Consider the following 72,089-nt stretch of genomic DNA (forward strand, 5'->3'; position numbering starts at 1 on the left):
TTGTTTTCATGTAAATAAGTCATGAATGATTACTCATATTTTTGTAATCTTATGAGATATTTCATGCTAGTTGCCAAATGATGGTTCCCACATGTGTTAGGTGACTCACATGGGCTGCTAAGAGCTGATCATTGGAGTGTATATACTAATAGTACATACATCTAAAAGCTGTGTATTGTACGAGTACGAATACGGGTGCATACGAGTAGAATTGTTGATGAAACTGAACGAGAATGTAATTGTAAGCATTTTTGTTAAGTAGAAGTATTTTGATAAGTGTATTGAAGTCTTTCAAAAGTGTATAAATACATATTAAAACACTACATGTATATACATTTTAACTGAGTCGTTAAGTCATCGTTAGTCGTTACATGTAAGTGTTGTTTTGAAACCTTTAGGTTAACGATCTTGTTAAATGTTGTTAACCCAATGTTTATAATAACAAAAGAGATTTTAAATTATTATATTATCATGATATTATGATGTACGAATATCTCTTAATATGATATATATACATTAAATGTCGTTACAACGATAAACGTTACATATATGTCTCGTTTCAAAATCATTAAGTTAGTAGTCTTGTTTTTACATATGTAGTTCATTGTTAATATAATTAATGATATGTTTACTTATCATAATATCATGTTAACTATATATATAACCATATATATGTCATCATATAGTTTTTTTACAAGTTTTAACGTTCGTGAATCACCGGTCAACTTGGGTGGTCAATTGTCTATATGAAACCTATTTCAATTAATCAAGTCTTAACAAGTTTGATTGCTTAACATGTTGGAAACATTTAATCATGTAAACATCAATCTCAATTAATATATATAAACATGGAAAAGTTCGGGTCACTACAGTACCTACCCGTTAAATAAATTTCGTCCCGAAATTTTAAGCTGTTGAAGGTGTTGACGAATCTTCTGGAAAAATATGCGGGTATTTCTTCTTCATCTGATCTTCACGCTCCCAGGTGAACTCGGGTCCTCTACGAGCATTCCATCGAACCTTAACAATTGGTATCTTGTTTTGCTTAAGTCTTTTAACCTCACGATCCATTATTTCGACGGGTTCTTCGATGAATTGGAGTTTTTCGTTGATTTGGATTTCATCTAACGGAATAGTGAGATCTTCTTTAGCAAAAAATTTCTTCAAATTCGAGACGTGGAAAGTGTTATGTACAGCCGCGAGTTGTTGAGGTAACTCAAGTCGGTAAGCTACTGGTCCGACACGATCAATAATCTTGAATGGTCCAATATACCTTGGATTTAATTTCCCTCGTTTACCAAATCGAACAACGCCTTTCCAAGGTGAAACTTTAAGCATGACCATCTCTCCAATTTCAAATTCTATATCTTTTCTTTTAATGTCAGCGTAGCTCTTTTGTCGACTTTGGGCGGTTTTCAACCGTTGTTGAATTTGGATGATCTTCTCGGTAGTTTCTTGTATAATTTCCGGACCCGTAATCTGTCTATCCCCCACCTCACTCCAACAAATCGGAGACCTGCACTTTCTACCATAAAGTGCTTCAAACGGCGCCATCTCAATGCTTGAATGGTAGCTGTTGTTGTAGGAAAATTCTGCTAACGGTAGATGTCGATCCCAACTGTTTCCGAAATCAATAACACATGCTCGTAGCATGTCTTCAAGCGTTTGTATCGTCCTTTCGCTCTGCCCATCAGTTTGTGGATGATAGGCAGTACTCATGTCTAGACGAGTTCCTAATGCTTGCTGTAATGTCTGCCAGAATCTTGAAATAAATCTGCCATCCCTATCAGAGATAATAGAGATTGGTATTCCATGTCTGGAGACGACTTCCTTCAAATACAGTCGTGCTAACTTCTCCATCTTGTCATCTTCTCTTATTGGTAGGAAGTGTGCTGATTTGGTGAGACGATCAACTATTACCCAAATAGTATCAAAACCACTTGCAGTCCTTGGCAATTTAGTGATGAAATCCATGGTAATGTTTTCCCATTTCCATTCCGGGATTTCGGGTTGTTGAAGTAGACCTGATGGTTTCTGATGCTCAGCTTTGACCTTAGAACACGTCAAACATTCTCCTACGTATTTAGCAACATCGGCTTTCATACCCGGCCACCAAAAATGTTTCTTGAGATCCTTGTACATCTTCCCCGTTCCAGGATGTATTGAGTATCTGGTTTTATGAGCTTCTCTAAGTACCATCTCTCTCATATCTCCAAATTTTGGTACCCAAATCCTTTCAGCCCTATACCGGGTTCCGTCTTCCCGAATATTAAGATGCTTCTCCGATCCTTTGGGTATTTCATCCTTTAAATTTCCCTCTTTTAAAACTCCTTGTTGCGCCTCCTTTATTTGAGTAGTAATGTTATTATGAATCATTATATTCATAGATTTTACTCGAATGGGTTCTCTATCCTTCCTGCTCAAGGCATCGGCTACCACATTTGCCTTCCCCGGGTGGTAACGAATCTCAAAATCGTAATCATTCAATAATTCAATCCACCTACGCTGCCTCATATTCAGTTGTTTCTGATTAAATATGTGTTGAAGACTTTTGTGGTCGGTATATATAATACTTTTGACCCCATATAAGTAGTGCCTCCAAGTCTTTAATGCAAAAACAACCGCGCCTAATTCCAAATCATGCGTCGTATAATTTTGTTCGTGAATCTTCAATTGTCTAGACGCATAAGCAATCACCTTCGTTCGTTGCATTAATACACAACCGAGACCTTGCTTTGATGCGTCACAATAAATCACAAAATCATCATTCCCTTCAGGCAATGACAATATAGGTGCCGTAGTTAGCTTTTTCTTCAATAACTGAAACGCTTTCTCTTGTTCATCATTCCATTCAAATTTCTTCCCTTTATGCGTTAATGCAGTCAAGGGTTTTGCTATTCTGGAAAAGTCTTGGATGAACCTTCTGTAGTAACCAGCTAGTCCTAAAAACTGGCGTATGTGTTTCGGAGTTTTTGGGGTTTCCCACTTTTCAACAGTTTCTATCTTTGCCGGATCCACCTTAATACCTTCTTTGTTCACTATGTGACCGAGGAATTGAACTTCTTCCAACCAAAATGCACACTTTGAAAACTTAGCGTACAATTCTTCCTTCCTCAATACTTCTAACACCTTTCTCAAATGTTCACCGTGTTCTTGGTCATTCTTTGAGTAAATAAGTATGTCATCAATGAAAACAATGACAAACTTGTCAAGGTATGGTCCACACACTCGGTTCATAAGGTCCATGAACACAGCTGGTGCATTAGTTAAACCAAACGGCATGACCATAAACTCGTAATGACCGTAACGTGTTCTGAAAGCAGTCTTTGGAATATCATCTTCTTTCACCCGCATTTGATGATACCCGGAACGTAAGTCAATCTTTGAATAAACAGACGAGCCTTGTAGTTGATCAAATAAGTCGTCGATTCTCGGTAGTGGGTAGCGGTTCTTGATGGTAAGTTTGTTCAACTCTCGGTAGTCGATACACAACCTGAATGTACCATCTTTCTTCTTGACAAACAAAACAGGAGCTCCCCACGGTGATGTGCTTGGTCGAATGAAACCACGCTCTAAAAGTTCTTGTAATTGGCTTTGCAGTTCTTTCATCTCGCTGGGTGCGAGTCTATAAGGAGCACGAGCTATTGGTGCAGCTCCTGGTACAAGATCTATTTGAAATTCAACGGATCGATGTGGGGGTAATCCCGGTAATTCTTTCGGAAATACATCGGGAAATTCTTTTGCAATGGGAACATCATTGATGCTCTTTTCTTCAGTTTGTACTTTCTCGACGTGTGCTAGAACAGCATAGCAACCTTTTCTTATTAGTTTTTGTGCCTTCAAATTACTAATAAGATGTAGCTTCGTGTTGCCCTTTTCTCCGTACACCATTAAGGGTTTTCCTTTTTCTCGTATAATGCGAATTGCATTTTTGTAACAAACGATCTCCGCTTTCACTTCTTTCAACCAGTCCATACCGATTATCACATCAAAACTCCCTAACTCTACTGGTATCAAATCAATCTTAAATGTTTCGCTAACCAGTTTAATTTCTCGATTCCGACATATATTATCTGCTGAAATTAATTTACCATTTGCTAATTCGAGTAAAAATTTACTATCCAAAGGCGTCAATGGACAACTTAATTTAGCACAAAAATCTCTACTCATATAGCTTCTATCCGCACCCGAATCAAATAAAACATAAGCAGATTTATTGTCAATAAGAAACGTACCCGTAACAAGCTCCGGGTCTTCCTGTGCCTCTACCGCATTAATATTGAAAACTCTTCCACGGCCTTGTCCATTCGTGTTCTCCTGGTTCGGGCAATTTCTAATAATGTGGCCTGGTTTTCCACATTTATAACAAACTACATTGGCATAACTTGCTCCGACACTACTTGCTCCGCCATTACTCGTTCCGACACCATTTGTTCCTTTCGTTCTATTAACCCCTGGTCCGTAAACCTCACACTTCGCCGCGCTATGACCATTTCTTTTACACTTGTTGCAAAATTTGGTGCAGAACCCCGAGTGATTCTTTTCACACCTTTGGCATAGTTGCTTCTGATTGTTGTTGTTGTTGCGGTTATTATTGTTGTTGGGATGATTGTTGTAGTTGCTGTTGTTGTTGTTGTTGTTGTTGTTGTTGGGCCGTTTGTTGTAGTTGCGATTGATGTTGCGATTGTTGGGATAATTGTTGCGATTATTGTTGTAATTGCTGTTGTTGTTGTATTGGTGATTCTTATCACCGTTTTCCTCCCACTTTCTTTTGACTTGCTTCACATTGGCCTCTTCAGCAGTCTGTTCTTTAATTCTTTCTTCAATCTGGTTCACTAGTTTGTGAGCCATTCTACATGCCTGTTGTATGGAGGCGGGCTCGTGTGAACTTATATCTTCTTGGATTCTTTCCGGTAATCCTTTCACAAACGCGTCGATCTTCTCTTCCTCATCTTCGAATGCTCCCGGACACAATAGGCACAATTCTGTGAATCGTCTTTCGTACGTGGTAATATCAAATCCTTGGGTTCGTAACCCTCTAAGTTCTGTCTTGAGCTTATTGACCTCAGTTCTGGGACGGTACTTCTCGTTCATCAAGTGCTTGAATGCTGACCACGGTAGTGCGTACGCATCATCTTGTCCCACTTGCTCTAGATAGGTATTCCACCATGTTAACGCAGAACCTGTGAAGGTATGCGTAGCGTACTTCACTTTGTCCTCTTCAGTACACTTACTTATGGCAAACACCGATTCAACCTTCTCGGTCCACCGTTTCAATCCGATCGGTCCTTCGGTTCCATCAAATTCCAAAGGTTTGCAGGCAGTGAATTCTTTGTAGGTGCATCCTACACGATTTCCTGTACTGCTAGATCCAAGGTTATTGTTGGTATGTAGCGCAGCCTGTACTGCGGCTATGTTTGAAGCTAGAAAAGTACGGAATTCCTCTTCATTCATATTCACGGTGTGTCGAGTAGTCGGTGCCATTTCCTTCAAAATAGTTAAATGGAACAAGTTAATCATACAGAATATTAAGAGTAGTTAATAGTATTTCGTAGCATAATATGAACTCATTTATAAAAGCTTTTTCTTCATATTAGCGTTTTATAAGTTTAAATTCGGGTAGTACCTACCCGTTAAGTTCATACTTAGTAGCTAATATACAATTCAACTACTACAATTCTATATGAAAAACTGATTATAATAATATTTCGCGTTCAAACTTTTATACAATATTTTACAAACTTACAATACCGCTTATTTTACATAAAGCATAAAATATAGCACACAATAACTTTGATACAAGATAGTTGTGAAGACAATTCTAGCTAGTACACAAGTCGTTCAGCAAAGGCAATAAAGACACGTAATTCATACGTCCAGAAACAAGTCATGCATTCTGGTTTTGCTAGGACTACTTCCCATCCTTGGTCTTGTGCAACATAACCGTTATGGCCGTTGATAAGACAGCGTGTTGTAACGTCATCAAAGGGACGAAGGTTACGTAATGTCTAACAGTCCCGTAATAATCTAAAAACCTCATTTCTTACCCCAATTACCGACTCCGTCACTTGTGGAAACGTTTTGTTTAATAGTTGTAGCCCGATGTTATTGTTCTCACTTTGGTGAGAAGCGAACATTACTAATCCGTAAGCATAACATGCTTCTTTATGTTGCATGTTAGCCTCTTTTTCTAAATCACGAAGTCCAATATTCGGATATATTGAGTCAAAATAATTTCTTAACCCGTTGCGTAAAATAGCATTTGGGTTCCCCGCAATATATGCGTCAAAGTAAACACATCGTAACTTATGGGTTTCCCAATGTGATATCCCCCATCTTTCAAACGAAAGTCTCTTATAAACCAAGACATTCTTGGAACGTTCTTCGAATGTCTTACAAACTGATCTCGCCTTAAATAGTTGTGCCGAAGAATTCTGGCCGACTCTAGACAAGATTTCATCAATCATGTCTCCGGGTAGGTCTCTTAAAATATTGGGTTGTCTATCCATTTTGTGTTTTTAAACTGTAAAATAGACAAGAGTTAGATTCATAAAAAAAATACTTATTAATACAAGCAATTTTTACATATATCATAAAGCATAAGAACACTATATTCCATATATTACACCACACGAATACAACTATCTTATTCCGACTCGCTCGTTTCTTCTTCTTCGGTTTGGTTCGTTTTGCCAAGTTTCTAGGGATATATGATGTTCCCCTAATACGAGCCGTCGTTGTCCACATTGGTTTAGAAAAACCTGGTGGTTTAGAGGTTCCCGGGTCATTGTTACAACTTAAGGACTTCGGGGGTTGACGATACATATAAAGTTCATCGGGGTTGGAATTAGATTTCTCTATTTTTATGCCCTTTCCCTTATTATTTTCTTTTGCCTTTTTAAATTCAGTTGGGGTAATTTCTATAACATCATCGGAATTCTCGTCGGAATCCGATTCATCGGAGAATTGGTAATCCTCCCAATATTTTGCTTCCTTGGCGGAAACACCATTGACCATAATTAACTTTGGTCGGTTGGTTGAGGATTTTCTTTTACTTAACCGTTTTATTATTTCCCCCACCGGTTCTATTTCTTCATCCGGTTCCGATTCTTCTTCCGGTTCCGATTCTTCTTCCGGTTCCGACTCTTCTTCCGGTTCCTCTTCGGGAACTTGTGAATCAGTCCACAAATCATTCCAATTTACATTTGACTCTTCATTATTATTAGGTGAGTCAATGGGACTTGTTCTAGAGGTAGACATCTATCACATAATATCAAACACGTTAAGAGATTAATATATCACATAATATTCATATGTTAAAAATATATAGTTTCCAACAAAAATGTTAAGCAATCATTTTTAAAGAAAACACGGTCGAAGTCCAGACTCACTAATGCATCCTAACAAAGTCAATAAGACACACTAATGCAAATTTTCTGGTTCTCTAAGACCAACGCTCTGATACCAACTGAAATGTCCCGTTCTTATTGATTAAAAACGTTCCATATTAATTGATTTCGTTGCGAGGTTTTGACCTCTATATGAGACGTTTTTCAAAGACTGCATTCATTTTTAAAACAAACCATAACCTTTATTTCATAAATAAAGGTTTAAAAAGCTTTACGTAGATTATCAAATAATGATAATCTAAAATATCATGTTTACACACGACCATTACATAATGGTTTACAATACAAATATGTTACATCGAAATCAGTTTCTTGAATGCAGTTTTTACACAATATCATACAAACATGGACTCCAAATCTTGTCCTTATTTTAGTATGCAACAGCGGAAGCTCTTAATATTCACCTGAGAATAAACATGCTTTAAACGTCAACAAAAATGTTGGTGAGTTATAGGTTTAACCTATATATATCAAATCGTAACAATAGACCACAAGATTTCATATTTCAATACACATCCCATACATAGAGATAAAAATCATTCATATGGTGAACACCTGGTAACCGACAATAACAAGATGCATATATAAGAATATCCCCATCATTCCGGGACACCCTTCGGATATGATATAAATTTCGAAGTACTAAAGCATCCGGTACTTTGGATGGGGTTTGTTAGGCCCAATAGATCTATCTTTAGGATTCGCGTCAATTAGGGTGTCTGTTCCCTAATTCTTAGATTACCAGACTTAATAAAAAGGGGCATATTCGATTTCGATAATTCAACCATAGAATGTAGTTTCACGTACTTGTGTCTATTTTGTAAATCATTTATAAAACCTGCATGTATTCTCATCCCAAAAATATTAGATTTTAAAAGTGGGACTATAACTCACTTTCACAGATTTTTACTTCGTCGGGAAGTAAGACTTGGCCACTGGTTGATTCACGAACCTATAACAATATATACATATATATCAAAGTATGTTCAAAATATATTTACAACACTTTTAATATATTTTGATGTTTTAAGTTTATTAAGTCAGCTGTCCTCGTTAGTAACCTACAACTAGTTGTCCACAGTTAGATGTACAGAAATAAATCGATAAATATTATCTTGAATCAATCCACGACCCAGTGTATACGTATCTCAGTATTGATCACAACTCAAACTATATATATTTTGGAATCAACCTCAACCCTGTATAGCTAACTCCAACATTCACATATAGAGTGTCTGTGGTTGTTCCGAAATATATATAGATGTGTCGACATGATAGGTCGAAACATTGTATACGTGTCTATGGTATCTCAAGATTACATAATATATAATACAAGTTGATTAAGTTATGGTTGGAATAGATTTGTTACCAATTTTCACGTAGCTAAAATGAGAAAAATTATCCAATCTTGTTTTACCCATAACTTCTTCATTTTAAATCCGTTTTGAGTGAATCAAATTGCTATGGTTTCATATTGAACTCTATTTTATGAATCTAAACAAAAAAAGTATAGGTTTCTAGTCGGAAAAATAAGTTACAAGTCATTTTTGTAAAGGTAGTCATTTCAGTCGAAAGAACGACGTCTAGATGACCATTTTAGAAAACATACTTCCACTTTGAGTTTAACCATAATTTTTGGATATAGTTTCATGTTCATAATAAAAATCATTTTCTCATAATAACAACTGTTAAATCAAAGTTTATCATAGTTTTTAATTAACTAACCCAAAACAGCCCGCGGTGTTACTACGACGGCGTAAATCCGGTTTTACGGTGTTTTTCGTGTTTCCAGGTTTTAAATCATTAAGTTAGCATATCATATAGATATAGAAAATGTGTTTAGTTGATTTTAAAAGTCAAGTTAGAAGGATTAACTTTTGTTTGCGAACAAGTTTAGAATTAACTAAACTATGTTCTAGTGATTACAAGTTTAAACCTTCGAATAAGATAGCTTTATATGTATGAATCGAATGATGTTATGAACATCATTACTACCTTAAGTTCCTTGGATGAACCTACTGGAAAAGAGAAAAATGGATCTAGCTTCAATGGATCCTTGGATGGCTCAAAGTTCTTGAAGCAAAATCATGACACGAAAACAAGTTCAAGTAAGATCATCACTTGAAATAAGATTGTTATAGTTATAGAAATTGAACCAAAGTTTGAATATGATTATTACCTTGTATTAGAATGATAACCTACTGTAAGAAACAAAGATTTCTTGAGGTTGGATGATCACCTTACAAGATTGGAAGTGAGCTAGCAAACTTGAAAGTATTCTTGATTTTATGAAACTAGAACTTTTGGAATTTATGAAGAACACTTAGAACTTGAAGATAGAACTTGAGAGAGTTCAATTAGATGAAGAAAATTGAAGAATGAAAGTGTTTGTAGGTGTTTTTGGTCGTTGGTGTATGGATTAGATATAAAGGATATGTAATTTTGTTTTCATGTAAATAAGTCATGAATGATTACTCATATTTTTGTAATCTTATGAGATATTTCATGCTAGTTGCCAAATGATGGTTCTCACATGTGTTAGGTGACTCACATGGGCTGCTAAGAGCTGATCATTGGAGTGTATATACTAATAGTACATACATCTAAAAGCTGTGTATTGTACGAGTACGAATACGGGTGCATACGAGTAGAATTGTTGATGAAACTGAACGAGAATGTAATTGTAAGCATTTTTGTTAAGTAGAAGTATTTTGATAAGTGTATTGAAGTCTTTCAAAAGTGTATAAATACATATTAAAACACTACATGTATATACATTTTAACTGAGTCGTTAAGTCATCGTTAGTCGTTACATGTAAGTGTTGTTTTGAAACCTTTAGGTTAACGATCTTGTTAAATGTTGTTAACCCAATGTTTATAATAACAAAAGAGATTTTAAATTATTATATTATCATGATATTATGATGTACGAATATCTCTTAATATGATATATATACATTAAATGTCGTTACAACGATAAACGTTACATATATGTCTCGTTTCAAAATCATTAAGTTAGTAGTCTTGTTTTTACATATGTAGTTCATTGTTAATATAATTAATGATATGTTTACTTATCATAATATCATGTTAACTATATATATAACCATATATATGTCATCATATAGTTTTTTTACAAGTTTTAACGTTCGTGAATCACCGGTCAACTTGGGTGGTCAATTGTCTATATGAAACCTATTTCAATTAATCAAGTCTTAACAAGTTTGATTGCTTAACATGTTGGAAACATTTAATCATGTAAACATCAATCTCAATTAATATATATAAACATGGAAAAGTTCGGGTCACTACACCCTCGTCCGTCAATACAAATGTCATCATAGGGTGTTTCCATTAGGAATGTCACCCGCATCAATACTACGTATTACCACTATGCATTCGTCCCCAGGGCGCGTTTCCACGAGTCAACGACTCAGGCGCTACCTTGGTGCACTATCATCAAAACCATCAACAAATCGAATCTTCACCGAGTTCACTTGAGTCTAAATAGATCTCGAAGCAAAGTTTAAGTCCCTAATACATACACGAATCCATCGGAACAAATAAAAAATAATAAGGCATATTTGTACCAAAGACGAAAATACCTGAAACATCATCGTTGGACCCTTGCTCTCCACTGATCATCAGATAGTCACGCTCTAACCTCCTAACCCGATCTACAAACGATTCGGAACATTCCGACTTACGGTGTCCCTTCTTTTGGCAAATAAAGCACTTGATCGTGCTTAAAGGTACACTCGTACAATCCCGTACAAAATGACCCCGTCCTCCACACCGAAAGCACGTAGGCCCATAACCTGTCTTACTCCTCTTCTTTACTTTTTCAACACCTCCGGGCGTACTTCTCGCCCTTTTACTAGGAGCACCTCTTGATTCTAACTTTCTCTTACCCAAAGAGTGATCAGCAAATTTTGAAGCATGAGATTCAATCCCCATAGCTGCTCCTTCGTCACCGTCACCTTGAGGTTTAGGAAACCTCTTTTCTAACTCTTCCTTCACGACCTTAGGCACTCGTTCTCGAACCATCTCGGTCACTATTCCCTCGAATGACTCTTGGAGAACTTGCTTAACCTTGTTGGCGAAAATCAAGATATAGCGTTCAAACTCCGCCTCAATCCTTAACGTTAACTCATCCTTCCCCTCATGAATAGGCGCGTCCGTTCCGGTTCCATCTTCCGTCTTCATTCTAAAGAATGCATATAGATTAAACAACGAAACGAAAAGGAACGACATACATATACCACACTACTCCATCTCGCTCAACAATCGTCGTACATTACTTGTTTGACACAATTTGCGCCCGTAACAATGGTAGCTAATCATTGTTACGCGAGCACGTCGCATTAACTTGCTAGTACAACGTCCATCTCGCTCGATGCTCGCTAAACATACATAACAAATAGCGCATGATTAGTTACATAAACCTATGCACAAACCAATCCCGATCCGACCCAAAGTCCTACAAGTCCCGCATAGCGCACACACAAAAAGTCTAAGTCTAGGCGTCTATCTCAAGTCACCTAAATCCCTTAGACCATGCTCTGATACCACTTGTAACAACCCAAACCAACACCCGACAAAACCTTGTGAAAATACGAAATAAAAAAAAATTTCTGTTGCAGACCATCGGCGCGCCGCGCCATATGGCCCGCGCGCCGCGCCATATCTGGCTGTCCCCGGGACTTTTAACCGCGAAAATATTGACTAGTTCCCGGCACTTTTAGACAAAACGCTTTTTACCATACAACCAAATATGTAAAACTAACATGTTTCAAACATAAAATTTAAGTTTTACAAGCGGGGCCCACATCGGCCGTTTTACGAGTTTAATACAATTTACGAGTTTCGACCACCAAAAAGTTTAAGTTCCAAACTACACAATGAGCATGGCGTTTGGGATTAAACTACCCAACTATCGGTCAAACTCCAAGAGCTACTAAAGCCAAAAGCGTCCCCTAGCATCAAGCGGGATCTTTAGTCCAAAACGATGCCCTTACCCTTGTCCAAAACCGAACCTATAAAATGGTAAACAACGAAAGGGTAAGCAAAGCTTAGTGAATGCAATAATTATACGAATACATATATAATTATACCTACTTGCATACACTTACACAACCGCAAACATGCTAGCAAACAACATTAGCTTATCGTCGCAATATCAAGCTATAATTCTCCCATACCACAAGCTAGCATAACAACCGCATATAAATATAACTCGAATAATATAATATGCTTACAACACAAATAACCATGGTTAACCAATAGTACAAGGGAACGGCGCTCGCAAAAACGCCATCGGTGTTCATAACATCCGTTAGGGCACTTAACACCTCGCACCACTAACCCCTAGGGTGGCACCTTAACACCTCGGCACTTCACCCCGAGTGGCATCTTAACACCTCGATGCTTCACTCATTATTTTACGGAGTGGTGTCTTAACACCTCGACACTACACTCCTAGGTGGCATCTTAACACCTCGATGCTACACCCGAGTGGCATCTTAACACCTCGATGCTACACTCTTCACGTGAAACATGGTGTCTTAACACCTCGACACTACACCTTTCACGCTACAACAAATAGATACATTATATACATACGCATATAATCATTCCACTCACCTCAAAGTCTTGTGAAAAGATACCCGAGCTTGCGAAACCTCAAAGTAACGTACCTATCACATTATACATATAATCAAACGCAAACTCAAGTTGGTCAACCGATCCTTTCACCATTCCAAAGCCATTTTGACCCAAGGCGCAATTTCAACCCATTTGAACCCTTAACCCTAATTTTGGGTCAACACACACCAAAACCCTAATCATTAACCAAGATGGGTTTAAAACACTTTTAAATCACGAAGTTAACTCATTTTCACACATGCAAGACCACTTAGGTCATTAAAGACCCATTTGACCCATTTCAAGGTCAACACACCCATTTGGGTCATCCATGCCCAATTAACACCCATTTACATATCATTGAAGTGTTCTAGTACTTTAACTAACTAATTAGGTTCATAAACATAAATTAACACTTTGAAAACCCTAATTAGTTACCTTTGAGTCCACATGACCCAAATTCACCCAAAACCCCTAATTTACTAGCAAATGGGTTTTGTGTGCTAACTAACCCAAGCCCTAACCCTTAATACAATTAAAGTAAGAAATTGGGTTTTAGAACGTACCAACACAATCACTACGTAGCTAGCGACTAGATGAACGACTTTAAAACACGCACCTAGACCCGATTCAACCTCCTTCTTCTTTTAATGGAGCTTTCTCACTCTTGAAGTGCACTCTCTCTCTCTAAAATTGAAGTGGAGAAGATTTGGTGGTTGTGAATGGAGTAATGAAGCTCCCAAAACTGATCTAAGGCATTTAATTCGGCCCTTAAGTGTTTTTACCAAAATACCCTCAAAATATCTAATTTAAAAAGAAAGAGGAATCTGTCGCAGGCAAGTGGCGCGGCGCGCCAGAAGGCTGCGCGGCGCGTAATATCACCAGGCCAGATTCTGACTTCTTTTTAAATGTACAACAAGAACCCCACTTCAAGTAGCTTATTTACACATGTGTACACAACAAATATTCGGGTCTTACATTGCCTCCTTCTATTTAGCAGACTCGGGGGCTGTCATCGCTTCCTGATAGGTAATAGGTTCATCAGAATCTATATTTTCATCATCACCCTCAAATATGTGTAAACTATATTTCTTTGGTGTTCGACGCACTCTATTAAATTTACGTATGGGTGGTGGATGTAGGTCAGTTTCTCTTTCAACTGCAGGCTCATCGACCTCTTGAGGAGAATCGATTCCAATATCGGTTTCCATGTCGGTTGATTCTTGAATTTCTTCAAGGTCAATTTTGCTCCCAGTGGTTCCTTTTGATATGAGATCCTTTTCAAGGAAGACTCCCCTTCGAGACACAAAGACTTTGTTCTCAGTAGGGTTGTAAAATAAATATCCAAAAGAATCAGTCGGGTAACCAACAAATAAACACTTTTCGAATCCGGGTTCAAGTTTATCTTGAGCTTCACGACGAACGTAAGCCTCACAACCCCAGATTCTTAGATATGAGAGAGACACAGATTTACCATACCATATCTCATAAGGTGTTTTAGAAACTTTCTTGGTTGGGATGAGGTTAAGGATCCTTGCGGCAGTTTGTAGGGCATAACCCCAAAAACTGATTGGAAGCTTTGTGCAGCTCATCATGGATTAAACCATATCAAGTAATGTTCGAATCCTCCTTTCAGCCACACCATTATGTTGTGGTGTTCTAGGAGGAGCTAATTGTGAGATTATCCCACAACCCCGTAGATGATCACGAAATTCATCATTAAGATATTCGTCACCTCTATCAGATCGGAGAATCTTAATTCTTTTGTTCAGTTGATTTTCTACTTCGTTTTGGTATGCCCTGAACACTCCCAAAGTTTCAGACTTTTGTTTAATTAAATAAATGTAACCATATCTACTGAAGTCATCAGTAAATGTAACGAAGTATCGTTCATTGTGTCTAGTAGATGATCTTAACGGACCGCACACATCAGTGTGTACCAACCCCAATAGATCCTTAGCCCGTTCACAGTTTCCTGTGAAGGGTGCCTTTGTCATTTTTCCTGACAAGCAAGATTCGCATTCATCATATGATATTATATCAAATGATTCTAGAATTCCATCTGACTAGAGTTTGGCTATGCATTTCTTGTTTATGTGGCCTAAACGACAATGCCATAAATACGTTTTATCTAAAACATCTTTAGATGAATCAACATTGTAGATTGAACTATCATTTAGCTTTGTTGTGGTTTCCAAGATGCCTTTGCAAGGACTAGCCTTGAAATAAAACATCCCATTTTTGTGAAAAAGTATTGATCCATTATCAAAACTAAAATTAAAACCATCATTAAATAAAGCATCAAAAGATATAATATTTCTTGCCATTTCGGCATTGTAACAAACATTAGATAAAACAATACATAGACCAGAATCAAAATAAAGCTTATATTCTCCAATCATGTTAACAGAGACAACGTTCTTATTCCCCATGATTAGATTGAGCTCTCCGGTCTTCAGCTTCGTACTTCTTGTGAGTTCCTGCACATTTGTACAAATGTGAGTACCATATCCTGTGTCCAATACCCAAGAATTAGAAATCGCAGTATTGTTTAGTTCAATCATGAACAAACCTGAAGGTACAGCGACACCCTTAGCCCGTAGTTCATTAAGTTCCTTCAAGTACTTAGTACAATTTTGCCTCCAATGTCCTTTATCCCCACAATGGAAGCATATTGCTTCTTCAGGAGACTTGGTTTGCGGGATCTTTGAAGTAGAAGATTTAGCAATGCCCTTAGGCTTAGGTTTGAAGTTAGACGTGCCAACCTTATCCTTGCCCTTGTTCTTGCCATTTGCTTTGTTTTTCTTCTTCTTGATCCCACTTTCACGAATGGCTAGGACAGTAGTTGCGAGTTTAGCTTTGGCCATGTTATCCTCAGCGGTTTTCAACATGCCATGGAGCTCCATGATTGTTTTCTCCATATTGTTCATATTATAGTTCATAATGAATCCTTCATATGCACTAGTCAGCGAGTTCAGGATAAAATCCGTTGCAAGCTCCTGACTTATGGAAAAACCAAGGCGCTCCAGCCTGTCTATGTACCCTTTTATTTGTAGTACATGGACACTAACGCTATTTCCCGTTGCCATTTTGCAAGATACGAGAGCTTTCACGGTGTCAAACCTTTCTTGCTTTGCTTGTTGTTGGAACATGTCCTTTAGTTGGTTAAGCATGTCGTACGACCCTAAGCTCTCCATGCTGTAGTGACCCGAACTTTTTCATGTTTATATATATTAAATGAATTTGATATTTACATGATTAAATGTTTCCAACATGTTAAGCAATCGAACTTGTTAAGACTTGATTAATTGAAATAAGTTTCATGTAGACAATTGACCACCCAAGTTGACCGGCGATTCACGAACGTTAAAAACTTGTAAAAACTACATGATATGTATGTATATATATATATATATATATATATATATATATATATATATATATATATATATATATATATATATATAGTTAACATGAGATTATGATAAGTAAGTATCTCACTAAGTATATTAACAAAGAGTTATATGCATAAAATGAAACTACTGAATTAAAGAAACTCGAAACGATATATATAACGATTATCGTTATAACAACATTTTAATTAAAATAAATACATATGTATTGTATTAAGATATTAACACACTATGTTTAACATGATAAAATGATAATTAAATATATCATTAAGTGTATTAACAATGAACTACACGAGTAAGATGAGACTACTAACTTAAGGATTTCGAAACAATATATATATGTAACAATTATCGTTGTAATAGCATTTTAACATATATATATATATATATATATATATATATATATATATATATATACATATACATATATATATATATATACATATATATATATATATATATATATATGATATTAAGATATATTAATACACCATGTTATCATGTTAACATAACAAATTAACATCTCATTAAGTATAATAACAATGGATTAATTACATTTAACAAGATCGTTAACTTAAAGGTTTCAAAACAACACTTACAAGTAACGACTAACGATGACTTAACGACTCAGTTAAAATGTATATACATGTAATGTATTAAGATGTATTAATACACTTTTGGAAGACTTCAGGACACATATCAAAATACTTGTACTTAACAAAATTGGTTATAATTGCATTCTCATACATTTTCATCAAGAATTCTACTCGTACTCGTACAATACCCAACTTCTAGTTATATATACTATTGGTATATACACTCAATGATCAGCTCCTTAGCAGCCTTAATGAGTCATCAAATATGTGGAAACCATTCTTTGTAATCTAGTATGAATTATTTAGCAAGATTACAAAAATATTATAAATCATTCATGAATTATTTACAAGAAAACAAACTTACACATCCTTTATATCTAATCCATATACCACGACCCAAAACACATACAAACACCTTCATTCTTCAATTTTATTCATCTAATTGATCTCTCTCAAGTTCTATTTTCAAGTTCTAAGTGTTCTTCATAAATTCTATAAGTTCTAGTTTCATAAAATCAAGAATACTTTCAAGTTTGCAAGTCTACTTCCAAGCTTTCTAATCCATTCCAAGCAATCATCTAAGATCAAGAAACCTTTTTTATTTACAGTAGGTTATCTTTCTAATACAAGGTAATATTCATATTCAAACTTGGATTCAATTTCTATAACTATAAATATCTTAATTCAAGTAGTAATCTTACTTGAACTTGTTTTCGTGTCATGATTTTACTTCAAGAACTTCCAAGCCATCAAAGATCCTTTGAAGCTCAAGTTATTTTTTCATCATTTCCAGTAGGTTTACCTACTATACTTGAGGTAGTAATGGTGTTCATAACCTTGTTCGATTCCTATATATATAACTATCTTATTCGAAGATTATAACTTGTAATCACTAGAACATAGTTTAGTTAATTCTAAACTTGTTCGCAAACAAAGTTAATTCTTCTAACTTAACTTTTAAATCAACTAAACACATGTTCTATATCTATATTATATGCTAACTTAATGATTTAAAACTTGGAAACACGAAGAACACTGTAAAGCCGGACATACGCCGTCATAGTTAAACCGGAGGCTGTTTTGGGTTGGATAATTAAAAACTATGATAACCTTTGATTTAAAAGTTGTTCTTCTGGGAAAATGATATTTCTTATGAACATTAAACTATATTCAAAAATCATGGTTAAACTCAAAGTGTAAGTATGTTTTTCAAAATGATCATCTAGACGTCGTTCTTTCAACTGAAATGACTACCTCTTACAAAAATGACTTCTAACTTATATCTTCGGCTATAAACCTATACTTTTTCTGTTTATATTATTAATCTTTGGTTCGATATGAAACCATAGCAATTTAATTCACTCAAAATGGATTTAAAACGAAGAAATTATGGGTAAAACAAAATTGGATATTTTTGCTTGTTTTAGCTACGTGAAGTAACAAATCTATACTAATCATAACTTAACTAACTTATATTATATTATATATGTATTCTAACATATATTATGTAATCTTGATAGACCATAGACATGTATACAATGTTTTGACATATCATATCGACGTCATCTATATATATTATTTGGAATAACCGTAAGTCACTCTATATGCAGTAATGATCGAGTTAGCATATAAAGGGTCGAGGTTGATTCTAAAATAATATATACCTTGAGTTGTGATCGAGTCTAAAACTTGTATACACTGGGTCGTGGATTGATTCGAGAAAATATATTGATTTATGTACTACTAACTGTGGAATACTAATTGTGGACTACTAACGTTGGACTGCTAACTTAACAACTTAAATCGCTAAAATGTAATAAAATATGATATGAATATATTTCCATCATACTTTGATATATGTATATATTTGTTATAGGTTCGTGAATCGACCAGTGGCCAAGTCATATTTCCGACGAATTGAAAATTGGTGAAAGTGAGTTATAGTCCCATTTTTAATATCTAATATCTTTTTGGGATGGGAATACATGCAAGTTTTATAAATGTTTTACGAAATACACATAAGTAAGTGAACTACATTCTATGATTGAATTATTATACCGCATATCCCCGTTTGTTTAGCTTGGTAACCTAAGAATTAGTGAACGCCACTAATTGACACGAATCCTAAAGATAGATCTATGGGCTTTGACAAGCCCCAGTCAGAGAATTTGAACTGCTTTAGTACATCGATGTTTATTTATATATACAGATGAGGTACCTGTATGAGGATATGCTAGATGCATTTTTGTTAATGTCGGTTACCAGGTGTTCAATTCATATGAATGATTTTTATGCAGATGGCTATATGCATGCATGATGTTTATGAAAAATGGAAATATGAAATCTTGTGGTCTATTATTACGATTTGATAAATATATAGGTTAAACCTATAACTCACCAACATTTTTGTTGACTTTGTAAGCATGTTTATTCTCAGGTGATTATTAAGAGCTTCCGCTGTTGCATGCTAAAATAAGGACAAGAATTGGAGTATGCATGCTTGTAATATATTGTTTAAAAACTGCATTTGGAGATTTATATCGATGTGCAATAGTAATGTAAACCATTATGTAATAGTCGTGTGTAAAACGTTATCTTTTATATTATCATTACTTGATAATCTACGTTATGGTTTTAAATCTTTATCGATAAAATAAAGGTTATGGTTTTCTTTAAAAACGAATGCAGTCTTTGAAAAACGTCTCATATAGAGGTCAAAACCTCGCAACGAAATCAATTAATATGAAACGTTTATAATCGATATGGACGGGAAATTTCAATTGGTATTCGAGCGTTGGTCTTAGAGAACCAGAAATTTGCATTAGTGTGTCTAACCGAGTTTGTTAGGATGCATTAGTGAGTCTGGACTTCGACCGTGTTTACTTTAAAAATGATTGCTTAACACTTTGTTGGAAACTATATACTTTTACATGTATATATTATGTGGAATATTACTAATGTGTTAGTTAATGTGTGATAGATGTCTACTTCCAGTACCGATCCGATCGAATCACCTAATAACAATGAAGAGTCGAATATATTTTGGGAAGATTCACAAATTCTCGAAGAGGAACCGGAAGAAGAGGAACCGAAAGAAGAAGAAGTTCCAGAGGAAGAAATAAAAATTACAGAAAAATGGTTTAATAAAAGAAAATCATCAACAAATGGACCAAAGTTAAAAATGGTTTGTGGTGTCTCCGCGGAGGAGGAAAAATATTGGGAAAATAACCAATTTTCTGATGAATCGGATCCCGATGAGGATTCCGATGATGTTATAGAAATTTACCCCGACCCAATTTAAAAAGGCAAAAGAAAATAATAAGGGAAAAGCTATAAAAATAGAGAAAACCGATCCCAAATCTGATGAACTCTATGTTAACATGAAGTACCCTAATGGGGTGTATCGTAAACACCCGTATTTCTTAAATTTTAACTATAACTCAGGAACATCTAAGCCACCAGGTTTTTATAAACCATTTGTGAAAACGACGGTTCGTATTACAGGAGCACCATGTATCCCTAGGAAATTAGCAAAACGAACCAAGTCCGAAGAGGAAGAAACAAGTGAGTCGGAATAAAGAGTTGTAATCATGCTGTGTAATATATGTATTGTAGTGTGCTTGTACTTTTATGTTATATGTAAATTGCTTATATTGTTTGTTAATTATCTTTTACGAATCTAATCTTCGACTATTTTACAGTATAAAAGCACAAAATGGATGTTAAGGATAGACAACCGAATATTTTAAAAGACCTACCAGGGGATATGATTGATGAAATCTTGGCTAAAATTGGTCAGAATTCGTCGGCACAATTATTTATGGCGAAATTAGTTTGTAGAACATTTGAAAGACGTTCCAGGAATGCCTTGGTTTATAAAAGGCTTTCCTTCGATAGATGGTGTATCTCACATTGGGGAAACCTTAAGTTACGACGTGTTTTCTTTAAGGCTTTGTGTGCGGGAAACCCGAATGCAATTTTTCACTACGGGTTGAGAGCCTATTTTGATTCCACATATCCCAACATAGGACTTCGTTCTTTAAAAAGAGCTTCAAACATGCAACTTAAAGAAGCATGTTATGTTTACGGGTTAGTGATGTTCGCTTCTCACCAAATTGAGAAAAAGAACATCAGATTTCAACTTCTAAATAAAACATTACCACGGGTGACGAATTCAGTAGTTGGGGTGAGAAATAAGGTTTTAGATTGTTACGGGTCTGTTGGGCATTACGTAACCCCCGTCCTTTTGACGACGTTACAACATGCTGCCTAGCCAATGGCCACAACGGTTATTTTCCACAAGATCAAGGATGGGAAATAATATTAGTAAAACCCGAATGCATGACTTGTTTCTGGACCTATGAATTACGTGTCTTTATTGCCTTTGCTGAACGACTTACGTTAAACTAGAATTGTTTTCGAAAATACCTTGTATCAAAGTTATTATGTACTATATTTCATGCTATATGTAAAATAGCGGTATTGTAAGTTTGTAAAATTTTGTATAAAAGTTTGAACGCGAAATATTATTATAATCAGTTTTTCATATAGAATTGTAGTAGTTGAATTGTATATTAGCTACTAAGTATGAACTTAACGGGTAGGTACTACCCGAATTAAAACTTATAAAACGCTAATATGAAGAAAAAGCTTTTATAAATGAGTTCATATTATGCTGCGAAATACTATTGACTACTCTTAATATTCTATATGATTAACTTAATTCTTTTGGCTATTTTTAAAGGAAATGGCACCGATTACTCGTCAGAACTTGAACATGAGCGAGGAAGATTTTCGTGTTTTCCTTGCAGCAAACATAGTCGCAGTACAGGCTGCGATGCAAAACAACAATAATTCTGAATCTAGCAATGGAACTAACGCCACAAGAAATCGTGTAGGATGCTCATACAAAGAATTCACTGCCTGTAAACCTCTGGAATTTGATGGAACCGAGGGTCCAATCGGATTAAAACGGTGGACCGATAAGGTTGATTCGGTGTCTGCCATAAGTAAATGTACTGAAGAAGATAGGGTAAAGTACGCCACGCATACCTTCACAGGTACTGCGTTAACATGGTGGAATACCTATCTCAAACAGGTGGGACAAGATGCTGCTTACGCACTACCATGGTCAGCATTCAAACACATGATGAATGAGCAGTACCGTCCCAGAAATGAGGTCAATAAGCTCAAGGCAGAGCTTAGAGAACTACGAACGCAAGGATTCGATATTACCACATATGAACGACGATTCACAGAGTTGTGCCTATTGTGTCCAAGAGTGTTCGAAGATGAAGAAGAGCGGATTTACGCATTTGTAAAAGGGTTACCAGAAAGGATTCAGGAGGATGTGAGTTCAAACGAGCCCACTTCCATACAAAAGGCAAGTCGATTGGCTCACAAACTCATAAACCAGATTGAGGGGAGAGTTAAAGAGCAGGCAGTCGAGGAGGCCAAAATGAAGCAAGTCAAGAGAAAGTGGGAGGAAAACAGTGACAAGAGTCACCAATACAACAACAACAACAACAACAACAACAACAATCATAACCCCAATCGCAACAACCATCACAATAACCGCAACATCAATCGCAACAACAATCGCAGTCCCAAAAATAATTACAACAAACGTCCCAATAACAACAGCAACTACAAAAACTGTCTCAACAACAATAACAACCACAACAACAACAATCCCAACAACAACCTCAATAACAACAATGGCAACAAAAACCAGAAAAGCCCATGCCTAAGGTGTGAAGGGTATCATCTGGATAGGTTCTGCACGGTAGTATGCACCAAGTGTAACAGAAGTGGTCATAGTGCAAAGAAGTGTGACGTCTATGGACCAATGGCCAATTATAGGAACAGAGCAAATAACGCTATTACTTGTTACAGATGCGGAAAGACGGGCCATTTCAGAAACTCATGTCCAAATCAAGGGAACAATAACGGGCAAGCCCGTGGAAGAGCGTTTAACGTCAAATGCAATAGAAGCACAGGAAGACTCGGAGCTTGTTACAGGTACATTTCTTATTGACAATAAACATGCTTATGTTTTATTTGATTCGGGTGCGGATAGAAGCTATATGAGTAGAGATTTTTGTGCTAAATTAAGTTGTCCATTGACGCCTTTGGATAATAAAGTTTTACTCGAATTAGCAAACGGTAAATTAATTACAGCAGATAAAATATGTCGGAATCGAGAAATTAAACTGGTTAGCGAAACGTTTAAGATCGATCTGATACCAGTAGAGTTAGGGAGTTTTGATGTGATAATTGGCATGAACTGGTTGAAAGAGATTGTTTGTTACAAAAATGCGATTCGCATTATGCGCGAAAAGAGAAAACCCTTAATGGTGTACGGAGAAAAGAGTAACGCGAAGTTAAATCTTATTAGTAACCTAAAGGCGCAAAAGCTAATAAGAAAAGGTTGCTATGCCATTCTAGCATACGTCGGGAAAGTACAAACTGAAGAAAAGAACATCAATGATGTTCCCATCGCAAAAGAATTTCCCGATGTATTTTCGAAAGAATTACTGGGACTACCTCCACACCGATCCGTTGAATTTCAAATAGATCTGGTACCAGGAGCTGCACCAATAGCTCGTGCTCCATACAGACTCGCACCCAGTGAAATGAAGGAACTCCAAAGCCAATTGCAGGAAACTTTAGAGCGTGGTTTCATTCGACCAAGCACATCACCGTGGGGAGCTTCTGTTTTATTTGTCAAAAAGAAGGATGGTACATTCAGGTTATGTATCGACTACCGAGAGTTGAACAAACTTACCATCAAGAATCGTTATCCACTACCGAGAATAGACGACTTATTTGATCAACTGCAAGGTTCGTCAGTTTATTCGAAGATTGATTTACGTTCCGGGTATCATCAGATGCGGGTGAAGGAGGATGATATTCCGAATACTGCTTTTAGAATGCGTTACGGTCATTACGAGTTTATGGTTATGCCGTTTGGTTTGACTAACGCACCAGCTGTGTTCATGGACCTCATGAACCGAGTGTGTAGACCATATCTTGACAAGTTTGTCATTATTTTCATCGATAACATACTTATTTACTCAAAGAATGATCAAGAGCACGAAGAACATTTGAGAAAAGTGCTAGAATTGTTGAGGAAAGAAAAACTGTACGCTAAGTTTTCAAAGTGTGCACTTTGGTTGGAAGAAGTTCAATTCCTCGGTCATGTAGTGAACAAAGAAGGTATTCAGGTTGATCCGGCAAAGATTGAAACCATTGAAAACTGGGAAACCCTGAAAACTCCGAAGCATATACGCCAATTTTTAGGATTGGCTGGTTACTACAGAAGATTCATCCAAGATTTTTCCAAAATAGCAAAACCCTTAACTGCGTTAACACAAAAAGGGAAAAAATTTGAATGGAAGGATGAGCAAGAGAAAGAATTTCAATTATTGAAGAAAAAGTTAACTACGACACCTATATTGTCATTGCCTGAAGGGAATGATGATTTTGTGATTTATTGTGACGCTTCAAAGCAAGGTCTCGGTTGCGTTTTAATGCAATGAACGAAGGTAATTGCTTATGTGTCCAGACAATTGAAGATTCACCAGCAAAATTATAAGACTCACGATTTAAAATTGGGCGTTTTTGTTTTTGCATTAAAGACGTGGAGGCACTACTTATATGGGGTCAAAAGTATCATATATACCGATCACAAAAGTCTCCAACATATATTTGATCAAAAACAACTGAACATGAGACAGCGCAGGTGGATTGAGTTGTTGAATGATTACGACTTTGAGATTCGATACCACCCGGGGAAGACGAATGTGGTAGCCGACGCCTTGAGCAGAAAGGACAGGGAACCTATTCGAGTAAAAGAATATTCATACTAACCTTACTACTCAAATAAAGGAGGCACAACATGGAGTTTTAAAAGAGAGAAATTTGAAGAATGAAATACCCAAAGGATCGGAAAAAATCTTAATATTCGAGAAGACGGGACCCGGTATAGGGCTGAAAGAATTTGGGTACCAAAATTTGGATATGTGAGAGAAATGGTACTTAGGGAAGCACATAAAACCAGATATTCAATACATCCCGGAGCGGGGAAGATGTACAAAGATCTCAAGAAACACTTTTGGTGGTCGGGTATGAAAGCCGATATTGCTAAATACGTAGGAGAATGTTTGATGTTTTCTAAGGTCAAAGATGAACATCAGAAACCATCCGGTCTACTTCAACAACCCGAAATCCCGGAATGGAAATGGGAAAACATTACCATGGATTTCATTACTAAATTGCCAAGGACTGCAAGTGGTTATGATACTATTTGGGTAATAGTCGATCGTCTCACCAATTCAGCACACTTTCTACCAATGAGAGAAGATGACAAAATAGAGAAGTTAGCATGACTATACTTGAAAGAAGTCATCTCCAGACATGTAATACCAGTCTCTATTATCTCTAATAGGGATGGCAGATTTGTTTCAAGATTCTGGCAGATGTTGCAGCAAGCGTTAGGGACTCGTCTAGACATGAGTACTGCCTATCATCCACAAACTGATGGGCAGAGTGAAAGGACGATACAGACACTTGAAGACATGCTACGATCATGTGTTATTGATTTTGGAAACAGTTGGGATCGACATCTACCATTAGCAGAGTTTTCCTACAACAACAGTTACCACTCGAGTATTGAGATGGCACCGTTTGAGGCACTTTATAGTAGAAAGTGCAGGTCTACGATTTGTTGGAGCGAGGTGGGGGATAGAAAAATTACGGGTCCGGAGATAATCTAAGAAACTACCGAGAAAATCATTCAAATTCAACAATGGTTGAAAGCCGCCCAAAGTCGACAAAAGAGTTACGCGGACATTAAAAGAAAAGATATAGAATTTGAAATTGGAGAGATGGTCATGCTTAAGGTATCACCTTGGAAAGGCGTTGTTCGTTTTAGAAAATGGGGAAAACTAAACCAGAGATACATTGGGCCATTCAAGATTATTGATCGTGTCGTACCGGTAGCTTATCGACTTGCATTACCGCAACAATTAGCTGGCGTACATAATACCTTTCACGTCTCGAATCTGAAGAAATGCTTAGCTAAAGAAGATCTCACTATTCCTTTAGACAAAATTAAAATCAACGAAAAACTACAATTCGTTGAAGAACCCGTCGAGATAATGGATCGTGAGGTTAAAGGACTCAAGCAAAACAAGATACTAATCGTTAAAGTTTGATGGAATGCTCGTAGAGGACCCGAGTTCACCTGGGAACATGAAGATCAAATGAAAAAGAAATACCCACACTTATTTCCAGATGATGCGTCAACACCTCCAACTGCTTAAAATTTCGGGACGAAATTTATTTAACGGGTAGGTACTGTAGTGGCATGAACTTTTCCAAGTTTATATATATTAAATGAATTTGATATTTACTTGATTAAATGTTTCCAACATGTTAAGCAATCAAACTTGTTAAGACTTTATTAAATGAAATAAGTTTCATGTAGACAATTGACCACCCAAGTTGACCGGCGATTCACGAACGTTAAAAACTTGTAAAAACTACATGATATATATATATATATATATATATATATATATATATATATATATATATATATATATATATATATATATATATATATGATATTAAGATATATTATTACACCATGTTATCATGTTAACATAACAAATTAACATCTCATTAAGTATAATAACAATGGATTAATTACATTTAACAAGATCGTTAGCTAAAAGGTTTCGAAACAACACTTACATGTAACGACTAACGATGACTTAACGACTCAGTTATACATGTATATATACACTTTTGGAAGACTTCAAGACACATATCAAAATACTTGTACTTAACAAAATTGGTTACAATTGCATTCTCATACATTTTCATCAAGAATTCTACTCGTATTCGTTCGGTAATCGTACTCGTACAATACCCAGCTTCTAGTTGTATATACTATTGGTATATACACTCAATGATCAGCTCCTTAGCAGCCTTAATGAGTCATCAAACATGTGGGAACCATTCTTTGTAATCTAGTATGAATTATTTAGCAAGATTACAAAAATTTTATAAATCATTCATGAATTATTTACAAGAAAACAAACTTACACATCCTTTATATCTAATCCATATACCACGACCCAAAACACATACAAACACCTTCATTCTTCAATTTTCTTCATCTAATTTATCTCTCTCAAGTTCTATCTTCAAGTTCTAAGTGTTCTTCATAAATTCTATAAGTTCTAGTTTCATAAAATCAAGAATACTTTCAAGTTTGCAAGTCTACTTCCAAGCTTTCTAATCCATTCCAAGAAATCATCTAAGATCAAGAAACCTTTGTTATTTACAGTAGGTTATCTTTCTTATACAATGTAATATTCATATTCAAACTTGGATTCGATTTCTATAACTATAAATATCTTAATTCAAGTAGTAATCTTACTTGAACTTGTTTTCGTGTCATGATTCTACTTCAAGAACTTCCAAGCCATCAAAGATCCTTTTAAGCTCAAGTTATTTTTTCATCATTTCCAGTAGGTTTACCTACTATACTTGAGGTAGTAATGGTGTTCATAACCTTGTTCGATTCCTATATATATAACTATCTTATTCGAAGATTATAACTTGTAATCACTAGAACATAGTTTAGTTAATTCTAAACTTGTTCGCAAACAAAGTTAATTCTTCTAACTTAACTTTTAAAATAAACTAAACACATGTTCTATATCTATATTATATGCTAACTTAATGATTTAAAACTTGGAAACACGAAGAACACTGTAAAACCGGACATATGCCGTCATAGTTAAACCGGGGGTTGTTTTGGGTTGGATAATTAAAAACTATGATAACCTTTGATTTAAAATTTATTCTTCTGAGAAAATTATATTTCTTATGAACATGAAACTATATCCAAAAATCATGGTTAAACTCAAAGTGGAAGTATGTTTTTCAAAATGATCATCTAGACGTCGTTCTTTCGACTGAAATGACTACCTCTTACAAAAACGACTTGTAACTTATATTTTTGACTATAAACTGATACTTTTTCTGTTTAGATTATTAATCTTTGGTTCGATATGAAATCATAGCAATTTGATTCACTCAAAACGGATTTAAAACGAAGAAATTATGGGTAAAACAAAATTGGATATTTTTGCTTGTTTTAGCTACGTGAAATTTTGTAACAAATCTATACTAACCATAACTTAACTAACTTATATTGTATTATACATGTATTCTAACATATATTATATAATCTTGATAGACCATAGACACGTATACAATGTTTTGACATATCATATCGACGTCATCTATATATATTATTTGGAATAACCGTAAGTCACTCTATATGAGGTAATGATCGAGTTAGCATATAAAGGGTCGAGGTTGATTCTAAAATAATATATACCTTGAGTTATGATCGAGTCTGAAACTTGTATACACTGGGTCGTGGATTGATTTGAGAAAATATATTGATTTATGTACTACTAACTGTGGAATACTAATTGTGGACTACTAACGTTGGACTGCTAACTTAACAACTTAAATCGCTAAAACGTAATAAAATATGATATGAATATATTTCCATCATACTTTGATATATGTATATATTTGTTATAGGTTCGTGAATGGACCAGTGGCCAAGTCATATTTCCGACGAATTGAAAATCGGTGAAAGTGAGTTATAGTCCCATTTTTAATATCTAATATCTTTTTGGGATGGGAATACATGCAAGTTTTTTAAATGTTTTACAAAATAGACACAAGTAAGTGAACTACATTCTATGATTGAATTATTATACCGCGTATCCCCGTTTGTTTAGCTTGGTAACCTAAGAATTAGTGAACGCCACTAATTGACGCGAATCCTAAAGATAGATCTATGGGCTTTGACAAGCCCCAGTCAGAGAATTTGAACTGCTTTAGTACTTCGAGGTTTATTTATATATACAGATGAGGTACCTGTATGGGGATATGCTAGATGCATTTTTGTTAATGTCGGTTACCAGGTGTTCAATTCATATGAATGATTTTTATGCAGATGGCTATATGCATGCATGATGTTTATGAAAAATGAAAATATAAAATCTTGTGGTCTATTATTGCAATTTGATAAATATATAGGTTAAACCTATAACTCACCAACATTTTTGTTGACGTTGTAAGCATTTTATTCTCAGGTGATTATTAAGAGCTTCCGCTGTTGCATGCTAAAATAAGGACAAGAATTGGAGTTTGCATGCTTGTAATATATTGTTTAAAAACTGCATTTGGAGATTTATATCGATGTGTAATAGTAATATAAACCATTATGTAATTGTCATGTGTAAAACATTATCTTTTATATTATCATTACTTGATAATCTACGTTATGGTTTTAAATCTTTATCGATAAAATAAAGGTTATGGTTTTCTTTAAAAACGAATGCAGTCTTTGAAAAACGTCTCATATAGAGGTCAAAACCTCACAACGAAATTAATTAATATGAAACATTTATAATCGATATGAACGGGACATTTAACATGCCCTTTTGGAGATCTGGAGACATGGTTGCCAACATCAAGCGTGCTACTTCATTAGACTCGGAACGCCGTTTTTCAAACTCGTCCCTAGCTGCTTGAGTAGCTCTAGATCCGGGTTCTGCCGGTAAGGGTTCCTCAATTGCCCTGATCTTTCCTTCCATCCTATGAGCAATTCTTAGGTTGCGAAGCCAGTCCATGTAGTTCAAGCCCGTAAGCTTGTCCTTTTCGAGGAGCCCTTTAAGGCATAAATTATTGATTGATGATGGAGTAGGATTTGTGTTTGTTGCTGTAACGACCCGCACTTTTTCGATCATTCTATACTTATAAGATTAATATTTACATAAATTAAACCTTGCCAACATGATAAGCAATCCAAATTGTCGAGACTGATATTTCCGAAAAGAGTTTTACACAACGTTTGACCGTCTAGTTTGACCGATGATATCACGAACCATACAATATATGATAATTATACGTTTGTGTATATATATGTATATATACATATTTAACATGATTAATGAATGTTTTAATATCTCATTTTGTATTAATAACAACAAGTTATATGTGTATTTTGAAACTACTAACTTAAGTTTTCAAAACGATAACAATACGTAACGTTATTTGACTTAAATACTTAAGACTATAATGTTTATACATATATTGTATAAGTAATGTATTTAATCACTTTTAAGAACTTAAATACATAAAATCATATAAGTGTATTCACAAAAGATAGCTATATTTGAATCCTCATTCCATTTTTCACAAAATTTCTATTCGTATATTTAGAGTATTTGTACTCGTATCATACCTAGCTCCTATACGTATTTACTAATAGTAAATACACATCAAAATCACCACCTAACCAGCCCTTATTCATGCCTTATGTATAAGGTAATTACTTTTGAATCATTGCAAGACTAATTACAAAAATACAAACTAAAATTTTGTCATGTTATCCTTAAAGATCACATTTTTAGGAGTATATATGTATCATCATTTTTGATTCATTTTTACTTCAATCTCTTAACTAAAAACACACACTCTTTCTTACTCTCTAAACTCCATAACAATCCAGCAAAGTTCCATAAAGATCTAGCTTCAAAAACCATACTAAAACACCATAAGAAAACCATACAAAAACACTTCAAGAAAACCTTCCAAGAACACCAACTTACTTCCAATCTTTCATCCACTTCCATCACCCTTTTTATTCTAGCTTCTTACTTCTCTTTTACAGCAACTTTATCCAAGGAACTTGAGGTAGAATCTATGTTCATAACCTTATTCGATTCATATATATATAGCTATCTTATTTTGTGGTACAAAAGTTTAACAACAAGAACATAGTTTGAATGTTTTCAAACTTGTTTGCAAACTAAATAGATCCTTCTAACTTAACTTTTAAAATACTTCAAGACCTGTAATATAACTTATGTATATGCTAATTTAACAAGGTAAAACTTGGTTTTTCAAAGTATAAGTATTTTTAGAAAAATGGTCATTAAATGATTTTGTTGTAACAAAAATGTTTAACTTCATATGTTTCACTAATGTTTCACTTATGCCGTATGATTTTGAATACAAACCAAGGTATTTACAGTTCATAGTCTTAAAGAAGAACTCGATCCAAGAAGATGGCAATTTGAATCAATGAAAACGGATTTGTAACGAAGAAACTATGACCGAAACAAAATTGGTTATCCAAGACTTAAATGACTTCGGGATTCATTGGAAAAATTTACATAAAATCACATACTTCTAAGATAACATGATATTTTATATATATGTACTTACAATTCAATTTTATATGGTTCAGGATCACCCGTAAACAACACGAGAAGATTAATCATAAGATCCCATGATTGTACGCAACACGTCATTTGACAACACCGGTACTTTATGTACGCAACACGTCATTTGACAACACCGGTACCGTGGGTCAAGATTAATCTCGACCTTTACATTTACGATGGGGTTTTACGGGAGTTTTATTTATTTCGTTGGGGGTTTTATCTATTTCATTGCGGGTATACTAAACATCTAAAAATGAACCATTAAAATTGAATTACTAACATCAAAATGCTAACTACGGACTAAGGAAATATTCAAAGTATTAAAAGTATAAACAAGTATGTATATATGACGATTGTTTAAAATGGAAGTATATTGATATATTATATATGGATAGGTTCGTGATATCAACCGGAAGACCGAGTCAAAATATATATATCATCAAGACAAGAGTGAGTATATAGTCCCACTTTTAAACTCTAAATATTTCGGGATGAGAATACATGTATTTTATGATTTACGATATGGACACAAGTAACTGAAAAATATGTTCTACGTTGAGTTGTACCACTGGCATACTTCCCTGTAGCTTGGTAACTAATATTTACAGCGGTATTGTAAACGCGAATCCTGTTGATAGATCTATCGGGCCTGACGACCCCAACCGGACTGGACGACCAGTATTCAACGATTGCACAGTACTTCGTTTTGTGACTACACTTGGTACGGTGTAGTAAGATTTCATATTAAAGGGAATATGCGACGTGAAAATGTTAAGTATGGTTACCAAGTGCTCAACCACTTAGAATACTTTTATTGAAATGTTTATATACGAAATCTTGTGGTCTATATATATATATTGCTGCGCACTAAATCTATATCTCACCAACTTTATGTTGACGTTTTTAAACATGTTTATTCTCAGGTGATAATTAAAGCTTCCGCTGCATTATGTTGAATCTAAGCAGGATCATGCGTACTCATATTTGTGTCAAAAATAAAACTGCATATCCGAGGACGTGTGTTGTAAAATATGCTAGAAATCGTGTTGTTATTATCATTTGTAAAGTTTGTAAGTCGAAGATTATCGTTAAACGATAATCATCTTTTTATTGTCTAAAGCTTGTAACAAAAATAATGGTTTGGTTTGTAATGTATAATATATGCAGTTTTCCTTTTTAAAAATGTCGCATATAGAGGTCAATACCTCGCAATGAAATCATACGTTATCTAACACGTTCTTATGGTTAAGGACGGGTTATGACATGTGGTATCAGAGCGGTGGTCTTAGCGAACCAGGTTTGCATTAGTGTGTCTAACTGATAAGTCGTTAGGATACATTAGTAAAGTCTGGACTTTGACCGGGTCTGATTTAAAAAAAAAAAACCATTGCTTATCACTGTTGGTTAAAATTTATATGTAAATATTATATAAGTACTAATGGGTTAGTTGTTGTGTGATAGATGTCGAGCTCAAAAATTGTTATCACAATCAACGACTCCGAATCAGAATCTTCAGATGGCGTTCCAGTCATTAACCTGTCCGATGACGAAAATGATATCCTTGGGGAAGACTCACAAATTCCGGATGAACCAACTATAGAGAACCCGGAAAGTGAACCCGAGGAGGAAAGTGAACCCGAGGAGGAAAGTGAACCCGAGGAGGAAAGTGAACCCGAGGAAGAAATACAGGAAATTACAAAAGACGAGTTCGAACTAGGAAAGAAACGAAAGGCTAATGAATTAGAAAATCCAAATCCCGAGTTTAATGAGAATGATGTGGCACCAATTCCACTCAACACTACCACCCCTATCCCCGCTATTCCTATTCGTTCTGTCCCGGCATCCAGTTCTTCAGTCCCACAGCCAAAATATAGGCAGACAGTTAGGATAAGCGTTAAGCAAATCTTTGTGTCTAAACGTTCTAGAAAATAGATCAAACGATGCGCTGCTGTGTCAAACCATGGAACCGAATAATGTTTTGTATAATATTAATAGTGTGGTTTGCTTAATGTTCGATGTAAGATAAGCATATGTAAAATATTGAAGTATGAAATGCAATAATTTTCCATGGTTAAGTATTATTTAGATTGTAGTAATTGATTCTGTACTAAGCTATTAAGTATGAACATTAACGGGTAGGTACTACCCAAGATATAATTATAAAACGCTAATAAGAAGAAAAGGCTTTTATAATAATACCTAGTTCATATTATTAATAAGCTATAATGTACTATAAATACACACTACATCTATAATAATCCATGTGAATAATTATTTTCTTTCATTAGGAAATGGCGCGATTGAATCGAATGACGGAACAAGAACTCGAGGAACTCATCAACCAGCGAGTGAACGACAGAATGTTATGGGTTGAGGCTGCAAGAGCTGCTGCAGTTAATCCAAATCCTCGTGTAGGATGCTCCTACAAGACGTTCCAAGCTTGCAAGCCATCATCATTCAGTGGAACGGAAGGACCTATCGGTTTAACCCGATGGATAGAAAAGATGGAGACGGTGTTCAAAATCAGCGGTTGTGATGAAAAAGACATGACCAAGTTTGCATCGTGCACTTTACAAGATAGTGCACTCACATGGTGGAAGAATTATGTGAAGGCGGTAGGAGGAGATGTAGCTTATGATACTCCATGGGAAGAATTCAAAGCAATGATAATCACCGAGTATTGTCCAAGGAATGAGGTTATTAAGTTAGAAGATGAGTTACGAAGTTTGAAGGTGGTTGGTACTGAAATCACCAACTACAACCAGCGATTCATGGAATTAGTTTTGCTATGCCCTGAATTGGTTCCAACCGAAGAACGGAAGATTGAAATGTACAAAGCTGGTTTGCCCAAAAAGGTCAAGGCAAATGTTACAGCATCGAAACCTAAGACAATTCATGAAGCTATAACCATGGCGAACGAGTTAATGGATCAGGTCATTCTGGATAAGAAAGCATTCACTACTGAGGTGAAGGTATCGAGTAACAAAAGGAAGTGGAACGGAAATTATGATCGAGGTTACCAACAGCAATCTTATAAGAAACAAGAAACCACGAAAGGTGCGGGTAGCGGTTCAGGCTTGGGTTACAAAGGACAAAATCCTTTATGCAACCGTTGCCACAAACATCACTTTGGTTACTGTAGTGTGTTATGCACCAAGTGTAATCGACAAGGTCATCTTGCGGAAGATTGTAAGGCTCTCGTTACAAATGGCAACAAGACTCCTGCCACCAACGCAAATAGAACTGCTTTGGCTACCATTACTTGTTTTGGTTGTGGAAAACAAGGTCACTATAAGAGTCAGTGCCCGAATTAGAATGGCGGACCTGCACGTGGAAGAGCGTTTGTTATTAATGCTAGAGAGGCACGAGAAGACCCGGAGCTTGTTACGGGTACGTTTACCATTAATAACTTATCAGCATCTATTTTATTTGATACTGGCGCCGATAGAAGTTATGTGTGTAGAAACTTTTACACTAAATTGAATTGTTCATCATTACCTCTAGATGCTAAGTACTTGATTGAGTTAGCTAATGGTAAGCTAATTAAAGCCGATAAAATTTGTCGTGATTGTGAAATAAATCTAGCCGGAGAAACGTTTAAAATCGACTTAATACCCGTAGAATTAGGAGGTTTTGATGTAATAGTCGGCATGGACTGGATGTCCAAAATAGGAGCGGAAGTTGTTTGTGCCAAGAAGGCAATTCGTATTCCTGGTAAGGATAAAATGCCAGTGATGATTTATGGAGAGAAGGGTAATTCAAAGTTAAAACTCATTAGCTGTTTGAAAGCCAAGAAGTGTTTAGAAAAGGGATGTTACGCTATTTTAGCACATGTTAATAAAATCGAAAAGAAAGAAAAGTGCATCAACGACGTGCCTGTGACAAGAGATTTTCCTGAAGTTTTTCCGGAAGAATTGCCGGGATTACCTCCATTTAGATCGGTAGAATTTCAAATAGATTTAGTACCAGGAGCTGCACCAGTGGCTCGTGCGCCATATAGACTTGCACCGTCCGAGTTAAAAGAACTTCAAAGTCAGTTAAAAGAATTACTGGACCGTGGATTCATACGACCGAGTACTTCACCGTGGGGAGCTCCAATTTTGTTTGTTAAGAAGAAAGATGGATCTTTTAGGATGTGTATAGACTATCGTGAATTAAATAAGTTAACTATCAAGAATCGGTATCCACTACCGAGAATTGATGACTTATTTGATCAATTGCAAGGATCATGTGTTTATTCAAAAATCGACTTAAGATCGGGCTATCATCAACTACGCGTCAAAGAAGAGGATATTCCGAAAACTGCTTTTCGGACACGTTATGGTCATTATGAATTTTTGGTTATGCCGTTTGGATTGACGAATGCGCCAGCTGTATTCATGGACCTCATGAATCGAGTTTGTAGTCCGTATTTAGATAAGTTTGTTATCGTTTTCATTGATGATATTCTTATTTATTCCAAGAGTGAGCAAGAGCATGAAGAGCATTTAAGGTTGATACTGGAGTTGTTGAGAAAAGAACAACTTTATGCTAAATTTTCTAAGTGTGCTTTCTGGTTGAAAGAAGTGCAATTTCTTGGTCACGTTGTTAATAGCGAAGGAATTCAGGTTGATCCAGCAAAAACTGAAGCTATTGAAAAATGGGAGACTCCTAAGACACCAATGCAGATACGCCAATTTTTGGGTTTAGCCGGTTATTATAGAAGGTTTATTCAAGATTTTTCTCGAATAGCTAAGCCGTTGACAGCATTAACGCAAAAAGGGAAGAAATACGAATGGACCTCGGAGCAGGAGAACGCATTTCAATTATTGAAGAAGAAGTTAACTACGGCGCCTATTTTATCGTTACCTGAAGGGAACGATGATTTTGAAATATATTGTGACGCTTCGCGACAAGGTTTTGGTTGTGTTCTTATGCAACGAAAGAAAGTAATTGCATTTGCATCCCGACAATTGAAGATTCACGAGCGGAATTATACGACGCATGATCTAGAACTGGGAGCAGTCGTGTTTGCATTGAAGATGTGGAGACATTACTTGTATGGGGTTAAATTCACTGTGTTTACTGATCATAAAAGCCTTCAACATATTTTCGATCAAAAACAGCTGAACATGAGGCAACGTAGGTGGGTTGAGTTAATAAATGACTATGATTGTGAAATTCGTTATCATCCCGGGAAAGCGAACGTGGTGGCCGACGCTCTAAGCAGAAAGGAACGAGAACCAATTCGAGTACGAGCGATGAACATAAAAATTCGCATGAATCTCAACTCACAAATCAAAGAAGTTCAACGAGAAGCACTTACTAAAGAAAATATAGGAAATGAAATAATGAAGAAGTATGAGAAGCAACTCGTTATGCGGGAAGATGGAATTCGATATTTTGCAAATCGTATTTGGGTACCGAAGTTGGGTGGATTAAGGAAGTTGATATTGAACGAGGCACATAAGACAAGATATTCGATACATCCTGGAGTTGGAAAGATGTACCAAGATCTTAAGACGCATTATTGGTGGCCTAATTTAAAAACAGACGTTGCAACATATGTTGGGGAGTGTTTAACTTGTTCCAAGGTTAAAGCAGAACACCAGAAGCCGTCAGGGTTACTTCAACAACCAGAAATTCCAGAATGGAAATGGGACGGTATTACCATGGATTTCATCACAAAGTTACCAAAGACTGCCTGGGGATACGACACCATTTGGGTGATTGTTGATCGTCTCACCAAGTCTGCACATTTCTTGCCTATAAAGGAAACGGATAGAATGGAGAAACTATTACGATTGTATATAAAGGAAGTTGTTTCAAGGCATGGAATACCTATTTCCATTATATCCGATCGTGATAGTAGATTTACCTCAAAATTTTGGCAATCACTACAGGAGGCACTAGGAACTCGGTTGGATATGAGTACCGCATATCATCCACAAACCGATGGACAGAGTGAAAGAACGATTCAGACTCTCGAAGACATGCTCAGGGCATGTGTGATCGATTTTGGAAACGGATGGGATAAATATCTACCGTTAGCAGAATTCTCGTATAATAATAGTTATCATGCGAGCATTGGAGCTGCGCCATTCGAAGCATTGTACGGAAGGAAGTGTAGATCTCCTATCTGTTGGAATGAAGTAGGAGATCGACATTTAACTGGTCCCGAGATCATACACGAAACGACCGAGAAGATAGTACAAATCAAGGAGAGATTGAAAACATCCCGTAGTCGCCAAAAGAGCTACGCCGATGTTCGAAGGAAACCATTAGAGTTTCAGGTTGGGGACATGGTTATGCTAAAGGTGTCACCTTGGAAAGGTGTAATACGTTTCGGCAAAAGGGGTAAACTGAACCCAAGGTACGTAGGCCCGTTCAAGATCATCGAACGCATTGGACCGGTAGCTTATCGACTCGAGTTACCGCAACAACTCGCTGGAGTACATAATACCTTTCACGTCTCAAACCTGAAGAAGTGTCTTGCAAAGGAAGACCTCACCATTCCTCTTGAAGAAATTCATGTCGACGAGAAACTACAATTCGTCGAAGAACCAATCGAAATCATGGACCGTGAAGTTAAACAGCTCAAACAGAGTAATATACCGATTGTTAAGGTTCGTTGGAATGCTAGAAGAGGTCCCGAGTTTACTTGGGAACGAGAGGATCAGATGAAACGAAAGTATCCGCATTTGTTTCTCGATGACGCAAAATAGGTACAATTTTAAAATTTCGGGACGAAATTTATTTAACGGGGAGGTAATGTAACGACCCGCACTTTTTCGATCATTCTATACTTATAAGATTAATATTTACATAAATTAAACCTTGCCAACATGATAAGCAATCCAAATTGTCGAGACTGATATTTCCGAAAAGAGTTTTACACAACGTTTGACCGTCTAGTTTGACCGATGATATCACGAACCATACAATATATGATAATTATACGTTTGTGTATATATATGTATATATACATATTTAACATGATTAATGAATGTTTTAATATCTCATTTTGTATTAATAACAACAAGTTATATGTGTATTTTGAAACTACTAACTTAAGTTTTCAAAACGATAACAATACGTAACGTTATTTGACTTAAATACTTAAGACTATAATGTTTATACATATATTGTATAAGTAATGTATTTAATCACTTTTAAGAACTTAAATACATAAAATCATATAAGTGTATTCACAAAAGATAGCTATATTTGAATCCTCATTCCATTTTTCACAAAATTTCTATTCGTATATTTAGAGTATTTGTACTCGTATCATACCTAGCTCCTATACGTATTTACTAATAGTAAATACACATCAAAATCACCACCTAACCAGCCCTTATTCATGCCTTATGTATAAGGTAATTACTTTTGAATCATTGCAAGACTAATTACAAAAATACAAACTAAAATTTTGTCATGTTATCCTTAAAGATCACATTTTTAGGAGTATATATGTATCATCATTTTTGATTCATTTTTACTTCAATCTCTTAACTAAAAACACACACTCTTTCTTACTCTCTAAACTCCATAACAATCCAGCAAAGTTCCATAAAGATCTAGCTTCAAAAACCATACTAAAACACCATAAGAAAACCATACAAAAACACTTCAAGAAAACCTTCCAAGAACACCAACTTACTTCCAATCTTTCATCCACTTCCATCACCCTTTTTATTCTAGCTTCTTACTTCTCTTTTACAGCAACTTTATCCAAGGAACTTGAGGTAGAATCTATGTTCATAACCTTATTCGATTCATATATATATAGCTATCTTATTTTGTGGTACAAAAGTTTAACAACAAGAACATAGTTTGAATGTTTTCAAACTTGTTTGCAAACTAAATAGATCCTTCTAACTTAACTTTTAAAATACTTCAAGACCTGTAATATAACTTATGTATATGCTAATTTAACAAGGTAAAACTTGGTTTTTCAAAGTATAAGTATTTTTAGAAAAATGGTCATTAAATGATTTTGTTGTAACAAAAATGTTTAACTTCATATGTTTCACTAATGTTTCACTTATGCCGTATGATTTTGAATACAAACCAAGGTATTTACAGTTCATAGTCTTAAAGAAGAACTCGATCCAAGAAGATGGCAATTTGAATCAACGAAAACGGATTTGTAACGAAGAAACTATGACCGAAACAAAATTGGTTATCCAAGACTTAAATGACTTCGGGATTCATTGGAAAAATTTACATAAAATCACATACTTCTAAGATAACATGATATTTTATATATATGTACTTACAATTCAATTTTATATGGTTCAGGATCACCCGTAAACAACACGAGAAGATTAATCATAAGATCCCATGATTGTACGCAACACGTCATTTGACAACACCGGTACTTTATGTACGCAACACGTCATTTGACAACACCGGTACCGTGGGTCAAGATTAATCTCGACCTTTACATTTACGATGGGGTTTTACGGGAGTTTTATTTATTTCGTTGGGGGTTTTATCTATTTCATTGCGGGTATACTAAACATCTAAAAATGAACCATTAAAATTGAATTACTAACATCAAAATGCTAACTACGGACTAAGGAAATATTCAAAGTATTAAAAGTATAAACAAGTATGTATATATGACGATTGTTTAAAATGGAAGTATATTGATATATTATATATGGATAGGTTCGTGATATCAACCGGAAGACCGAGTCAAAATATATATATCATCAAGACAAGAGTGAGTATATAGTCCCACTTTTAAACTCTAAATATTTCGGGATGAGAATACATGTATTTTATGATTTACGATATGGACACAAGTAACTGAAAAATATGTTCTACGTTGAGTTGTACCACTGGCATACTTCCCTGTAGCTTGGTAACTAATATTTACAGCGGTATTGTAAACGCGAATCCTGTTGATAGATCTATCGGGCCTGACGACCCCAACCGGACTGGACGACCAGTATTCAACGGTTGCACAGTACTTCGTTTTGTGACTACACTTGGTACGGTGTAGTAAGATTTCATATTAAAGGGAATATGCGACGTGAAAATGTTAAGTATGGTTACCAAGTGCTCAACCACTTAGAATACTTTTATTGAAATGTTTATATACGAAATCTTGTGGTCTATATATATATATTGCTGCGCACTAAACCTATATCTCACCAACTTTATGTTGACGTTTTTAAACATGTTTATTCTCAGGTGATAATTAAAGCTTCCGCTGCATTATGTTGAATCTAAGCAGGATCATGCGTACTCATATTTGTGTCAAAAATAAAACTGCATATCCGAGGACGTGTGTTGTAAAATATGCTAGAAATCGTGTTGTTATTATCATTTGTAAAGTTTGTAAGTCGAAGATTATCGTTAAACGATAATCATCTTTTTATTGTCTAAAGCTTGTAACAAAAATAATGGTTTGGTTTGTAATGTATAATATATGCAGTTTTCCTTTTTAAAAATGTCGCATATAGAGGTCAATACCTCGCAATGAAATCATACGTTATCTAACACGTTCTTATGGTTAAGGACGGGTTATGACAGTTGCAGACATCTGTCATATTTTTTTTATTTAAAGTAAGTTGTATTAGTTAGTTTGATATGTTTAATCCTTGTTAAAATAATTACCCCTGTGTTCAATATTTTAACAATTATAATTAACAAGGCTAAGATCCATATTTCACTTATGGTAACGACGAGTTTGCCGCGGATCGCTAATCATAAGCTATTTAGGTAGGTAACTATATTACCAATTTCATTTATTATGAAATTCTTAGGTTTTGCGGGATTTAGTGATAATCAATTATTTCACATGGCATATTTAATCCCTTTGATGCTAATCCTATCTTGTGACGGGTTTGCCGCGGCCCACAAGTTCGGATTGTAAACCTTCCGTGATAGATATACGTGAAATCCGGCCCAAGACTATCGGGTATCGCGAAATTCACCTCACCCTTCCCAACACCCAATTAAAGTCATGCCCAAGACTCTTGGGTATCGCGAACTCTTATAGATAGAAGGTTCGGATGTGTGTAATACTCATGGATAGCGTAAAGTTTACATTTAAAACGGGTTTTTTTGTTTTCTTTTAGCAAAAGTAGTTTACACCATTTTAAAACATTTGCTAATTACATATTGCGTGTTGCGTTTGTTAAACTAATTTTAACCAAACCATTTTAAGTGATTATTTTTGTTTCTATACTAATTTTCTAGCTAGCATGGCATAGACAAATAAGAACACAATAATAATCATGACACGCAATTATCGATAGTATGCCTCGAGTCCTATGCGTTTTTCTGGTGAGCCAACACACGGAAAAACTTGGTCAACTAGGGACATAACCTTGTGTGAGAATTGGCTCCCACTAAAACCGCTATCTCCATCATATGCTCGGATGGGCCACCTTGTGAACATCGTCTTCTTGATTCCAATCTTGGTTGCATTATCTTACAAAATAACTATTCTATTTTCTATACTATTACAAATACAATATAAATAGAAAGACGACATGCAAGTGTTTAATAAATAATTACATTAATCCCGAATAAATAATAAACACGACATGCAAGCCGTTTAATAAATTATTACATTCATCCGAAATAAATAATAAATTAAATCATACAACCAAACATCCACACAAGGGTCTTATTGAGGCAAATACTACCGATTTCATACAACAATCACATACATAACAAATGGAGTGCCAAATATCCATTTTCATGAAACATGTTTCGACAAGAATTGATTTAAACACTTAATGGCACACAAAATAATCAATCCTTGTTTACATAACTTATGTATGTATGTAAACCCACTTCATATTTGTAAGTATGATTTTCATGCCAAAACCATCCAAACAAAATATTAAGTGAATCAAAATATGTTGGAAATTTATTCACTTTTTAACAAGGCATAAAGTCTAAAATTAACAATTTTAATTTTCTCATTTCATGTAAAACATGAATATAATTTATGTACTTTATTTTTCTAAACATTGAATCTTTAATAGTCAACATGCAAACTACTATTAAAATTTTCGGATTTTGACAGATTCATATATGCAACTTTAAATGGTCATATCTTACTCATTGCTAATCCGTTTTCGATGAATTTTTTTTTCAAATTTAATTTCTTTCAGTTAGCTTTCAAATGCAACTGGTCTCATACGAAAATATTGAGTTTAAAGTGCCGAAACAGTCCATGGAATACAGACTGTTCAAGCTGATTTTAAAAAAAAATGAGATTAACCATTTAACATTTTGCCAAAACCCAAGATTCAAGTGATATTTAAGAAACATAAAAACATAAATCATGATAATAGTTTTGCATGTTTGTTATACATAATCATCTCCAAGAATCATGCACAATACACTCATCAAAATGATTATCATAGAATACATTAGTTTGCTAAAACTTGTACAAGATGGCTCGGATACCACTGTTGGAGTATGATACAAATTCAAAACGAGCGGAAGCATTTTTAAAATTTTACAAAATCATACTCTTCCACGGATCATTGTACAAAACTTTAGCAAACAAAACAAAATTAATGAAACCGAACAAGAGAAGATTAGAATACAACCTTTGTAGCCTTCTGAAGATCGAATTTGAAAACCCAAAGAAGAGTTCCTCTAAACGGTAGACACCCAAAGTTCCAACCTTGCTTCGATCTATACCTTCTACTTAACGGATCTTTTCTTCTTCCTTATTTTCACCAAAACCGAACCCAATTATATATTTCAAGTATTTTGGTTACTTGAAAATGAGAAAGAGAAATAGCATTTTTTATGTGTGTTTTATATCTTTAGTAACATCTACTTTTCCAATACCAAGACTTGGTATTATATAGAACAAAGTACATTATTGATACAATAATACATCTAGTACAAATATAATAAATAAAGATTTGGAAAGATTTACAAAATCAAATCTTTATATAAAATAAGATTTACAAAATCAAATCATATTTTATAAATCAAATCAAATCTTATATCTTATATAAAATATGATTTGCAAAATCTAATCAAATCTCTACATATTTAGATTTGTAAGTATATGTATACACATAAAAAACTTACTTAATTTATTAAACCATTAACTAATGAATTTTTTTTTTTAAAGGCAATAAATTTTATTATATAATTAAACACTAGCAAGATACTAGGAATTACAATAGACTCATGAGACGAACATCACACGAAAACAACAAACCTAAAGCATCACTCGAATTGGCCTAAACACAATTTTTAAGACGAAATAGCCTAAAACACGATTTTTAACTCGAATTGGCCAAAACACGATTTTTAACTCCACAAGACATGTTGAAGAACCGACCAGCAAGGGTAATCTCTAGATGTCTTCAAACCAAACACATTACTTAATCACGTAGGGGCAATCACTCGATAGAGAGTATGGAATCGGAGCACTCAAACAACAATCACGAACTCGAAGCACACGAACAACATCTCGAAACCCACAAATTCAAGCCAAAATCCAACCACGCAATCACATCGAGAGGTGATAATGTAATATGTCAGAATGAATTTATAAGAAACAAACCACGATAGATAAACGACCGTCACATGATGAACACGACTAACCATCAGATCTGACCGCCACAACACACGAACCTCCAGATCCATCTGGCAGATAAAACATCACAAATAGAGAACCCCACCTGCTACCACTTCAAAACCTCAAACCCGAAAAGACCGGTGCCACATCTGAGATCACCTAAACCTTGAAAAACAACCCGAAAAGACACAACTAGCAACCCGAAAAGACACAATCGACGGAAACAGGGACCTCAAAACTCTTAAAAACGCAACCCGTATGAATCCATCATCCACGAAACCTACTAACTCTAATAAAAAATTATGAAGTTGAGACCATGAACAGAAGTATCAGCAGCAAAGTGGGTCTAGTGTGGACTGTGGTGGTGGCAAACAATTGACAGATGGAGCAACACAAGAGTGAAGTAAAGGAAAAGAAGCAAAAGCACCAACCTTACAAAGATCGGCGACCACTGCAGTATTGAGAAGAGTGAAGCTCCGGCGACTACTGCACAAAAACGATGAGAACCAGTCCCCCAACACCCAAATACCACTCACCTCCACCACAAAACGCCACAGAAAACCAGATCTGCTCGAATTATTCAACGACTGTAGGAAACTCAAAGGAAAGCGAGGCCAACGATTGAAGGAAAGAACCGCCAGAAGATGCAGAAGGAATGAAGAAGGAAAACGAGGAAAACGAAAGGAACGAGGTCCGGACCACCGGCGGAGAGCCGGTGGCCGGAGGAAACAAGAGCGGCGGTTTTAAAAACTAGGGTTGGAGTAGTTAATGTTGTTGTTGTTGGTCTGCTGCACTGTGACGAGTTTGTGATTCTTGCAACAGACGGGGTACCATTAACTAATGATTAATAAATTAATTTCCGATTAAAAGGTATATCAAACAATTTACGATTGGCCTTTGTGTGTGACCGAATAGGATAAATGAACTTTTATTATTTAATGCCATGGGCATATCTTCGGAATATATTTACCACGGTCAAACCACGGTCGTTCCGTAGCCAACCCGAGAACATATTTCCAACACATACAAATTCGAAATATATATGGGGTCCGACTAGTTTAATTTTGTAGTATCCTATACAATTTAAAGAAAAATATATAAATTTAAAAAATATATGAGTCCTTTAGTTAAATTTAGTGGTGTCATATATACATTTTAAATGGTATTTTCTATATAAAATTTTAAAATTGTGGTATCCTTTGACCTCACTAGTCAATAACTAAACTCGACACTGGTATGAGGAAACATTTTAACCTCGAATATTATACACAATAAAAAAAAAAAATTGTTTGACACGATATATATATGATGTGAAATTAATTTTATTCAAGCCAATAATTTTGCAAATTTACATATAACTAAAAGATATAGAATAGCACGAAAATATAAGTAATGATGTATATAAATACTTTAAAACAAAAGTACTTCATAGACTTTTATAAAATATATTTTGATGATATATAAATCAGCATCCAACCTATAAATACATAATTTAAAGATATTTTTTCACTCTATTCTTATTTTATCAATTTGTTTGTAACAGTAGTAATTGTTCTATTTATCTTAAAGGATTTGAAATAAAATTAATACTAAAAATAATTTTATTAGAAATTATGTTAGGTAAAACCGTAAAAGTGCAAATTTGACATTTACTTTGTTTTTAACAATGTAGTCCGAGCCTAAATCTGAAGCTAATGTTTCGAACACATACAGTTGCAAAACCGAGTAGCTCAGGACAGATTAATTAATCATCCGGAAATGCGGGCCCCATACGAGCTTGCAGCCCAAGTAACTTACATAGCACAGTTATAGTGTTTTGCTACAAATAGCCCTTTATCTTTACTAAAGGGACGTTTTCAGTGTTTGACCTTCTCCAATACATAAAGCTTTGTGTAACTCGTTACAATTGTACAATGTGGGAATAGCAAAGAGAAAAAGAATATAAGGATTTAGTCTTTTAAATTTCTAATTACTTGATTGAGCGTTGATATTCTAAGGAGAGAAAGAACGTATTTTAAATTTTCAATTATTAGTTGAGGTTCTAATTGAAGTGCACAACATATAACTATATGGTCAAATTCATTTGAACCTTCGAGGTCACACACATATACACCGAGACGTCAAATAAAATATATATATATGATGTATATATATTACTCAAGTAACAAAATAGTAAATCGAAATTAATTCATTTACTATTCATATGAATAGTAAATGAAAGGAAATTAATTAAATTACTATTCACATGAAAGCGACGTAATAGAAATTATTAATTATAGATTACATAATATACCCCTAAAGTATTTAAGAAATACGACTTTAGAAACGTAAAAGCGAATCAAATATTTGCAAGATTTTGTAATATTTTATTCCACCGAATTTTGGACTCGTTTTACAAAAGTCGTTTAACTTATTAGATTTTATATATTACATATATGGATATGGAATATTTGTATAGATGTAGAGATAATGAAAGAAATCATATCACACAAACCCACTTGTATAACTCTTCTTATTCTCTCAAACAAATCAAATTCGATTTATGGAATAAACTATTCCATATTAGTACAACTTTTAACAATCATGATGGATGACAACATGATTTTCAAGATTAGACTTTTACTCCGATCTCCTTCAGAGTTATACGGATGTGGACTATCCTAAGAGACGGTCATATTTTTGATCGTAGGTTTCTCTCCTTCATTCAGTTTCTTTAAGAAAGGTATATCGTTTACTCACTTTGTGAATTACATATTTTGACAATTATTAGTGGTGTAACTGGATCTTTGGGGTCGTTAATCATGTGCATGTTTTATTAAATTTAAATATATGAATATTTAATTTTGTAAATGGTTTATAAAATAATAATTGACTATTATTTTAACTATCCGTTGCGTTAATCTGATTTAAAAGTACACACGGTTTTTCAACAGTGGTATCCAAGCCGCTTTTACACCATCTTAATTGTCGCGTGATTTTCTTTAGATTTAGCTTTGTGGTGAATTAGTAAAAGTCGAAACCTTTTTGGTTTTTAAAGTCAACGCGGTTGATTTAGAATTAACCTCATGACGCACAAATATGATTGAAAGAATATCACCATTTTAAATTGTAGATTTAATTGTTATGGCTTGAATATTTATTATAATTTGAAGCGACCCGTCCTAATCCATAAGGACGAATACCTTACATTTGGTAACATTGCGAGGTATTTGACCTCGATATGATACATTTTACAAACATTGCATTCGTTTTTAAAAGACAAACTTTCATTACAACAAAAGTTGACAGGCATGCTTGCTATCTCATAATATATCCAAACTATGAATGACTTATTATCAATCTTGATGAACTCAACGACTCGAATGCAACGTCTTTTGAAATATGCCATAAATGACTCCAAGTAATATCTTTAAAATGAGCAAATGCACAGCGGAAGATTTCTTTAATACCTGAGAATAAACATGCTTTCAAGTGTCAACCAAAAGGTTGGTGAGTTCATTAGTTTATTATAATCATTCATTTTCATCATTTTAATAGACCACAAGATTTCATATATTGACACGCGTAACTCGCGAATTAAAATTCATTCATATGGTGAACACCTGGTAACCGACCTTAACAGGATGCATATAGAATATCCCCATCATTCCGGGACTCTCATCGGACATGATAAATCGAAGTACTAAAGCATCCGAAACTTGGATGAGGCTTGTTGGACCAAATAGATCTATCTTTAGGATTCGCGTCAATTTGTGGCAATTATCATAAACACCAATTCTTAGGCTACCAAGCTAAAAAGGGGCATATTCAGTTCGATAATTCAACCATAGAATGTAGTTTCGATCACTTGTGTCTATTTCGTAAAGCATTTATAAAAGCAGCGCATGTATTCTCAGTCCCAAAAATATATATTGCAAAAGCATTTGAAAATGGAGCAAATGAAACTCACAATACTGTATTTTGTAGTAAAAATACATATGACGACATTGAACAATGCAAGGTTGGCCTCGGATCACGAACCTATATTAAGTATATATATATTTATATGTTGGTCAATAACTGTCTAACAATTTAGGTCAAGTCGTAGTGTATCACAATCCTAATGCTCGAGTTCGATATGCAAAAGTCAACAAAAGTCAATTTGACCCAAAATGAATTACAAAATCTATACATGTTTATTATATACTTACATAATCGTTCTATATATTTAAATATATTTAACAAATTTTATTAGAGTAAATAATAAAAGTCATTTGTTTATATTTAAAAATTATATATGATAAAAATATACTTTTATATATCTTAAATAATTAAATTTATAAAGTTTACTTAATAAAAATATAGTGGTATGTAATATTAATGTAATTTTATTAAGTGTGGTAAAAATATCTTTGTAACACATATTTATTTGATAAAATAATATTGATAATAATAATTGATAATGCTAAAAACGAACATATATTTCATAGCATTATCCCTCAAGAAAGACAAGCTTTTAGTTGCATTTGTTCTATTTACAAGTGATATTCGTTTAAATATTAAAAGGTGAAGACAAAAGACAGATTTGACGAATTGAAGACGCAAATGACCAAAAAGCTAAAAAGTACAAAGTACAATCAAAGTGGTTCAAATTATTGATGAGAAACGTCTAAAAATTACAAGAGTACAAGCCGTGAAACACAAAGTACAAGATATTAAATTGTACAAAAAGGCGTTCGAAAATCCGGAACCAGACATGAACCAACTTTCAGCGTGCGACGCAACGGACCAAAAATTACAAATCAACTATGCACAAGAATATAATATTATATATAATTAATTATATATATATTATATATTATTTTAATCAAAGCAGCCCACGTTTAATTCAATTTGTGAGCTGGATTCCAGACCTCCGCACTCGCGGAGGTTTAAAGCATAAATATTCAGCACTCGCGGAGCTCTACAGTGAAATGTGGGGCTATAAAAGTCGCGCATCTGATCGATTTTAACACACCTTTTTCTAATCTATCTCTCAATCTCTACGATTTATATATATATATATATATATATATATATATATATATATATATATATATATATATATATATATATATATATATATATATATATATATATATATATAAAATTTATAATTTTAATTTTAATTTAATAATAATAAGGGTATGTTAGCGAATGTTGTAAGTGTGAAAGTCGAAATTCTGTCCGTGTAACGCTACGCTATTATTAATCATTATAAGTTATGTTCAACCTTTTTAAATTAATGTCTCGTAGCTAAGTTATTATTATGCTTATTTAAATTGAAGTAATCATGATGTTGGGCTAAATATTAAAGACGGGGTAATTGAGCTTTGTACCATAATTGGGGTTTGGACAAAAGAACGACACTTGTGGAAATTAGACTATGGGCTATTAATGGGCTTTATATTTGTTTAATTGAATGATAGTTCGTTAATTTAATATAAAGATTTACAATTAGACGTACCTATAAATAACCACATACACTCGATCGTACACGATGGGCGGGATATTTATAAGTACTAATAATCGTTCATTTAACTGGACACGGGAATGGATTAATAGTCAATGGACTTATTAAAATATGGGTGAATTATGTACAAGGAAAATTGGTGTAATTATAGTTTAAGTCTCCAATTAGTTGGAATATTTGACTTCGGATATAAGAATAATTTGACGAGGACACTCGCACTTTATATTTATGATTGATGGACTGTTATGGACAAAAACCAGTTGGACATATTAAATAATCCAGGACAAAGGACAATTAACCCATGGTAATAAACTAAAATCAACACGTCAAACAACATGATTACGGAAGTTTAAATAAGCATAATTCCTTTATTTCATATTTCATCGCACTTTTATTTACTGTCATTTTATTTAATTGCACTTTTAATTATCGTACTTTTTAATTATCGCAATTTTATTTATTGTCATTTTATTTATCGCATTTTAATTTATCGCACTTTAATTATCGTTATTTACTTTACGCTTTAAATTAAGTTAATTTTATTTTTAATATTTTACATTAGGTTTTAACTGCGACTAAAGTTTTAAAATCGACAAACCGGTCATTAAACGGTAAAAACCCCCTTTTATAATAATAATATTACTTATATATATATATATGTATATATATATATATATGTATATATATATATATGTATATATATATATATTTATACAAATATAGTTTTAAAAATATAGCGTTAAACTTGGATAGTTCCCTGTGGACGAACCGAACTTACTAAAAACTACACTACTGTACGATTAGGTACACTGCCTATAAGTGTTATAGCAAGGTTTAGGTATATCCACTCTATAAATAAATAAATAGCTTGTGTAAAATTGTATCATATTTAATAGTATTTCGTAATAAAAATATAACTATTTCGTATACACCTCTACGCACATCAAGTATTTTTGGCACCGCTGCCGGGGAAAGTTCAACGCCGAAAGCGCAACTCTATAAAAAAGATTTTTATTAAGTCGTAATCTATTTCTGTAAAAATATATGTTTTAAATATTAAAAATACAAGAAAAAGAAAAATATATCTATATATTTTTAAGTTTAGTTAAATTAAAAAGTTTATTTTTTTATTTATTGTGAAAAAATTATAAAAAAGTAATAAGTTATTTTTATATTTTATATATATATTAAAAACATAAAAAAAGAAAAAAAAATCTGAACCTGTACGAATTCGACCTGCTCCTCAGCTGAATCTGTATCATCCGCACTTGCGGTACTTTTTGCCAGCTGGGATCCGCACTCGCGGAGGTCTCTGACAGCTGCAACCTCAGACATCATTAATTACGTATTAGGGTTTTAATTTAATTATTATTATTATTATTATTATTATTATTATTATTATTATTATTATTATTAAACCCTAATTAGGGTTAATTATTATAATAATTTAGTTTTAGTTTAATTAAATTTGTATTTTTAAGTATTAATTAGTTTTATTACTTATAAAATTAATACTTTTATAAAATAAATAATATAAAAATTATATTTTATAAAAATTATATTTTTATAAATTTAAATTTCTTTTTATATTTATATCTTTTTAATCGTTTATTCATAATATTTATATTTATCGCTCGTAATTAGTTTTAAGTTATAGTTTTTGCCATAGTTATTTTTATTTCTAGATTTTTAGGCTTTGCCATAAAATCCGTTAAGTGCTTTTTCTTTAGATTAAGATTTAGGTGCTTTAGAATTTTGCGACGCCGTTTTATAAATTTTAGTACTTTTTAAGTTATTGCCGTTTTGGATTTAGAATTCCGTTAAGCTTTAATACCTTTAGACGTAAGTTTTAATATTTAGTTTTTAGACTTTTAAGTTTCGACGCGCTACGTTCTTTTTATTATTTTTCGACCTTATATTTTTCGACGTTTTTCGACGCGCTCTTTTTCTTTGTTATTTCTCGACGCTCTAGTTTCTAGGACATAGAATTTTCTTTATTTTCTTTTAAAATTTCAACGAAAAATTATCTTAAGCTGTTAAATTGATAGACATCCAAAATTTTCTGATTAGTAGTAATAGTTGGATTTGTTAGTGGCGAGTTGTGGGCTTCCGATTTAAAGGGTCCTGGCTACCTGCTGCATCTTTTGGCTATTCGAAACGTGGGCAAAATTAGAAAAGTCTATTAATTTGATAACTTATATAATTTTTATCTTTTATAACTAATAGGATATTCAGTTAATGCACCGAGCAAAACGGCAAAACGTTCACCACCTTTCATACGTTCACCACCTGTAACTCGATCAAGACATCTAGCCAATATTGTCGCCGTTGATTTTTCTTTAGAATCGTCATCCAGTCGACCAAGTACTCCAATTCAAATTTCCGATAATCCATTTTTTGAACCCTACCTCACAATTGAGAATCCGGAGGATATTCAAGGACAATTCAGAGATCCTGAACCATTAATCTTTCCTCCGGAACCACCAATCATTCAAACAGAGATTGTCGAGGAAGAAACCATTAAATCAGAATCCCTTAGTGATTCAGATTCAACAAATTCAATAATGGAAAATCTGGAACCTCTAAGTATGGAAGACCGAATGAGAGCTAAACGCACTGGCCAAGGTCATGCAATTACTCAACCAGACATTAATGCACCAGATTATGAAATCAAAGGACAAATCCTACACATGGTAACTAATCAATGCCAATTTAGTGGTGCGCCGAAGGAAGATCCAAATGAACATCTTCGTACCTTTAATAGGATCTGTACTCTATTTAAAATCCGAGAAGTGGAGGATGAACAGATATATCTCATGTTATTTCCCTGGACTTTAAAGGGAGAAGTCAAAGATTGGTTAGAATCGTTATCTGATGGGGCGATTGATACATGGGACGTTTTAGTTGAAAATTTTCTTAAACAATTCTTTCCGGCATCTAAACCCGTGAGACTTCAAGGAGAAATTGTTACGTTCACACAAAAGCCAAATGAAACATTATATGAGGCGTGGACAAGATTTGGAAAGTTATTGATAGGATGTTCGCAACATGGTTTAGACACTTATCAAATAGTACAAATATTCTACCAAGGATGCGACATCACTGCAAGAAAAGACATCGATATAGCAGCTGGTGGTTCCATTATGAAGAAAACCGCAACTGAAGCTTACAAAATTATTAATAACACTGCTTCCCACTCACATGAGTGGCACCAAGAAAAAGATATCGTTAGATCATCTAAAGTAGCTAGAGCCGATTCTAGCCATGACTTTGATTCCATTTCTGCAAAGATAGATGCTGTCGAGAGACGAATGGTAAAGGTGACTAAAGATATTCACTCAATACGAATTAGTTGTGAGCAGTGTGGAGGACCACATTTGACAAAAGATTGTCTCAGTATTGAATAAACAATGGAACAAAGAGAGAATGTTTCATACATGAACCAAAGGCCTAGAAATAATTATCAGAATAATTATCAACCGCCAAGACTAATCTACAATCAAAAATCAGAATTATAACCGAAATGTTCCATACAACAATCAACAAGGTCCTAGCAATCAACAAGTATCCAACAATACTTACAATCAGCAAAGACCTATTTTTCAAAACAAACCACCACAACCCGATGATAAAAAGCCAAATTTAGAAGATATGATGTCGAAGCTAGTTGAAACTCAAACACAATTTTTCACATCTCAGAAACAAACGAATGAACAAAATGCCCAAGCATTTAGAAATCAACAAGCTTCTATTCAAAATCTAGAACAAGAAGTAAGTAACTGATGTTGCTAAATTCATACATATTTTTAGTCGCAATATCAGTCCAAAATGTTATGATTTTTGTGTATTCGAGTATTTTTCAGTTTTGTAATTGGTTAAATGTCCAAAGCGTCGAATAAAATGTCATTATGGATTTTTAATGATAAAAAGATCAAAATGAAGAGAAAATGAAGATTTCTAATGAGATACAAAAGACTACAACATCACGCCTCCTCAAGACAACGATGATTTGTAATATTCAAGAGAGTAATGGGATATTAGATATTACTATAGCAAGTAATGGGTCTTCATGGATAATTTAAATTAATTGGTTGTGATGTGATCACCTAATTACTTTGGATGACAACCAACGTGGCATATGCATGCCTAACCACATCTTTTGGATAAAAATAATAACACTGTAATGTTAGGCCACATAATGAAAATGGGACGGCTACTTTATTTAATTTAAAACCATTTCTTTATCAAGTGCAGAGCTCTTTACAGTAATTTTCCATCCATATGATTTTAAAATATGAAGAACAATCATTAAAGGCTACTACTAGTTCTCTATAAAGAAGTGAGGAAAACAGAGAAAGGGGACACGGAAGATATACACACACAATAGGTTTCATTGAGCTACACAACAAAAGATAATAGTTACTCCGTACTTTATAAGTCAACACTTTCAATATCCATTTATTCACTATTGTATCGATTATATTACGTTAAATATCTCGTATTTATTTGGCTTCTGTACCAATTTAATTCTCAAGTCAAGATTAGGATAGTTTCAAATATTAAGGGTGTATTGTTCGTGATTAAGGGTATTATTGTGCGAGTGAAAGGGTGTTGTTTTCATTTCCATTTCTACCATTTGCAGTTAATAAGAGTGAAGATTTTTGTAAGTTTGTTCTACTAAAATTATTGTTATCATCTTTTATCATTATCATTATTGTTATTATTATGTTTGTATATTTTTATTTTTATGTTTACCCTAGCATAATGAGTAGCTAAATTTCCCTAGTGTTTGCTTAGATGTAGAGCCCCTAGTGAAATGGATTGTTATCATTTGCAAAATAAAAATGTAACTTAAGTGTTTTTAATATTGAGCCTAATTAAATGAACCATTATTATGTAATTGGATATTTAACCCCTGTCACTTAATTTATGAGATAAAAATAACGAAAGTTATTTTTATTTATATAAATTAAGCTTCAACATTAAAAGTGATTTAGACGAGTTTTATGAATAATTTACTAACACTAAATTAGGAATAAAGTTCGGTGGTTTGGGTAATATCACTAGTCACATAAAAGTGAAATTGTAAAAAGGGAAACCGTTATGATTTGGGTTTTGGCGAAGGTCAAAACTGGGTTGGGTCTCAATTTAAACACTTAGGGACTAGTAACTAACTAAATAAAATCCGGTGAAAATTAGATTTAATTTAGTTAGTCAAAACTTTATATTTATTCGAAAGGAAAATATAAGTTTATTACTAAACATTTTAATACGAGCTTAAACTTAAAACAATCCATGGATCTAGGGGTGACACATTTAAGTAAACACTCCTATTTTTATATATTGTAAAATCATTATTATCATTATTATTTACGTATTATTATTATTCACTAAAAATAAAAATATCACTCCGTATAATTAAACATATCAATCCGTATAATTAACATATCATGTAATTTAGGGTTTCATATATTTTAGGTTAAAATTTAGGGTTTCATATATTTTAGGTTAAAATTTAGGGTTTCATATATTTTAGGTTAAAAATTAGGGTTTCATATAATTTAGGTCAAAATTAGGGTTTTGAATAGAATATTATTATAATTAGGTTATTAATTTATATTAGGTTATAATTAGGTTATAATTAGGTTAGAATGTTTTAATCTTATAATTAGTATTAATATAATTTAAAATTAGTAATTAGCTAATTATTATAATTCCTATTAGTTTATACTAATTTTAATTAAAACATATCATTTAGTTAATTTAAATAAATTTATATTATAATTGCTCAAAACAAAATTCTAATCATATAGTTTTATTAAAAGTTATTGTTTTAATTAATTATCATTTAGTAATAAAATTGTTGAACCATAATTAGTACAATTTCATTTAGTTCCTTTTTAAGTTAAATCTTGTAATCTTGTAATTTTATTTATGAAGTAAATTAGTTAAGTTATTTTCCATTATTGTTATATTATAAATTCCTAATACAAAACCCCCTTTAAATTAGTTTAACATCAAAGACTATTAAAAACCATTAAACACTCCATCTCCCTGTGGAACGAATCGGATTTACCTATAAAACTAAACTACGCGGATAGGACCAGTTGCCTATATGTATGTGGAAATCAAACTAAAATCAATAAAATACCACATATACAATAAATCAATTCGTGTAATAAAACAACTCAAATCCGTTCAAAATAAAGGTTACGTTTCACCGCATCAACTTTTTGGCGCCGCTGCCGGGGAGTTGGCAGTAAATAAATAGATAATTTTTCTGGTTCGTAGTAATAGTTGGATTTGTACGTGGACCGGGTTGTTGGATCACCAATTTTATTGGTCTTTGAAGGATCCTGCCCCTCTGCTGCATCTTTTGGCTATTCGAAACGTGGGCAAAATCAGAAGGATAATCTGTTTGTTTAAAGGTTTTTATCATTGTTTTTATGTTATTCGATCCTCTCGAGGAAATTCATTTCCAAGAAAGTTCAAAATTTTTTAAATCCTTTAGTTCTTTGTACAATTTCCCAAATTGTATGATCCGTTCAATCCTAAACTCGTTAAACTTAATACGGAACTGCAAAGAATTAATAAAAGACAAAAACAACAAAAAGAAGTACTAGTAATTTTAAAACAGCGAAAAACACTAAAAAATTTAGAAACAAGTAGGTAACCCTAGATAAACCTTTATTATTATAATAGAAATTAATGTATGAACTTACGTTCCTCCAACGCTGAATTAACTCCTTCACATCCTGAACCTGAAAGAAAATTTCACGAACGCTTAAGAGCTCAAGAAGTCGATTCTCTTGCTAAAAATTTAGAATCACTTTCCTTAGAATCCGACTCTGAACCAATAATTCAACCAATCATAGAGCCGATTATTAAAGAAGAAGAAGAAATGGCTGATACAAATCAAACGATGGAAGCATTAATGAAGGCCACAAGAAAAGGTCAAGGCCACGCAATCATCCAACCCACGATGAGTGATGGCTTTGAAATAAAAGGTCAATTTTTACACATGGTAACTAATACATGTCAATTCGGTGGAGCCCCAAATGAGGATGCTAACGAGCATCTTCGTAAGTTTGTAAGCATTTGCAAGCTTTTCAAAATCAAAGATGTAACCGATGAAGTTGCATGTTTAAAAATCTTTCCATGGTCATTAAAAGATGATGCAAGGGATTGGCTAGACTCATTACCAGAAGGATATATTGAAAACTGGAATGATATGATGGATAAATTTTTGTCAGAATTCTTTCCTGCTTCAAAAGCAGCAAAATTACAAAGTGACATAAATCACTTTAAACAAAAGCCTAATGAAACTCTTTATGAAGCTTGGACCCGATTCAATAAAATGCTTCGAATATGTCCTCAACACGGGTTGAATACATTCCAAAAGGTCCAAATATTCTATAAAGGAGTCAATGTGACAACTAGAAAAGATATAGATGTTGCAGCTGGAGGTTCGATCATGAAGAAAACACCTGAAGACGCTCACACAATCATTGCTGATTTAGCCTCCCATTCTCATAATTGGCATCAAGAAATAGAATTTTCTAGATCATCAAATGTTGCTAGTATTGAAAGTAATGATGAAATTGCTTCTTTAAAAGTTCAAATAGCAAATCAAGCAAGGCAAATCGAGAAAGTAACCAAGGAAATGCATGCTATTAGGGTAGGATGTGAACTATGCCAAGGTCCCCATCTTACTAAAGATTGTAATCAAGCAACAATGGAAGAGCAAGCAAATTTCTTAGGTTACTTACGAAAAGGTGAAATGAACTTTAGCGATTTTCCAACTATAGAAGCAAACAACCGAAGATATCCTCCCATCAACAGCTATCAAGTAGGAGGACCTTCAGGATCAAATAATAATAACTATCAAAATAACAATAACTATCAAGGTGGAAATCCAGGTTACCAAAATAACCGAAATTTCCCAAATCAAAATCAAATTCAAAGAAATCCACCACCAGGTTATAATAACCTAAACAACCGTAATCAACCTCAACGAATTTATCAAAATAATTTCCAACACAATCAACCACAACCACAACAATTAGCACTTACACAACCACAACCCGAGAAGAAATCCGGTTTAGAAGATCTCTTGAGAGATTTTATGGTTAGGAACGAGCAAACCGCGGAACTTCAAAATCAGCAAATTCGAAATCAACAAGCTACGATTCAGAATTTAGAAAGAGATGTTGGAAGGATTTCACAGTTACTAGCAGAGAGACCACCTGGTACTCTCCCCTCAAATACTCAAGTGAATCCCAACAACAGTCAAACAAGGAATGAGCAAGTAAATTCCATAACTACGAAAAGTGGGTTAACCATTAACCCCGATATTCCAAAACCTCCTGCTCGTGTTTCTTTTCCTAACGAAAAAGAGTCTTCCGTGGAAGAGGATAAAGTGCCAACCACAAGTGCACCTAAAACTCAACCGCCATTAAAAGAATACAAACATCCAATTCCATACCCACAACGTTTAAAGAAAGATAAATTACAAGCACAGTACAACAGGTTTGCCGAAATGATTAAGCAAATTTGTATCAATGTACCACTTGTAGATGTTCTTGCGGGTATGCCAAATTATGGAAGGTTTATCAAGGATCTCATAGCTGATAAAGGTAAATATGAAGAAGTTTCAACAACATTCCTCAATGAGGAATGCTCAGCAATTTTGCAAAAGCAAAAGATGCCACCGAAACTTGGAGATCCTGGTAGTTTCATTATTCCGTGTCTGATGGGAGATTCAGTAATGTACGATGCATTAGCTGACTTAGGGGCAAGTATTAATCTTATGCCACACTCCTTGTACTTAAAATTAAACCTAGGTGATCTAAAACCAACTAGGATGTGTATACGCCTAGCCGATAGAACTTTTAACTATCCTATTGGTATTGCCGAAAACCTACCGGTTAAAGTTAATCATTTAATCTTTCCTGCCGATTTCGTTGTCCTTGAAATGGAAGAAGATAGCAAGGTTCCCTTAATTCTAGGGCGACCTTTTCTAAATACCGCCGACGCGATTGTGCGTGTTAAAGATAAGAAACTTAGTCTAGGTATAGGGGAAGATAGAGTTACCTTAAACATTGATAAAGCTATGAAACAACCTATCTCCTCCGATGACGAAGTTTATAAGGTAGACATTGTGGATTGTTGTGTTGAAAAAGAATTACAAGAATTACTAAATGTAGACACCTCGGATTTCACCTCGACGGGTGAAAGTGAAGAATTTGATGTCGAGGTTGAACTTGAAGAATTGTTGAAGGTAGTCATCGATAAAGATGATATTGAGGAAGAAATTCTCAAGGAAGATGAACCTTTTGAAGAAATTACTGATGGTAATAGGTTCCGAATAAAATCTTCCTTGGAAGAACCACCAACCTTAGAACTTAAAGAATTACCGGAACATTTGGAGTATGCTTATCTCCAAGGTACGTCACAATTACCCGTTATAATTTCATCAAAACTCTCTGATAACGAAAAGGGTAGGTTAATGTCCGTTCTAAAAGCTCACAAAAGGGCAATTGCTTGGAAAACAACCGATATTCCTGGGATTAACCCAGCTTATTGTACTCATAAGATTCTAATGGAAGAAGATTTTAAACCCGTGGTACAAAGGCAACGAAGGTTAAACCCTAACATGAAAGAAGTTGTCAAGAAGGAGGTTATCAAGTTACTTGATGCCGGGTTAATATACCCTATATCCGATAGCCCGTGGGTTAGTCCTGTTCAAGTAGTACCCAAGAAAGGGGGTACAACTGTCGTCCTTAATGATAAAGATGAACTCGTTCCTACGAGGACAGTCACTGGTTGGAGAGTCTGTATAGACTACCGTCGTTTAAATGACGCCACAAGGAAAGATCATTTCCCACTTCCTTATATTGACCAAATGCTAGAACGTTTAGCGGGAAAAGAGTACTATTGTTTCCTTGATGGATTCTCCGGTTATTTTCAAATTCCCATTGATCCGAAAGACCAAGACAAGACAACTTTTACTTGTCCATTTGGTACCTTCGCATACCGACGAATGCCGTTTGGATTATGCAATGCGCCAGGCACCTTTCAAAGGTGTATGATGGCAATCTTTCATGACATGATAGAAGGAAGTATGGAAGTCTTTATGGATGATTTCTCTGTTTTTGGAGACTCCTTCGATTCATGCCTTTCAAACCTCGAGCGAATGTTAATTCGTTGCGAGGAATCAAATCTTGTTTTAAATTGGGAAAAATGCCACTTCATGGTGAAGGAAGGCATTGTTTTAGGACACAAGATTTCTCGAGATGGAATGGAAGTAGACAAAGCTAAGATTGATGTAATCTCAAAGCTTCCTCCTCCAACTAACGTTAAAGGAATTCGTAGTTTCTTAGGTCATGCGGGATTTTATAGACGATTCATAAAGGATTTTTCCAAAATCGCTCGACCCATGACTAAACTTCTTGAGAAAGATAGTACATTCGATTTCAATGACGAATGCTTACAAGCTTTCTCCATTCTAAAAGATAAACTTACGAATGCACCTATCATAGTATCTCCCGATTGGTCCAAACCATTCGAACTAATGTGTGATGCTAGTGATTTCGCACTAGGAGCTGTTTTAGGACAACGCCAAGATAAGAAATTTCAACCAATATATTATGCAAGTAAAACACTAACAAGAGCACAAATTAACTATACAACTACTGAAAAAGAACTCCTTGCAATTGTATTTTCATTCGATAAATTTAGATCGTATCTTGTGTTATCCAAAACCATTATTTTTACCGATCATTCAGCCCTAAAGTACTTGTTCAAGAAACAAGATGCAAAGCCTAGATTAATACGTTGGATTCTTCTCTTACAAGAATTTGATATAGAAATCAAGGATAAAAAGGGTGCTGAAAATCTCGCTGCTGATCACTTGTCTCGTCTTGAGAATCCCGACCTAGAAAAATTAGACGAGTCAGTTATTCATGACACTTTTCCCGATGAGTTTCTAATGAGAATAGAAACCGAATTTGAAGTTCCATGGTTTGCTGATTTTGCAAACTATCTTGCTGCAGGAGTATTAATTAAAAACCAAACGTACCAGCAAAAGAAGAAATTCTTTGCTGACTTAAAGTTTTACTTCTGGGAAAACCCTAATCTTTTTCGAATAGGAGCGGATCAAGTTATCCGCCGATGCGTATATGGTAAAGAAGCTCAACAAATATTGGAGCACTGTCATCAAGGCCCAGCTGGTGGTCATTTCGGACCTAGCTATACAGCTAAAAAGGTCTTTGACTCAGGCTTTTATTGGCCAACTATTTTCAAAGATGCACACCACATGGTTAAAACATGTGATTCTTGTCAAAGATCTGGAAATATCTCCAAGAGAGACGAAATGCCACAACAAAGCATCCTAGTATGCGAAGTATTTGACATTTGGGGTATTGACTTCATGGGTCCATTCCCCGCTTCAAACAAATGTAAATACATTCTCGTAGCAGTCGATTACGTTTCTAAATGGGCTGAAGCAAAAGCCCTACCCACTAACGATGCTCGAGTTGTTGTCAGCTTTCTTAAAAACCTTTTCTCACGTTTTGGGATTCCAAAGGCATTAATCAGTGATCGTGGAACTCATTTTACAAATCAATTACTCGAGAAAGTGCTTAAAAAGTACGGAGTTAATCATCGTTTCTCAACTTCTTACCACCCTCAAACGAGTGGCCAAGTTGAAAACACGAATCGAGGTCTTAAACGAATTTTAGAAAGAACGGTAAAAAACAATCCAAAAATCTGGCATCGAAAGCTAGATGATGCGCTTTGGGCATTTAGAACCGCATTTAAAACGCCCATTGGTACTACACCTTTCCGATTAGTTTATGGTAAGGCATGTCATCTACCTGTCGAAGTCGAACACAAGGCATATTGGGCTTTAAGAGAATGTAACACCGACCTTGTGCAAGCCGGAGAAAACCGATTCTTACAACTTAATGAATTAGATGAATTAAGACTACAAGCATATGAAAACTCTAAAACATATAAAGAGAAAACTAAAAGATGGCACGATGCACGATTAAAAGAAAAGAAAGAATTTGAACAGGGAGATAAAGTATTAGTCTTCCAATCACGTTTTAAGTTTTCACCCGGGAAACTAAGATCCCGATGGACTGGGCCATATATAATAAAACAGGTTTTTCCATCTGGATATGCAGAATTATACGGTAAAGACGGTGGAACTTTCAAGGTGAACGGTCATCGACTAAAACTATACTTTGAAGGGATCAACACTACGGAAAGAGACGAAGTCACATTCTACCCTAAGGACAAATAAATTCAGGGTAACTCTAAGGTTTTAAACTCCATTCTCGATTTGTATTATTTTTATCTTTAAGAGTGGGGTTAGATTGGTCTTTCCCTAGCAGACCCTAAAGAACTAGTCTTCTCCCTCCATTCTACCTTTTTAATTTCTTTTGGTTTGTATTTATTTTTTTATTTTCAAGATGCGGAGTCAATATATCTACAACCATTTCATTTTAATGTGCGATAAGATTTTACCAAGGGATGTGGTGTTAGATATTAAGAAAAGATGCGATGCGACGAGAAAAGAAGAGAGACAAGATTATAATGAGAAAAATTATGGAAAAGGCAAATCAAAATGCGCTAAGAGACGTCGGGCACGTCAATTGGGTAAATGTGAAAAATGTGGAAAACCGGCTCACTCCGGAGATTGCCCAAAGAACCAAACGGACTCTAATTTCGAGTATGTAACTTTATGCCGAGAAGGGCCTTTCAAATGTTTAGAAGAAAACCTCTTAAACCCACGAGGTTACGCCTACGAGGCAATGGGAAGCGAAATTTCACGACTCGACTACGAGGCGAGTCAACGTGGGTTCACTATCTAATTCTTTTTCTCGTCGATTGTATGTATGTGCATATTTTATTTTTATTTTTTATTTTGTGTGTATTTTGGTTTATATTTATTTGCAGTGAGTTTTATAAAAAGATCTACTATTTAAAATTGATTAAACTTGAATTTAACCTGTTTTCATTGAAAACGATAATGTTAAAGTGTTAAAACTGAATTATTGTTGTTCAAATTGCACGAAATTAATTGTTAAATTTTTAAGATATCATTTAAATAGTAAATTTAAAAAAAAAAAAAAAAAAAAAATCCTCTCTACTAAATTGAGGTGAAACGCCTTGAGTTTAACTTGTTTCTTTGAAAATAAAAATGTTAGGTGTCACAACTGAATTTTTATTTTTCAAAAATTGTACAGAATATTTGTTAAATTCTAAAAGTCTGTAGTAGATTGCAAAATTATACTCTTTTATCAATAACCGTAAAAATATATAACTTGTAAAACTTTGTCGTGGATAATGATAGGTTTGACAACCGAAATTAATCTCTACCTAGACGATAGGAAACAAAGTTTTAAGTTTGAAAATTAGTTGATTTAAGGGTATATAACAAAAATAGAGTGAATTTTTATTTATTTTAATTTTTATTTTTCATGTACTTGTTTTTATTTTATTTATTTTCGATAAAACTATAAAAACTTTAAACTTTTAATTTATTGAATTTTATAAATTGACTTTAAAAATTTATAAACGGATTAAGATCAGGTGTAAAAACCGAATTTCCGTTACAAATATAAATTTTTAAAAGATATTTTAAGATTCAATTGATTTTAAGTTATAAAAAAAATATAGAGTGTATTTTAATTTGTTTAAACTTTTATTTTTCATGTACTTGTTCTAAAATTAAAAATGTTAATATCTTTAACACAAAAATAGAGTGTTTTTATTTTATTTTTGAATTTGTCTTCAGAAAAAACATTAAAAACTTTAACTATTAATGAATTGAATTTTATAAATTTATTTTTAAGATTTATAAACGGATAAAGAACAGGTGTAAAAACCGAATTTCCGTTACAAATATAAATCTATAAAAGATATTTTAAATTTAATTGATTATAAGTTATAAAAAAGATATATATATATATATATAAAAAGAAAAAAAATTAGTTTGTAATAACAGAATTTTTTTGTTGTGTATTGAAACTTATAATGTTTTTATTTTTTATATATTAGCAAGAAAATATAGTGTGGGGTAAAAAAATGTGTTGTACGATTGAATTAAAACCCCATATTTTGTGTGTTTTTAACATGGTTTTGACAGGTACAGACGAAAATGCAATTAGACGAAACGAAACATCAAATTACATTGTGATACAAACATTGGATATGATCATAGGTAAAACAATTTGAAAATCCAAATCGGTTAACAAAGGAAGTTCCAAATACTCTACACTTTTTGTCCTCTCAAATTTATACATTATTATCTGATTTTATGTAATGAGGGCATTACATAATCTTAAGTGTGGGGTGGGAATATATAAATTCTCGAGAACTAATAAGTTATTGGTTTTTATGAAAATTTGAAAATTTTTAAACAAATGTATCTAATCAATTTTTAAGGTAACTACGAGCAATTAAAGATCAGGTGTAAAAACCGAAATTGTTGTCTCCATACATTAAAAATACATAAGTTTATTTGTTTAAAACTTATAAAAGAAAACCATTTATAACAAGAATTTATAAATCCTTATATTGAGAACCATTTATCACATGTTTCTTTGAAGTTTATTGCAGATATCATTGCTACAGAATGTATAAACCTGAATATTCCATTATCACGAGTAATAGAGGATGAATCAAATCCATCCCGTAAGGAAGTAAAGTCTTCCGAATTGACACACTTGCTAACTTATGTTAGAAGATGTAGTCCAGAACAGCTGTAGGTTGATGAAAAATCTTGAAAAGTCATCCCTAAAATCGGCTGGAAATCCACCTAACCTCAGCATCAAACAGGGTTTTTGGTGGTCAGACTTATCCTAACCATGAGATGGATCTGTCTCGTACAATGGGGGGGCACAATGCAAATTAGCTTTTAAGACTAATGAATCTAATCCCCAGATGGATGATCTCCGTAAAGATTAACCGCATCTATGTTTGACCGCGGTCAACATACATATGCCATAACAAATTGAGGTGTGCAAACTCATGGTTCACCGATGATATTTGGACACGATATAATTTTGTTCTAAAACTTATGCTATTTTATGAATTATATTTGTGTAAAACTATTTTTGGACATTTGGCTTCAAGTTCCATGATACTACAATCATGGGGGCGAATAGCTTGCTAATCGCCGACTGAGACCTCGGTTTTCAGTTACCCTCAACCGGAATTTGAGGTTAAAACCGGAAAACGTGTCTAGTGTAAAAACTAGCATGACATTTTATAAAATCATAAAACGTTTTCACAAGGTCCAATTTTCCCTAAGGATCCAAATTCTTAAACCCTAATCACGAGTTTCATGTTTGTTTCTGTTGTCAGAATTTCGTTTCGTGTGGTGTGCGTGTGATTCAATAAATACTGTGTTGTGTAACTTATTCCATATAGCGTGTGTTTCATTTCGTGTAGCGTGTGTTGTGTGATTTAATGTTCGACAAGGAAAAATATGTAATGTTCCGGTTCTGTTTAAAAGATGTAATTGCTTGAGGACAAGCAACGTTCAAGTGTGGGGTAATTTGATGTTGCTAAATTCATACATATTTTTAGTCGCAATATCAGTCCAAAATGTTATGATTTTTGTGTATTCGAGTATTTTTCAGTTTTGTAATTGGTTAAATGTCCAAAGCGTCGAATAAAATGTCATTATGGATTTTTAATGATAAAAAGATCAAAATGAAGAGAAAATGAAGATTTCTAATGAGATACAAAAGACTACAACATCACGCCTCCTCAAGACAACGATGATTTGTAATATTCAAGAGAGTAATGGGATATTAGATATTACTATAGCAAGTAATGGGTCTTCATGGATAATTTAAATTAATTGGTTGTGATGTGATCACCTAATTACTTTGGATGACAACCAACGTGGCATATGCATGCCTAACCACATCTTTTGGATAAAAATAATAACACTGTAATGTTAGGCCACATAATGAAAATGGGACGGCTACTTTATTTAATTTAAAACCATTTCTTTATCAAGTGCAGAGCTCTTTACAGTAATTTTCCATCCATATGATTTTAAAATATGAAGAACAATCATTAAAGGCTACTACTAGTTCTCTATAAAGAAGTGAGGAAAACAGAGAAAGGGGACACAGAAGATATACACACACAATAGGTTTCATTGAGCTACACAACAAAAGATAATAGTTACTCCGTACTTTATAAGTCAACACTTTCAATATCCATTTATTCACTACTGTATCGATTATATTACGTTAAATATCTCGTATTTATTTGGCTTCTGTACCAATTTAATTCTCAAGTCAAGATTAGGATAGTTTCAAATATTAAGGGTGTATTGTTCGTGATTAAGGGTATTATTGTGCGAGTGAAAGGGTGTTGTTTTCATTTCCATTTCTACCATTTGCAGTTAATAAGAGTGAAGATTTTTGTAAGTTTGTTCTACTAAAATTATTGTTATCATCTTTTATCATTATCATTATTGTTATTATTATGTTTGTATATTTTTATTTTTATGTTTACCCTAGCATAATGAGTAGCTAAATTTCCCTAGTGTTTGCTTAGATGTAGAGCCCCTAGTGAAATGGATTGTTATCATTTGCAAAATAAAAATGTAACTTAAGTGTTTTTAATATTGAGCCTAATTAAATGAACCATTATTATGTAATTGGATATTTAACCCCTGTCACTTAATTTATGAGATAAAAATAACGAAAGTTATTTTTATTTATATAAATTAAGCTTCAACATTAAAAGTGATTTAGACGAGTTTTATGAATAATTTACTAACACTAAATTAGGAATAAAGTTCGGTGGTTTGGGTAATATCACTAGTCACATAAAAGTGAAATTGTAAAAAGGGAAACCGTTATGATTTGGGTTTTGGCGAAGGTCAAAACTGGGTTGGGTCTCAATTTAAACACTTAGGGACTAGTAACTAACTAAATAAAATCCGGTGAAAATTAGATTTAATTTAGTTAGTCAAAACTTTATATTTATTCGAAAGGAAAATATAAGTTTATTACTAAACATTTTAATACGAGCTTAAACTTAAAACAATCCATGGATCTAGGGGTGACACATTTAAGTAAACACTCCTATTTTTATATATTGTAAAATCATTATTATCATTATTATTTACGTATTATTATTATTCACTAAAAATAAAAATATCACTCCGTATAATTAAACATATCAATCCGTATAATTAACATATCATGTAATTTAGGGTTTCATATATTTTAGGTTAAAATTTAGGGTTTCATATATTTTAGGTTAAAATTTAGGGTTTCATATATTTTAGGTTAAAAATTAGGGTTTCATATAATTTAGGTCAAAATTAGGGTTTTGAATAGAATATTATTATAATTAGGTTATTAATTTATATTAGGTTATAATTAGGTTATAATTAGGTTAGAATGTTTTAATCTTATAATTAGTATTAATATAATTTAAAATTAGTAATTAGCTAATTATTATAATTCCTATTAGTTTATACTAATTTTAATTAAAACATATCATTTAGTTAATTTAAATAAATTTATATTATAATTGCTCAAAACAAAATTCTAATCATATAGTTTTATTAAAAGTTATTGTTTTAATTAATTATCATTTAGTAATAAAATTGTTGAACCATAATTAGTACAATTTCATTTAGTTCCTTTTTAAGTTAAATCTTGTAATCTTGTAATTTTATTTATGAAGTAAATTAGTTAAGTTATTTTCCATTATTGTTATATTATAAATTCCTAATACAAAACCCCCTTTAAATTAGTTTAACATCAAAGACTATTAAAAACCATTAAACACTCCATCTCCCTGTGGAACGAATCGGATTTACCTATAAAACTAAACTACGCGGATAGGACCAGTTGCCTATATGTATGTGGAAATCAAACTAAAATCAATAAAATACCACATATACAATAAATCAATTCGTGTAATAAAACAACTCAAATCCGTTCAAAATAAAGGTTACGTTTCACCGCATCAGTAACCTAGCAAGGTTAATAGGTGAAAGAAAACTGGGTGGTTTACCTAGTGATATAAATGTTAACCCCCGGAATGAAACAGCTAAAGCCATTACCACAAGAAGTGGTATTACACTTAAACCACCTGAAATACCTGTAATTTCTGATGACTCTATTCCTACTCCACAAGAACCACGATCTGATCAAGAAAAGGAAAAAGAACTGGTAGTTGAAAAGGTTAATGAAGATAACACAGTTAAGGCTAAACCTTATGTTAAACCATACCAACCACCACTTCCTTACCCGAGTAAAATGAGAAAAGAAAGACTTGAAGCGGGGCAATCCAAATTCTTGGATATGTTTAAACAAATAAATGTAAATCTTCCTTTCATTGATGTAATTTCAGGAATGCCAAGATATGCTAAATTCCTGAAAGATCTAATCACAAATAGAAAGAAAATGGAAGAACTCTCGGCTGTTACAATGAATGCTAATTGCTCTGCAGTACTATTGAATAAGATACCAGAAAAATTATCAGATCCAGGAAGTTTCATGATTCCATGTTTTCTGGGAAGTCTTAGTTCAATAGAAGCATTGGCAGACTTAGGTGCTAGTATAAATTTAATGCCGTATTCATTATACGCTAAACTAGACCTCGAAGAATTGAAACCAACACGAATAAGCATACATCTAGCCGATCAATCAGTAAAATATCCTAGAGGGATAATGGAAAACATGCTAGTTAAAGTTGGTACTTTAGTATTTCCAGTAGATTTTGTTATTCTGGACATGGAAGAAGATTCTCGAGTTCCTCTCATATTAGGAAGACCATTCTTAAACACGACTAAAGCAATAATAGACGTGTTCGGTAAGAAACTGACCCTAAGTATAGAGGACGAGAGTGTTACCTTTTCTGTTGATAAAGCCATGCAACAACCGCAATCTGCAGATGATACATGTTATTATATTCAAACTATAGATTCACATGCAGAATTGTTAGAAGAATTTCCAGAATTACAAGGAATGGGAGAATGTTCTTTAGGAGAAGGAACTGAACCAATTGATGAAGCTGAAATGTTAGCTACACTCATGGCTAATGGATATGAACCAACAATAGAAGAAATTCAAATGCTAAAAGAAGAAGACAGATATCGATACAAATCATCGATAGAAGAACCACCGACATTAGAGTTAAAGCCACTTCCAAACCATTTAGAATATGCTTATTTACATGGTGAATCTGAATTACCTGTAATAATATCATCTTCTCTTACTGAAAGTGAAAAATCTCAACTCATTTCTGTGCTAAAAGCTCATAAACCAGCTATTGCATGGAAGATTCATGACATTAAAGGCATAAGTCCTTCGTATTGCACACATAAAATCCTTATGGAAGAAGGTCATAAAACGTATGTGCAATGCCAACGAAGACTAAATCCTAATATGCAAGATGTTGTCAAGAAAGAAATTATTAAACTGCTAGATGCAGGTTTAATTTATCCAATCTCTGATAGTCCGTGGGTAAGCCCAGTTCAATGCGTACCTAAGAAGGGTGGTATGACTGTCATCACAAATGAAAAAAAATGAGCTTATTCCTACTAGGACTTTAACAGGATGGCGTTTTTGTATAGATTATAGAAAATTAAATGACGCCACCAGAAAAGATCACTTTCCCTTACCTTTCATTGATCAAATGTTGGAAAGATTAGCCGAAAATAGTTACTATTGTTTTCTTGACGGTTTTTCCGAATACTTTCAAATTCCAATAGCACCTGAGGATCAAGAGAAAACCATATTCACGTGCCTTATGGTACTTTTGCTTATAAACGCATGCCATTTGGACTTTACAACGCCCCTGCAACCTTTCAAAGGTGCATGATGGCAATTTTTCATGACATGATAGAAGAATGCATGGATGACTTTTCAGTCTTCGGTGATACTTTTGAATCATGTCTAGTTAATCTTGAACGAATGCTTATTAGATGCGAGCAATCAAATATAGTACTTAATTGGGAGAAATGCCATTTCATGGTTAGAGAAGGCATCGTTCTTGGTCATAAAATTTCAAAGGAAGGAATTGAAGTGAATAGAGTTAAAGTAGATGTAATTACTAAACTTCCACATCCCACCAATGTTAGAGGAGTTAGGAGTTTTCTAGGGCATGCCGGTTTTTACCGACGTTTCATAAAAGATTTTTCTAAAATTGCCACTCCTATGAATAAACTCCTAGAAAAGGATGCTCCATTCATCTTTTCAGATGAATGCATCAAATCTTTTAATATTCTTAAAGAAAAACTCACTAATGCGCCGATCATGATAACTCCAAATTGGAATCTACCATTTGAATTTATGTGCGATGCAAGTGATTTTGTAATGGGAGCCGTTTTAGGACAAAGGATTGAAAAATAATTTTAACCTATTTATTACGCTAGTAAGACGTTACAAGGAGCACAAACGAATTACACAACTACTGAAAAAGAACTCCTTGCTATTGTCTTTGCTTTTGACAAATTTCGTTCATATCTCGTTCTAGCTAAAAGGGTGGTCTATACCGACCATTCTGCTCTAAGATACCTATTTTCAAAACAAGATGCCAAACCACGATTAATCCGTTGGATTTTACTCTTACAAGAGTTCGATATTGAAATCCGAGACAAAAAGGGAGCAGAAAATCTCGCCGCTGATCATCTTTCTCGTCTTGAAAATCCCGAATTAGAAGTTCTAAATGAATCGGCCATACAAGATAACTTTCCTGATGAATATCTATTGAAGATAGATTATAGTGAAATTCCATGGTTTGCAGACTATGCAAACTATTTAGTATGTGGATTCCTTGAAAAAGGGTTGTCATACCAAAAACGAAAGAAATTCTTTAGTGATATAAAACACTATTTTTGGGAAGATCCACATTTGTTTAAAAGTTGTCCCGATGGAATAATACGCCGACGTGTATTCGGGGATGAAGCTAGTCAAATATTAAACCATTGTCACACAGGACCAACAGGAGGGCATTATGGGCCTCAGCTCACAGCAAGAAAAATTTACGATGCTGGATTCTATTGGCCTACAATTTTCAAAGACGCGCACCTTCTTTGTAAATCCTGCGATACTTGTCAAAGGGCCAGAAAAATAAGTCAACGTGATGAAATGCCACAAAATGTCATTCAAGTATGTGAAGTATTCGACATTTGGGGTATTGACTTTATGGGTCCATTTCCAAAATCTCATAATAATCTCTACATTCTCGTTGCTATTGATTATGTATCTAAATGGGCGGAAGCACAAGCTCTCCCAACTAACGATGCACGAGTTGTAGTCAACTTCTTAAAACGTCTTTTTGCAAGGTTCGGAACACCGAAAGCTTTAATAAGTGATCGGGGTACTCATTTTTGTAATAATCAACTTGAGAAAGTTCTCAAAAGATATGGAGTAACTCTTAAAATCTCAACCGCTTATCATCCACAAACAAGTGGACAAGTTGAAAATACTAACCGAGCATTAAAACGTATTCTAGAGAAAACCGTAGGATCAAATCCGAAGGAATGGTCAATAAAATTGGAGGATGCACTCTGGGCTTTTAGAACAGCCTACAAAACTCCAATTGGAACCACACCTTTTAAACTCGTTTACGGAAAAGCATGTCACCTTCCAGTAGAAATTGAACACAAAGCATTTTGGGCTTTGAAGATATGTAATCTTGATTTACATGAAGCCGGACGTCTACGGTTAAGCCAATTAAACGAATTAGAAGAATTAAGACATGAAACATATGAAAATTCGTTAATCTATAAAGAAAGAACGAAAAAATGGCATGATAAAAGAATCAGAAGTTCAAAAGAATTTAAAGAAGGAGACAGAGTTCTTCTTTTCAATTCACGATTCAAGCTATTTCCTGGAAAATTGAAATCAAGATGGTCTGGACCATTTATAGTCAAAAGAGTTTTTCCATACAGAACAGTAGAATTAATAAATTCAAATGGGATTGAATTTAAGGTTAATGGTCACAGAGTTAAACATTACATAGATAATCTAATGGAAGTTGAAGATGAAGTTAATCACAATTTCAACACCACAGCTAACTAAGTGTGGGAAGATTCGAATCTTTTAGGGATAATAATTATATCTGTTAGAGTTAGATATTCTATTTTCGTGTAGTTCTCGAGAATGAAATCCGAATGGTCTTTCCCTACCAGACCCTAAAGAACTAGTCTTCTCCCTCCATTCTGAATTTTTATTTTTTTTAGGTTTTACGAGATGAAGAATTCCTTTGATCTGAACCATGGTCTAATGCTACACGCTAAGATTACTAAACGTAATAATGACACACTCCTGAGTGACCTGGTGTCAGTAATAAGAGGCAAAATGGACGGAGTAAGAAAAGAACTCAGGAAAGATCATAATAAGATATATTTTGGTAAAGGAAAATCAAAATCCGCAACAAAAAGAAGAGCACGACACCTTGAAAGATGTTATAAATGCGGAAAATGGTCACACGAAGGTAAATGTTCAAATAATCAAACATATTCAAATACCGAATTTGTTACTTTATACAGAGAAGGACCGTTCATATGTTTAGAAGAAAAGATATTGAAGAATCGAGGTTACACTTACGTAGCTATGGAGAACCAAATCACACGACTCTCATATGAGTTGGC

This window comes from Rutidosis leptorrhynchoides, chromosome 5 (genome assembly GCF_046630445.1).
Source record: "Rutidosis leptorrhynchoides isolate AG116_Rl617_1_P2 chromosome 5, CSIRO_AGI_Rlap_v1, whole genome shotgun sequence".
Taxonomy (NCBI): Eukaryota; Viridiplantae; Streptophyta; class Magnoliopsida; order Asterales; family Asteraceae; genus Rutidosis; species Rutidosis leptorrhynchoides.